Source organism: Miscanthus floridulus, chromosome 1, assembly GCF_019320115.1.
Source record: "Miscanthus floridulus cultivar M001 chromosome 1, ASM1932011v1, whole genome shotgun sequence".
Classification (NCBI taxonomy): domain Eukaryota; kingdom Viridiplantae; phylum Streptophyta; class Magnoliopsida; order Poales; family Poaceae; genus Miscanthus; species Miscanthus floridulus.
This window is the reverse complement of record NC_089580.1, coordinates 88361731-88433819: the sequence shown is the minus strand read 5'-3', so window position 1 is coordinate 88433819 and position 72089 is coordinate 88361731. Positions and strand designations below refer to the sequence as shown.

General features: G+C 45.6%; 3 protein-coding genes, 1 long non-coding RNA gene and 3 pseudogenes across 4 annotated transcripts; 6 read left to right on the top strand and 1 right to left on the bottom strand.

Moving 5' to 3' along the window:
* LOC136537423 (uncharacterized) overlaps window positions 1-2804 on the top strand; it is a 12064-nt pseudogene extending 9260 nt beyond the window's left edge.
* Window positions 2805-11233: 8429 nt separating this feature from the next.
* Window positions 11234-13053, top strand: LOC136489237 (protein PHYTOCHROME KINASE SUBSTRATE 3-like; annotated as a pseudogene).
* Window positions 13054-19201: 6148 nt separating this feature from the next.
* Window positions 19202-21638, bottom strand: LOC136489229 (pectinesterase 31-like). Its single transcript, XM_066485928.1, has 6 exons — window positions 21340-21638; window positions 20677-20781; window positions 20507-20584; window positions 20218-20405; window positions 19886-20059; window positions 19202-19650 (listed from the first exon to the last, which is right to left on the bottom strand). Exons 1-6 carry the CDS (start codon window positions 21601-21603, stop codon window positions 19488-19490), a joined length of 972 nt encoding a protein of 323 aa, XP_066342025.1. The 5' UTR covers window positions 21604-21638; the 3' UTR covers window positions 19202-19487.
* A 6494-nt stretch (window positions 21639-28132) lies between these two features.
* LOC136489222 (uncharacterized) lies at window positions 28133-28604 on the top strand. The gene is made up of 2 exons (XR_010767415.1): window positions 28133-28270; window positions 28471-28604. It is a non-coding gene; the product is annotated as an uncharacterized lncRNA (long non-coding RNA).
* A 446-nt stretch (window positions 28605-29050) lies between these two features.
* On the top strand, window positions 29051-37803 carry LOC136460036 (uncharacterized; annotated as a pseudogene).
* A 5553-nt stretch (window positions 37804-43356) lies between these two features.
* LOC136460025 (uncharacterized) lies at window positions 43357-43806 on the top strand. Its single transcript, XM_066459872.1, has one exon. The coding sequence runs from the start codon at window positions 43357-43359 to the stop codon at window positions 43804-43806; it is 450 nt and encodes a 149-aa protein (XP_066315969.1).
* Window positions 43807-45189: 1383 nt separating this feature from the next.
* Window positions 45190-45648, top strand: LOC136460016 (uncharacterized). The gene has a single exon (XM_066459866.1). It carries the CDS (start codon window positions 45190-45192, stop codon window positions 45646-45648), a length of 459 nt encoding a protein of 152 aa, XP_066315963.1.
* The last annotated feature ends 26441 nt before the right edge of the window (window positions 45649-72089 follow it).

Sequence of the window (72089 nt, the reverse complement as noted above, 5' to 3'; positions counted from 1 at the left end):
TAGCCCAGGCAGCGGCGAGGTCGCCCCCCGTCGGCAACTGTGTGTGGGGAGGCCCTGGCGACTCATGGGACCCATGATCAGTCCAATAGCAATTGGATTATCATGGGGGTTTTGTCCAGCACCATCCAGCGCTCTTGGATCAAGAGAAAATGGATGTCCATGTCCAACCAAATCCAAATCCAACAAAATCCAAGTGCAAAAGTCCAATTGGATCTTGGACTATGCCAAGTCCATTCCCAGGTATAGGTGTGCTGTACATCGGGGAAGCAGCAGACATAGCTCTCGGGCGAGCGTGCGCATAAGCTTCACGAGGAAGAGGCGACGGCGGGAAGCAGCGAATGGCGGGGCACGGCGGGAGGCTCGCCGGAGCCGAAGGAGACAGCCGGGGTGGCGGCGATTTCGGCCTGATCCGGCCAGGAAACTGTGCAAGGAGGGGCGGAGGGGGAAGAGGAAGCTGCTGCGCAGCTCAGTCTGGCTCGGGATGGCCGGGAACGGGCGCAGCGGCGGCGGATTTGCGTCGGTGGCGCGGCTCGGTCTGGAGCAGAGCATGCACGGGGAGAGAGCGAAGGGAGGGCCGCGACGTGGGGAACGGGAGCGCGGCGCGGCTCAGCCGGTCTCGCCGGACCCCGTCAAAGAGGCGGTCATCGGCTGGCTCCGTGCCGTCGCGGTCGATGTCGCGCCACGCCCTCCCGCCGCGCCTTGGACTGCACAGCGCGTGCTCCTCCTTCCCGTTTTGTGCTCCACCACCGACATGCTTGATCCGCTGGCAAAATTTCGCCGCCGTCTAGCCGCCCTCGTCCGATTCCTTTCACAGTCATAGCCACCTCGTCCTTGTTTTCTGTTTGGACCCAGTCGCGGCAGCCCTCTCGGCCGGAATATGCCACGCGCGCCATTTCCACCGCCGCGGTAAGCCATCACCGCCGTGAAGCTCCTTGCCGTGCCCAGGTCGTTCGGGTGCTTCCCTCTCCCTCTTCTTGCTTGATCTAGCTTCGCCTTGATGCCGTGGACCTTATCGGCTTCTCCGTTTTGTCAGTGGAGCACCGGAGCCACCGGTCCGCCATCACCGCGACGCCAGTTCCAGCCGCCGCGCTCATCTTCAACGCCAGCAGCGGTGGCGGCGGCGCCTGCTCGCCCACGTGGCCGTGGTGACGGAGGCTCGCACGCGCACCCGCGTGGCTGCTGCAGCGGCTCGCCTGCTCGTGCACCCGCGTGCTGCGGCGGCGGTGGGCCGCCCGCCTGCGCTCCCCTGCTCGCCTGCGAGCCAGAATGGGGTGAAGTGGCAAAGGGGGAGAAAGAGAGGGTGGTATTGGCTAAAAAATAAGGGCCACTCAGCCCTCACGTGACACAGACGCCACGCTGGCTGATGATATGGTCTGCCACGTCAGATCTATTCGCGAAACGAAGGGGTATGGACTATTTATGCATGGATTATTTACATATTTACCATCATTATGGTGTGAGTGATATAAAAAGTATCATGTCAGTGACTCATGTGTCGGTGACATAGTATAAGATGTCATCCGTAATAACGGTATGTAAATGCCTCTTTATGCACCACTTAACAAGGTTTTGGACCCAAAAATGCATTTTCAAAGTTGATGGACCAAAGTGACACAGACGCACAAGTTGATGGACTAATGGTGCATTTTATTCTTTTAAAAATAAGGGCTAATATACTTTATAACAGCTATTTTGGCAAATGACTTAAATTTATATCATTTTTACCTCACATCTCATGTAGTCATGCTATTCAGCCACTTGCTTGAATTCTTACTGGAAATTCACCTTTTTCAGGATGATGGCCGAAGGTCCTTTTGGTCAGTTAATGGTCCACGAATTCTGCAGGTTAGTTATGAAGATGAAGAGGACCAAAAAGTGATGGAAGCATATGAACTCATTGGTTCCCTGGTATAACCGCTGAACTTTTTAGTATTTTCTCTGGTTATTAGTTCGACCATGTGTTACATATACTAGTTGAATGGTTTTTGCTTTATAGACATGCTGTTTCTGCATGTCCTAGGCATCTTATAATCTGTTCCAAGAGTTATTAACTATATGATGCAGGACTTTCTCGTGATGAGTTTACCCTTATGCTACTTTTAGTCTCTGTAGATACTCTAATCGTTAATGTTCCTTTTCTTGCCTCCCACCCCCCGGCATCTGCTCTACTTCTATATGTTTGATCCATGACATTGTTGCACTCTTGAAGTGTTGAGACAGTAGTTTGGGCAGACTACTGGAAAGCATGCTTTATGATGAGTCTATGTCAAATTCAAACAGATCATGTTTTAACATTTCATCTCTTGACACAAATTGTGTTACCATAATGCTATCATAGTATGATATTCTTTATGGGGGCTGACTCAAACTTTATTTAACGTTGACAGCTTGTTGGGAAGGGTGAAGGTGAACAAGAACAAGAACAAGAGCCTCAATGACCCCCACCCCTGATAAAAACGGTGTTGTATTTTTGTTTGTCTAGAAAACATCCCTCGTCATGTGCAATAGCAATACTATAATATCCCAACTTGTCAGCTGTTGCAACTGCAAAAGCTCTGCAGTGTTGCTTCTGTTATTGACGAATGTATCTGGAAACTTTGTATTGTACTACGTACTGGCCGTCTTTTCCATGGTTTTGAACTCTGACGATTCTTTCACACCGTCACTTCAGAACATGGGTAGGCAACCGGGCTACCCTGTTGCTTTGGCTGAAACCTATTGGGAATTGATTGATGGGCGCCATGTTAAATGTAGGGACCCGACCAGGATGTGGCTCTACCCCATGTGAGCTGAAGTCGCACCAAACAAACTCTGAGTGTTATGTTATCTACTTGCTCGATATAAAGTCTGTTTGCCGGTCAAACCTGGCTAATGATGAGATTTAACTATCAATTGAGATGCATTTTTAATTTGTGGAGAATGCTGACAAACTTTTATCATCATGATAACATAGGACGCAGGGTACATACGTGAACCTCCCGTGGCTAAGATAAACGACACTTCTTGTGGTCCACAAGTTCATACGTGTGCCTCGTGTCACCTCAAATATTGCACGAAAAACATCGTGGGCGACATCCATGAGTTTTTCTTTTAATATATATTTCTATCTCCTTTGTCCTGCATTTTGTATTGCCGTTGTTTCTTTCATTTCTGGCAAGTAGTGTTCAACAATTGCCATTTTGCTTCTAGGGCCACACTTAAGTACGGGTAACCCTTCATTGATGCTGACGCCGCCACTGTTGCTATTTCTTTCCTCCTTTTTCTTTTTCAGGGAAATTTCATATGGTAGTTGGAAGAAAGACGGATTTTTCATTTTTTTCCCTCTCTCTCTTAACATAGCATTCTTAGAACATAGGATAGGCCGATAGGGTCACTGTTGTATGGAACTTCCTACATGAATGTTTTCTTTAGGAGATGGGATTTTTATTTCTATTTACTGCACTTTTCACGTAAAATAAATCGAATTCCTGTGAAATTCGATGCATTTCAAAGGGGCCAAATAAAAATCTAGAGGGTTTCAGTGTGGCCTTTGGATGCAACACGGGAAAAATTCAAGAATCTATAAAGATAGAGACACAATGGAATTTTGCATATCCTCATATTAGTTTTCGTCCAAAAGTTCCTATTGCTTCAAGCATCTCATAGGAATCCAAATAAATTTCATACGGTGTTCCTCTGTTCCCACAAGGTATATAGGAAGTTTTCCTATGGGTTTGGAATTTATTAAATTTCTGTGTTTTTTTTTGTTCCAACAGGGCCTGAATCTTGCAGAGAATTGAATTGACTCATGCGAAAATACTGTGAAATCCACTTTGCAAAAATCTCATGTTCCAAAGAAGGCCTGAAAACAGACAAAATTTCAAAACAAAGCATTACAACTTGAAGATGCAGATAATATCAATGCGGCTAAACCACCTACCAAATACAATACCTCCAAAATGCAGGTCAAGAGAAAAGGGGAACGAACTCAAATCCAAGCATTGCTAAGAGACCAAACAGCAGATGCCGCACTTCACGCGGTCAATATACTGTTTGAGTGCTAATCACACCCGTCAATCGTTGATCATTCGTTTATTTCAACCATGAGGCTCCAAATCGCCCATTTGAGATTGGCGCATAGCTCCGGACTCTGAAGTTTGGATGCATGCAGCGGAACAGGACAGACAAAACTCTACCAAACACAGGTTTTCAGTGTCTCATGTCATATCATGGTACCTTAACCCACCAGTTTTATTCAATTCGACAATTATTTTTGAGAGAACAGGATACACCCACATTTATTACTCGAACAAATGATTGCATAGTTTTAACGATCTGGTTGAAGCATATTGAGGAGTGCCTCTTGGATACAGACTAATGGAGGCAAGGCAACCAAACGGAGTCTTAAGTATGGATAACCCTTCATTAATGCTAATGCTGCTGCTGTGTTATTTCTCCTCTGCTTTCCCTTTTTCAGGGAAATTTCATATGGTTGTTGGGAGAAAGAGATCTACAGCTCCTTTGGAACAAGGGATTTTTTTCTCTCTCTTTTAAACTAAGGATTCTCAAAACATAGGACAGAAAAAACATAGGGTCACAATTGTACGAAACTTGCGAGTCCAGATGAAGGCCTTCTTTGGAGCGAGGGATTTTAATTTTCAATTTACTACGTCTTTCCTGTGAAAAAGGTACCGTTTTCTGTGAAATTCATGTTTGTTGCCTATAAATTCAAGAATTTTGCATAATTTTTAAAATTTTCGTGTTTCTATCTCTATAGATTCTTGATTTTTTCCCTTGTTGCATCCAAAGGCCATATTGAGGGTTTAACAGCTAGAAACATGGGAAGCACGAAAGAAACAAGGGAAAAATTCACAGAAACACGAATGAATTTTGCATAAGTTTTACCCTCGTGTTAGTTTTCTTCTAAAAATTCTCATTGACTTATTGCATCCCATAGGAATCCAAATGAATTTCATTGAGTTAAATCCTCGGTTCCAAAGAGGTTTATAAGAAATTTTCCTATGGGATTGGAATCTTCTTAAATTTCTGTGTCTTTTATTTTGTTCCAACAGGTCCTGAATCTTGCTTGATATCCAAGTGAAAATTCCGTGAAATCCATTGCAAAAAAATCGTGTTCCAAAGAAGGCCTGAAACAGACAGAATTTCAAAACAAGCATTACAACTTGAAGATGCAGATAATCTCCACGCGACTAAACTACCAACCGAATGTAACACCTCCAAAATACAAGTCAACCGAATGAACATGTTTTTCTAAGTCTGGGGTGTCCGGCCTTGGGCTGGCACGGGCACGCCGGGCCAGTCGGGCCATCGGGCCGGCACGGCACGGCACGAGACCTTTAGGGCCGTGCTTGGGCCGTCAGTGCTGCCCGTGGGCCGGCACGGCATGGCCCGATGCGTTTGGCGGGCCGTGCTGGCACGATGACCTCTGGGCCGTGCCAGCACGGGCCCGTGCTGGGCCAAGCCGGGTGACCCGAATGGCCATCTATAGCTGGCGGAGAGTTGTGTGGAGGTCTTTGTAGCTTAGGTCGTTCACCTATTGTCGCTTTAGTTGTCACTTTGTTATTTCCATTTCTCTATACTTAGCTGCGCCTGGTCGCAGATTGTTTGCCTATAATAACGTAAACTCTTATGGTGATTCTTGTGAGATTCGTCTCGCAAGTATTGTGTAGGTCGAGCCTTCCGCTCAACGATCTTGGCAAGTTCAGACTTACTAGGATCGTGGATCGTTGTTGGATGTAATTCTCTCTCCCTGTTAATAAAAGTACGGTGATGCGTACTGTGATGTCTATATAAGTGCGCCTATTCACACCATCTCCTTTGGCGACGCCATTTTCTTCATCCTTGTACTGGTGTGTGTTGGTTGCACCATGGAGATGGGGCGATCGGGAAATGGCGGCGGCAGGGTGGTCACCTTCGACGACGCCATCAGTGGGAGGCGCCACGGCCCACGGCCCGATGTTTCGGCCCGACCCAGGCACTGCACGGCCCGGTGGTTGGCGGGCCCGGGCTGGCCCGGTCCGACCCTTGGGCCGTGTCTGGGCCTCACTTTCGGCACGTCATGCCGGCCCGGTCCGGCCCGATACAACGGTCGGCACAAGGGGCCCGACCATGGCCCATTTGGCAACCAGCCAATATAAATCGCCCCTCTCCCCCGGCCCCCGGCTCTCTCCATCGGTCCATCCCAAACCCTAATCCTCATTTCACTCTGCCGCCTCGCTCGCTCACCTAGCGCCAGAGCGGAGAAAGGGAGCACCGCTGCCGCTCGCCTCCAACCATCACCGGGCGCCGACGAGCTTCTCTCGGCTTGTTTGAGGTTGCTTCCTTACCGGATCTACGACTGCGGCCATCGAAGGCGCATCGACGACTCCTCTCGCTTGTTTGCTCTGCGCACCCTTCCTGCTTCCTCCATCTTCGTCTTCATCTCTGGTCACCGCTCGTCGGATCCGGTCCCGTTTTGGCCATCTATAGCCTCTTCTCTCCCCTCTGACCGTCTCTTTCCCGTCTCGCTCCCTCCACCGTCCTTCTCTTCGTCAGATCCGTCCCCCAAAACCTAGTCTCTCCATCCTCTTCTCGTAGATCTGTGGATCTCGATCTTCAATGGCAACTTCGATGCTCTGGTTGAGCAGGTAAGCTACACTCCTAACCCTAACCCTAACTTTGTGTAGCTTGTTCTAACTTCTATCATTTTGCAGGCCGCAAGCTTCTTGCTAAGCTGCGGTAGCCGCCATTGAGGGACCGGAGTGCCCGCAATGGCCGATGGCGACGATCCCACCTCCACCAATTACGAGTTGAGGATGATGGGGCTTTGAGGTGATGATGAAGATGACTTGGAGGATGGGTGCGCGGAGCTGTTCGGCACTGCAGCCACTCCGATTGAGGTTGGCGCAGACGAGCCACCGCCGGCGGCGCCGTAATCTGAGCACGGTGCTGCTCTTGGAGCTGCTCCTAGCGCTGCACCGTCCAGCTCTAGCGCCAGCAACAAACGCACCAGGTCTGAGGTATGGGAGGATTTTGAGGAGTTGTTTGAGCTCCGTAATGGATCTCAAGTAAGAGTCAATGCTAAGTGCAATTACTGCAAAAAAAAACTTTGACTGCTTGTTCTAGTGCTGGTACTGGTCATTTGATTAGACATATCAAATCATGCAAACCAAGAAAGCTTGGCAGTAATGCCATGTCTCAGTCCCTGCTTAGGTTTAATCCTGATGGTTCTGTCCATCACTGGGAATACAGCCCTGAGGTTGCTAGAACACAGTTGTGCAGGTTGATTGCTAGAGAGGATCTTCCAGTTTGTTTTGGTGAATCTGTTGCTTTTGAGGAGTACATTAAACTTGCTCATAACCCTAGGTTTGTTCCTGTCTCTCGGCAAACCACCACTAGAGACTTTGTTAAGTACTTTAATGAACGTCGTAGCAAACTCCTTGAATCTTTAAAGTCTGTTAGTTCTGTTGCTTTGACATCTGATATATGGTCTGGTAATGCTAAAGAAGACTACTTAAGTATTGTTGCTCACTATGTTAACTCTGACTGGCAATTAGAGAAGAGGATTTTGGGTCTAAGGTTGATTGATGTGTCACACAATCATGAGAACATTACTGAACGTGTGCTTACTTGTATTGATGAATATGGCTTAACTGATAAGGTTTTCTCCATTACATTAGACAATGCTTCTGCAAACACTAAAGCAATGGAGATTCTTGCTCCTGCATTGTCTGGTTATGTTGGTGAACTATTTTTGCATCAACGCTGTGCTTGTCATATCATTAACTTAATTGTTAAAGTTGGGCTAGAAGTCTTCAAGCCCATGCTGCATGCTTTTAGAACTGCAATTTCATTCACGAATTCCTCTAATCTGCGCATTGCATCATACAAAAAATTCTACATTGCTAAAGGTGTCCGCCCTCGTAAGTTTGGCTTGGACATGGATGTTAGATGGAATGCAACCTATCTGATGCTAAAGCATCTGATAGGACACAGGGCCCCTTTTTCAGTGTGGATCACTGCAAACCATCCTTTGGTTGATGGCCAGCCGTTGTTAAAAGAGAATGACTGGAAAACTGCTGAAAAACTTCTCCTATTCCTTGAACAATTTTATGATTCTACTGTTGTGTTGTCTGGTGTTTATTATCCAACATCTCCACTAATTATGCATCATGTTCTTGGGATTGCTGGACATTTAAATACTACTTATGAAAGAGACAGGGACCTGAGAAATGTTGTTGCCCCTATGAAAGAGAAGTTTGAGGACTACTGGTCTACAATTCCAATGCTTTATTCCTTTGCTTTTATCTTGGATCCTAGAGCTAAGATAAGAGGATTCACCCATGTTCTCTAAATTATGTCTAACCTAACTGATGAAAACTATTCTAAATATTTAACCACTATTAGGGCTAACATATCTGATACTTTTGCTAAGTATGACAGCAAGTTTGGTGTTGTGAGATTGCAAAGGGCCACAGTTCTAGGCCCTGCTTCAGGGAAGAGAAAGACTGCTTGGGGGAAAAATTTGGTGGCACTCCAGGTGGTGGACTTGGTGCTGGTGCCAGCCTAGCTGGTGGACTTGGTACTAGTGCTAGTCTAGGTGCTGCTGGACTTGGTGCTGGTGCTAGTCTACCTCCTGGACTTGGTGGTGGTGCATCTTCATCCACTAGGAGGCCATCAGCATGTGCTTTGCTGTAGGCAGCACACTCTGGTGCTAACCTGAATGCTTCTGAGTTGGCTGCATACCTTGATAGTGACACTGTCAACCAATATGACGACGACTTCAATATCCTCAACTGGTGGCATGAGCACAAACTGTCATATCCTGTCCTTTTCATCTTAGCTAGAGATGTTTTGACTGTGCCTGTTTCTACTATATCTTCAGAATCTGCATTTAGTCTAACTGGCAGGATCATCGAGGAACGGCGACGGCGTCTAACTTCAGACATGGTGGAGATGCTGTCGTTGGTGAAGGACTGGGAGCAAGCAGATACAAAGACTCAACATACCATGGAGAATGTGGAGCTAGTGGAGGCATTTGAGAACTTGTATCTTGATGATGAGAATGTGTAATGCTGTGGCCTATGGACTTGTACTCTTTTCCTTTCCTTTCTGGATGACTGTAAGACTTAATGAACTTATGAAGACTTATTAAAGCTGTGGGCTATACTCTTTTCCTTTCTGGGGTTTTCTCACGAGGTGTGAGTTTTTACCCAGAAAGGTTTTTAATGAGGCAACCATTGCACTAAGCAGCTAATATATCAGTTATTTATGTTTACATTCATGTTACTTGTGATCTGTGAAAGATGTTTACTCGTTGAAAGATAACTGAGAACTTGTTGAAAGATGTAACTGAGAACTTGTTGAAACCTATTTTACTTGTAATCTGTGAAAAATTCTGAGCTGAACATGTTTTTCTGAGTCTGGGGGTGTCGGGCCTTGGGCTGGCACAGGCACGCTGGGCCAGTTGGGCCATCGGGCCGGCATGGCACGGCACGAGACCTTTAGGGCCGTGCTTGGGCCGTCAGTGCTGCCTGTGGGCCGGCATGGCACGGCCCGATGCGTGCTTGGGCCGTCAGTGCTTGGGCCGTCAGTGCTGCCCGTGCCGGCCCGATGACCTCCGGGCCGTGCTGGCCCGATGACCTCCAGGCCGTGCCAGCACGGGCCCGTGCCGGGCCGGGCCGGGCGGCCCGAATGGCCATCTATAGCTAGCGAAGAGTTGTGTGGAGGTCTTTGTAGCTTAGGTCGTTCACCTATTGTCGCTTTAGTTGTCACTTTGTTATTTCCATTTCTCTATACTTAGCTGCGCCTGGTCGCAGATTGTTTGCCAGTAATAACGTAAACTCTTATGGTGATTCTTGTGAGATTCGTCTCGCAAGTATTGTGTAGGTCGAGCCTTCCGCTCAACGATCTTGGCAAGTTCAGACTTACTAGGATCGTGGATCGTTGTTGGATGTAATTCTCTCTCCCTGTTAATAAAAGTGAAAGAAAAATAAGGATTGAAATGAATATATGCCATTAGAGTTATAAGCCCAAATGGTCTCATCACTATCATTAGTGAAAATGATGCTCTCAGCTATCTGGACAAGGCCCTCCCACGTATTCATCAGACCCTGAGACACAACGCTACTAATTAAAAGTAAATATGGGGCCTGTTCGGCAGGACTGAAAAATACTGTTCCGGCTGATTGTTGTGAAAGAAAAATACTGTTCTGGATAGTGATTTCGTGAGAGAGAAATCCAGCCAGCCAGCTGGCAATAAGCCAGCCGAACAGCCTCATGAGCTGCTCTGCATCCCAACAATCTGCTATAGTACTAGTCTTTTCATTTACAATCACATATAGCGGCCAAAACTAGATAGCTAGAGTGCCCAAACCAGTTATCTTCCCAGAAGCGAAGAATATCTCCAATCTCTGTGCATGGTACAGTTGTTGAAAATACTAGTGGTGTATTTTATTTGGTCTATTCCTTAAATTTAGTGGAATGACTCGATTTCTCGTGATGGTACTGGTTATTATCTTGTGAGGAATGAGGCGACGATGGATCAACTTATTTTATTCCACAAATCAAACAAAAAACTAAAGAGTGAAATAATGATGACCACTTCATTCCACAAACCAAAGACCCCTAGATGTCGTCAGTGATGACAACCGAGCAGATTTTGAACAGTAAGAGCAGTTTGTGGAGCAGATTGATGAACTGTTCCATGGTACACGCCTACAGCTCAACTGTTGCATAAAACACCAGACTGTCTTGATCCCACTGTTCTAGGTAATCCGATTTTTTCAGTTTGTTTTTTAAACTGGAACGGTGTTTTTCTCTCACAACAAATTAGCCGGAATAGTATTTCAGCTGGGTTTTTTTAGCGAAGCGAACGGGGCCAGTACCTTGTGCTTCCCTTCACCTCTCATTTGGGGGCCGAAAACACGGCTGGCCTCCTTAATTCGGAAAATCCGGTTCGTAAATTCACATATATTTGTTTATTGTCCACCGGGAAATCAGCGTCTCGCAAGATAAAGACCCTTATCATGCATCCCAAGTGTTACCTGGAGACGAAAAGCATCAGTGTTGTTCAAATTTGTCTGGTGTCTCATTGTGCAGATGGATAGGAAACGGCCATCGTTGTCCTTTTCTTTTTCCCTGACGAACAGCAATGGTTTCCTTGTCGCCTTCGCCGGTCACTGTCGGAGTCATGCTGCACAACAGTTTCAAATTTAGTTGTTAGCATGAGTGTCAGGGCGGCATCAAGCTCCTGTGTCTATGCGGATGGATGGTGTCAAGGCTGCAGCTACCGTCTCAATTTCAATTTTGGATCATGAAACGCTGCGAAAAGAAACATATGGCCACCGGTGCTCCAGCAGAGCAAACTTCACAGCCTCATTATCTCCTCCCTGTTGCCGTTGCAGTTATTCCTTCATGCAGACACATTGGCAATTAGGTTTGTCTGTTGAATTGAATTATTATGATATATAGTAGTAGTTTTCGTACATGAACAGTTGATGAAATTTATGTGTCCATACATTTTTATCTTTATTTTATTTTGGTGATGCGTACTGTGATGTCTATATAAGTGCGCCTATTCGCCATTTTCTTCATCCCTGTACTGGGGTGTGTTGGTTGCACCATGGAGATGGGGCGATCGGGAAATGGTGGCGGCAGGGTGGTCACCTTCGACGACGCCATCAGTGGGAGGCGCCGGAACGGCAGCAGCTCCTTGTCGTCGTACCTTGACATGGGCCGGGACGCCGACGGTGGCCGCGCGACGCCGCGGCCGTTGCCGGCGCATGCCATGGCGAGCCGTCGGCGCACGTACGCCGACGGCGAGCTCGACGTGTTCGCCGCCGAGCGCTACTTCAGAGGCGCAATGGACGGCGACGGGGGCCGCAAGGAAGGTTTCAGTGTCACCGCCCCCGCGGTAGCGGTGCAGGTGCAGCAGGCCTTGGTGGAGACGGCCGCTGCGAGGCCGGCGGCGGATCCGGAGGCCGTGGTAATGGCTAAGCCGTCCTCGACGTGCGCGTCGACGGTGAGCTTCACCGCGAGCTCGGCGTCCAGCGCCAACAGCCAGACGGCGCTCTTCCGGGGCGGGCTCCATCGACGGCGGAGCTCCCGCGACAACAGGTGCTGCGTCCAGGTCGGCGTGCTCATGCGCACGTGCTCCGGGAAGCGGTCGGTGCGCGTGGACGACGGCTGCGCGGCCAAGGAAGCCCCCGACGCCGCCGAGCCGGCGGCGGCGACCGGGATGGACTGGTACAGAGAGCTGAGGATGCACAAGGCCGCCCTCGGGCTCTCCAGGGATGGCAATACCAATGGCCATGGCTTGGTGGCCGCCGGTCTCCCGCCAAGCTTGAATCTTGGGATGGCGAAAGTGGCAGCCATCGGGAGGGAGGTGACGACAGGAGAGGAGGAGGCCGCTGAGCTCACCTTCTCAAGTTCTACGAGTAGGAGAAGCAACTTTACTCTTGTGGCTCCGGTCAGAGCCAACGTGCCGGCGAGCGGCGGCCGCGTCGGCGAGCCCTCTGGCGGAGCAGGTAAAGTTGGCCGTGGCGGTGGCGGTGGCGCGCACCATCTCCACGACAACGACGACGACGACGACGCCGGGAGCGAGTCGAGCTCCGACCTGTTCGAGATCAAGAGCCTGACGATCGGCGACTGCCCCTACGAGCCGAGCGAGGCGAGCATCCAGTGGAGCGTGGTGACCGCGGACGCATCGGAGCGCGGCGACCGCGTCCCCGCCAGATGCGCGAGGGGTCCTCCTGTCGCCGGAAGGCAGCTGCGGGGGCACCGCCCGGCCGGGATTCTGGCGGGGTGCGCCAGCCACAGGGCCGTCGACGTGTCGGTGGCGACGACAAAGGCCGTGCCAAATGCGTCCGCCGCCATGGTGGCGAAGCAGCAGCGGCGCAGTGAAGGATTTGACAAGGCACGGAATGGCGCCTGATGAATTCTTTATTTTGTAGCCTTTTGTGCTTGTGTATACGTATATTCATTCATGCCATTGATGCATGGACTTAACTCGGGTCATCTAAAACGGGAGAAAATTGCATTTTTAGCAGCTAAACAATGCGCGGCATTTTAGCAAGCTAACAATGCGCTCGTAAACTACTGTTTTCGTAAAAATAGCACCCAAAGCAATTGCTTCTTGTTTTCTTAACCATTTTACCTTTTCTCCTTCTTTCTCTTTATTTCTCCTAAATTCTAGACAAAAGTGCCCCTGTGCTAATTGAGACGCTAATTTCACGTAACATCCAGGCCGCCGCCATTCATATTGTCTATTCGTCTTCTCTCTTTCCGCACGCGAGCCCTAGCTGGCTCTCCATGGACGACGTGTCGCCGCTATTCGAGATGACCCCGCTGGCCAACGTGCCGCCGCCGTCCGACGTGCCTCTGCGGCCCGACGTGCTGCCTCCGCCTGATGCCGCAGCACACCCCATCGCTGAGGGGGACTTTATCGCTACGGTAAGAGCCCTGCTGCCCGTTGTCGCGACTCCGGCCTTGCCGCACGACGCGCCGAGGCCGACCCCACTGTCTGCCGTACATAGGTATGCGATGAACAACTGTACTCCTATTCTTCCAATTCCTGTCTGAAGTGCAGTTTGATGAAGTTAATATGGTTTATTAGGTCCGATTTATAATTTGTGGAAACTATGCCACCAGTTGATTGGGATAGCTTGCAGATCAAAGAAACACATGATGAGGAAGGACGAATCAAACTTTTGAGTGAAGATCAGATGTACGTGTTTTTAGGCTTGAGAGACGAGGAGTCAGGAAAGGTAGCTGCATCACATGATCATGTAATGGTTGAGGAGGGTAGTCATGGTGATGATGCTGTGATTCCTAATAATGATGACATACCCACTGAGTTGGTTATTTCATATGATAAGGACCACCCACAAATAGATCTTGGTACGATGTACCCATCAATGGACGAGTTCAGGTTGGCAAGTGCGACAATTTGCAATCAATGAGGAGTTTCAATTAGGGACAACGCACTCTGATAAGGAGAGATTTAGAGGTTTCTGCAAGTCTAGTGATGATTGCCCTTGGAAAATAAATGCTAGGAAACATAAAGGCCAAAGCACCGTGGAGGTAAATATAGCTAGCTATATTCCTAAAAAATTAGTGTCATTTTTGTATTTGTTTCTTGTGTAATTTGTAGGTCACAGCTTTAACTGATCGCCATACATGTGTTTCTTCCATGAGGATGAAAACTACTGTAGCTTCTCAGAAATGGGTAGCTAGCAAGGCTATGAGTATCCTTAGGGATTCTCCCAATATGGGTGCTAAAGAATTGCAAGATAAGTTGCAAAAAGATCACTCTGTCACAATTTCATATGACAAGGTATGGAGGGGTAGAGAAATAGCTCAGGCCGAGGTTTATGGTAAATGGAAAGAGAGTTTTGAGCTACTCTTCATATGGAAGGCCGAGGTACTGAAGAGGTCACCTAGAAGTGTAGTGGAGATTGAAGTAATTGAAGCGGATGGTAATGTATATTTCCATCATTTTTTCTGTGCTCTTAAACCACGCATTGATGATTTCTTGGAAGTATGTAGGCCTTACTTGAGCATAGATTCTATAGCACTTAATGGAAGATGGAATGGTCATTTAGCCTCGGCTATAGCAGTTGATGGTCACAATTGGATGTACCCACTTGCATATGGGTTCATAGCTTCTGAAACGGAAGACAACTGGACTTGGTTTATGAATCAACTTAAGAAGGCAATAGGTGATCCTCCACTCCTTGTTGTGTGCACGGATGCATGTAAGGGCTTAGAGAATGCAGTAAAGAATGTGTTTCCTAATGTAGAGCAAAGAGAATGCTTTCTTCATCTTATGAAAAATTTTCAGAAAAGGTTCAGAGGGTTTGGCAAGATATATCCCGCAGCAAGGGCTTATAGGGAAGAAATATTCTATGATCACATGGCAGCAATTCTTACAGAATCTGAAGAAGTGTTGAAATGGTTAAAAGACTACCATAAGCTGTTGTGGTATAGGTGTGCCTTTAATCTAGAAATTAAGTGTGACTACATCACTAATAATATAGCAGAGGTTTTTAATAATTGGATAAGAGACATCAAGGACTTACCTATTGCTGAACTTACGGATAATGTGAATATAGCTACCTATATTTTTCCTACATGTGTTTTTTAAATGTATATGTTCGATATTAATTGTGTAATTTGCAGGTCAGAGAGATGATCATGAAATTGTGGAACAAGAGAAGAAATATTGGAGATAGACTACCAGCTGGCAGGATACTTCAAGTATTATGGTTCAGCTAAAGGCAAATACTAGAGGGTTGGGACACTTGAAAATACATGCATCTGCTAATTGGAGTGTAGAGGTCTGGGACAATAGCAAGAAAGTTGAAAGGCATATTGTCAAGTTAAATGAACGGAGTTGTACTTATCTTGAATGGCAACACACTAGTAAGCCATGTCAACATGCATTGGCCTTTATAACCACACAGCAGGGAGTTGACCTTGAACAATTTGTGCTACGAGTATTACTCGGTGGATAGATTCAAGGCTGCTTATGGTAGAGAGATTGAGCCAATGATAGACAAAATACAATGGCCTCAAGTGGAGTTGCCATTGTTGTTGGTGCTCCTCTTGCTAAAGGAAATATGGGAAGACGAAGAAAACTCAGGTTGAAAGGATGTCTTGAAGGTGGCAATAAGAAGAAAGGTGCTAAAGATGTGGACGGTGACAATGCTACTGCTCCAAATAATGATACTGCGCCAACTAATGCTAAAGGGAAGAAAATGATTAGAGGTCCAATGACTTGCAAGAAATGCGGTGAAAAGGGTCACAGGCAAAGCTAGTTCGAAGTGTCCACTCAACGGGACAAAGAAAAAGAGGCAAGTCCTATTTTTTTGTTGCAACCCTTGAATCACCATGTCATTACAAATATTATTTTTTGAACTTGTAGAAAGAGGCAGCAGCCTAGAAAGAGAGTTACAAAAGAGAATCTAGATAGGCTTAGCACCCCACAAAGGCCAACAAGAGAACAAATAGTACGAGATAGTCCAGGAAGGATAACGAGAAGGTACGAAATAGTAACACATTTAACCTATGTCATTTTACTCTAAACAAATAAAAAGATTTGTCTAATTGTCATTACACACATTTGTGCAACCATCTTGCTTTTTTAGTGGGAGAGGACAATTCTTCACAGACCTCCACCACTACTCCTATGAGGATACCTACTATACCTGCACCAAAGAAGATGACTCCAAAGAGAAAGCTACATATTAGATGAATGCTATTTTGCATGATGTGGTCACTTTTATTTGATACGAGATGAACTCATTTAGGTTTAATTTATGGGTATGTGAGATGAACTCCTTTAGTCTAATGTGAGATGACCTCGTTTTCCCTTGATATGTGAGATAGACTCGTTTTTCCTTATCATTGAGATGAACTCATTTAATCTTAAATTATGAATGTGTGATACGCATAAATTTGTTTATTCTATTATATGGGTATGTGTCCATCTAGGGCCTGTTCGACAGGACTGAAAAATACTTCCGACTGATTGTTGTGAGAGAAAAATACTTATTCTGGCAGGACGTGAACAGTGATTCCGTGAGTTGGCTGGCTAGCCAGCCGGCCGGCTTAAAGCCAACCGAACACGCCCCTAGTGTATGTGTCCAGGCACATGCAGACATGCAGTCACACGCAAGCAGCCAGCGCCCAAGCCTACAGCGGCGACCAGCGCTACCCAGTGCCCAGCAGATGTGGATGTTACGTGAAATTAGCGTCTCAATTAGCGCAGGAGCACTTTTGTTCAGATTTTAGGAGAAATAAAGAGAAAGAAGAAGAAAAGGTAAAATGGTAAAGAAAATAAGAAGTAATAGTATTGGGTGCTATTTTTACGAAAATAATGTTTCGGATGTTAGTTTTACGAAGCGTATTGTTTGAGCTGCTAAAAATGCAATTTTCTCCTAAAACGGAACGCAATTGCTTCAAGTGGCTATTGTTGTGGAAAAAAAACATTACTACTAATTTCTGTTCCAAGATGGTGCTGAAGGAGAACATACGTGATTTTATTAATTTCTTGTGCCAACGTAGGCAGGGGGGGGGGGCTCGAGCCCCTTTACCTATACCGGAGCGGTTAAACCTCTGTGCATATCTTGTAGCATCGATCAATGCTATTAGACGACAGTAACGTCACAGGTGTGCATTGCACAAGTAGACGTAGCTACCGCCGTACCTATGGAAAATATGGGGCATAAACAAAACTGCCTTTTACTAGGTCTAGCGTGTAAAGTTTTGGGACATCACATTAGATATTACATAAGGGTGTCGCGTGGGGTGTTTGGATACTAATAAAAAAACAAATTATAGAATCCGTCAGTAAACCACAAGACGAATTCATTAAGCCTAATTAATCCATCATTAGCCTATGTATTACTATAGCACTTTATTGTCAAATTATGGACTAATTAGGCTTAAAAGATTCATCTCACAAATTAGTCGTAAACTGTACAATTAGTTAATTTTTTAGTCTATATTTAATACTCCATGCATGTGTCCAAACATTCGATGTGACATGGTGTAAAGTTTTGGGTTGGGAACTAAACAAGGGTTGGGTTGGGTTGGGGTGCTTGATGCTGCTGCTGTTTCTCTCCCTATAAATTATCAGCTTGGCTTATCAGCTATGATACAATGTTTTTTTCTCATAACAACCGCAGCAAAAATCAGCCGAACAACTCCTAAATTAAACACCCATGACCCATACACATGTTAGAGACCTTCTAATTAATATCTATGGTTCATAGTATCATGGTAGATTTTCCTCGAGCAAAAAGTATTTGAAATAAAAAAAACTTAGGATGATTCGAGCAAGCTTTGAGACTCATCTGACAGTATAAAACTCTTCTTTATTAGATATAAGATAATGGAGGTGAAGCCTGTCCTTCCATCTCAATCTCTACATCCAACGTTGTAAATCCGTCCATGGTCTCTTAATTAATTGGGAACCCGTACCGACACTGACAAACAGTTTTTTTATTTATTTAACAAAAAAATATACTAAAAGAAAACATAGCACGGCCATGGGCCGTGGCGTTATGCGTTGCTGACAGGCCGTCGCCATCGCTGTTTGTCTGTCCATGAGCGCACAGCGACCCCCTGCAGCTGTGCTTTGCTTGCCTGGCCCTGGATCTTTATCCACGCCCGACGGCGACGCTACTGGACCCGGATCCACCATGCTTGTTGCTTGGTATCGCACGCTAAGCATGCATGTCCCAAGCCTACTACTCCTAGACTGATGAATAGACTCCATCTAGAGAGAGATCACAACTTGTGTTAGGCAGGGCTCCTGTAGTTTTCCGTCCAAGATCACAGGTACTACTAGTATTTATTTATTTAAGAAGAGGCATGGAGGATGAAAGTTAGGTTCTTATCCAACAATCCGCTGCTGTGCTGCGTACTCACTCACTCACTCACTCACAAACGTGTGTGCCAGATCCCTTCCGTTACTGTAGCTCATTACGGCTTTTGCAACAAGATCAGCTCATCTGTTCGACCGTTTGTTCAGGCAGGCGCATCACCACGTTGCTGTCCAACAGCTCTTCCTCAGGGTCTAAGAGCATCTCCAAGAGTTTGTTATCTCAACTTGGCATCCATATAATTTTGGCAAAACAAGAAAAAATAGCCTCCAACAGTTTGGTAAAACAACTTGGCATCAATAGCAACTTGGCAAATCTTCTCTCTGCGCGCGCAAATATACGCGCGCGTATACGGCTTGGCATCCGGGGCTCTTGGTTTTTTAGCGGGGCTCTTCGTTCACTTAGCGGGGCTCTTCGTTCGCTTAGCGGGCCTCTTCGTTTTGTTAACGGGTTTTTTTTATTTTACCAAGTCAAAAATGCCAAACTCTTGGAGATTGATTGTTTTTTTACTTGGCATATAATTTTGAGAGTTGGCAAATCACAAGATTTGCCAAGTAAAATTTAACAAACTCTTGGAGATGCTCTAACTTCAACAGACTGGCACTGACTGCGCATCCACTAGCAACCGGTTTTACACTTGCACACATCATAAAAGGCTTCCTTTCAGGTGCTTTTTTTTAAAAAAAAGTTTAGCAGCACAGCTTCATGTAAAAATCTGCATACTGGTCGTGGCTGAATTTCATCCAGAAATCAGCAGCACTGCACACCTACAACAGGCAGCTTCACCGCTGCATTCAGGGGAGAAAAACCTGCAACTACAATGGGTCGACACATTTTCTTCATAAACGTTTGTGCACTTTCATCAGATTGAAAAAAAAAAACCCAGACATGCAAAATAATATCTGCATGTATTTCAGCCTAGTGCTCGAGTTCGTTACAAGCTTCTCACAACAAAACCTCTCTCATTCTCTATCCCCGCCATTCTCACTGAGATCCAAGTGGATACCAATTGAACAAACGTTACAAACTTATACAAATAAAATAAAATGCATCCACCAGCTTTATTATTGTTTATTAGATGGGCTGCAAAGGAGGCATGAACCAGGACCTGGGATCAACCTATGCTGAGGCTGGTATTCTTATTGCCATCATCTGGAGGAGCCATGGCCTATCAACATCTGGATCGATAAAAGTGTGTGCAAGGAACTGCTCTGCTTCAACATCCAGCAATTGTCTACACCAGGTCACCCGGTTCGACGGCTGGGAGCCTGGCCCCGAGCACCTGCAGAAACCAGTGTTAGCAGATACCACTGCAGTCTATGCTCTACATCATCCATCCCCAACACACTAGATTCACAACAACACAATCATATTACAACCAGAACAACCAAAGAGCGTAAGTCGATAGTCTTCATGAGGATCGATTGGTGTTAGTGACAAGACAAGTATGGAGGTTTTTGCAACATTTCAGGTTAATATCACTAGCTGATAGTTACACGGAATTGTCCAATTATTACCTGTACTCATAAAAGCAAGCAGTTCGCTCATTCTCGGATTTGTCCCAGTTATGCCACCCAGAAGGTTTAATGCATCGATCCATAAACGTGTATGCAAAGACAACCCTTCCAAAGGGCCCCCATGGCCGACCTAGGAACATATATCCAGCTTCTCCATTTCCAGTAATAGTACACCTGAAGTGTCAAAACAAAAAAGGAGCAAAAGCAACACATTAATAAATGCTAAAGCAACATTTTAAATGTTTTTTATAAAACGAACCAAGCAAATAAAGTTTTAAAAAATACGAAATATTCGAGTGCCTTATTAAACAAACTACATACACCAGACTCACCTCAAGAATACATAGCCAGTAGATTCTGATGTGGACTTCCGGCTATGAGCAGTAATAAATCCTGCTGCTTTGCAATGGATATGGCAATGTTCCATAAGGGCAATAGAGTTACCAAAGATGAAGTCACAATGGCCTTCAATATAACAGTCCCTTAAGTACTGTTTTCCGTAGTGTAAGTATAATGTGTCCTGTTAAATTTTGTTTAGAATTAGAGTTTCCAAATGTTAATGAGAAGTATATATCCTGGTTGTTGAGGCGATTTAAACAGGAGCTGAAGAGACAGACGTACTTGCCAACCAAGGAACCTGCAGTTGTAGAAGGCGCACCTATCTGCGGTCACCCGGACTGCAACAGCCTGCCCAGAGCCCTGTATCAATGAGTAGCACACATCAATTTCCCATCTCACACCTATAGCATGATCGTCTGTTTGTGCCGGGAGAAGAAGCGAAGAACCAATACCTGGGGAGCTGAGTTCTCAAACGTAATATTCTCTGCAATGAAATCCTCCCCCTCAACAATGAGCGTACCACAGCCGAATGTTCCTGTTCCTATAACCCTGGATGACTTTATGAGAGAAAACAGCACAGTTTATCATCATGAGATATAAATAAGAATTATTCAAAAATGTTAAGCACATTTCGAGCTGTGCTCGATCAGGAGTAAACTCACGGGGGTGTGGCTACAGAATTGCCTATTCGAATATCCGTTTGTGCTCATAGGATAGGAGAATCTTATACACCTCGGTCAAAATCGGTGAAAGCAGTTTACCGGTTGTCTCTATGCACCAGCAGTATTGTCCCTGCTTCTGCTTATAGGATTGCTCGTACGGAAAGGAATGGAAAGAAACATGCATCTTATCTTATAATAAACCCCCAAAGGCTAAAGGTTTGTATGACTTTGATCAAACTATGTGGCGGAAGCTAAGCCTGAAACCCATGTGATTAGCAACTAAAGTAGTTTAAGTTAATCGGCTAAATCCGGTCAGGCATGCAACAGCAGTCCTTGGAACCTACTAATCATAGCGACCGTAGCACACTAACACAAGTGACAAGCCTGCCGGGCATTTCGTCGAGCAGGACGCAAGCAGGCGGAGAGAGAGAGGGAGCAGCCGCCGCCGCGTACCTGTGAGTGCTTGATGCGCGTGGCGGTGTTGTCCCATGACACGACGGTGGCCTCGGGCGAGGCCCCCGCGATGGTGATGAAGTTCTTGGTCTTGGCGACGTGGACGGGCTCCCTGTAGACCCCCGGCGCGAGGCGGATGACGACGCGCGCCTGGTTGCCCAGCGGCACCGCGTCGACCGCCGCCTGCACCGTGGGGAAGGACTCCCCGTCGCCCTTCCCCGGCGGCGCCACCTTCAGAACCCGCCTCACCTGCTGCTGCGCCATGGCAAGCAATGGGAACGGGCGGGCGGATCGGTGGAAGAAGACGGCTTCGGCTTGGCGCGTGTGGTTGGTGTAACAGGCAGGCAGGCAGGTGCAGGAGCCGCGTGGACCAGCTAGCGTGGAAAGGAGAAGAGAAAACCGGCGGGGGAGGGCTTAAATAGGTGGCCGGTCAGCGGTTTTGAATCCACACGGCCACAGCAAGACGAAGAAGCTGAGTGACGACCGCTTCTGTGGGCGTTGGTTGCCGTCAGCCAAACTTTTTAGAAGATTCTTGCAAGGAACATTTCATCTGCCAGACGAATGTTTTTGGAGAAACATGTTTTATGTTAGGTCATAATAATATATGAAGATGAAGATGTCCCTAAGCATTCAAGAGTCATACGTTGCGATCAAGGACTCAAGATTGAAGGCAAAGAATCTCCGATCGAAGAGTCCAGTATCATGATTAAGGATTCAAGGTTGAAGGGAATTGGATTTGAGTACGAGAAACTCAGACCAAGTGTTCAATGTGTATGGTGGTGCAAACATGGTGAACTAATGGTCCAGAGAGCTTGATTATACAACGAGGAATCCAATAAAACAAGTTAGACCTCAATGGAAGCTCGAAGTGAATGGACCGCACCATTGAAGATCAAGATCAGCCTATGGTGTTCTATGTGAGAAGTGTTCATTCTCACGGAGCGGATGGTGCAGCTGTGATGGTGGAGAACGTCGGACAATCTTCGAATGATTTGCTAAAGCTGGAGTGGCATTTTGCAAAGTTCCAAGCACTATTGGAGGCAATAAAAAGGATAGTCTAGCCAGAGGTGGTGCCGTTGGAGAGTCTCCGGAATAAGTTTTCACCATTAGGGTTTCGCTATTGAGCTGAATGAAAAGGATGGTCCAGGTACTCGTGCAAGCACGCGTGACGAGCCGACGAAGGAGTGGGTCGCCCCTGTTCCTTCGTTTCTAAGAAATCAATCCAACCCGTATGTACACGGTACATTCTTTATATGGACGAATCCAACCATCTTGAATCTCCACCCAAACACTGTCAAATCTGGATCCAGTTCGTCGCGACTCGCAACCCACGTGAACCCTCGTTCCAAACACAGGCTAAAGCTACTAGTCGGAGTGTGGCGTTGGACTTTGTGAATGCTTGTTCAACACAAGACCTTGATTAGTTGGCGAATTTTTTTGAAAAATTATACCGTAGCATTTTCATTGTTATTTGACAATTAGTGTCTAATCATAGTCTAACTAGGCTTAAAAGATTCGTCTCGTGAATTTCGTCTAAACTGTATAATTAGTTTTATTTTTTATTTATATTTAATGTTTCATGCATGCGTCCAAATATTCGATGTGACGAAAAATCTTGAAAATTTTTACAAAATTTTGGAAACTAAACCGACACCAAATGGGAAAAAGCTAGCGAATGACTCGTCACATGCATATATGCCTTGCGTTAGGTTCACGCTGTGTCCTGTTCTGTCCTGCATGCACCCGATCGATTTCCTTTTCCCCTTTTCCATCCGTCCATCCTTCCTCTGACGTTCTTTTCTCTGCAGGAGCAGGACGGATTCCATGGGCGCCCAAGATGACATTGCTTGCTGCCAACAAATTAAAGGAGAGCACACATCACCCTATCCTACGGCTAGCACTCTAGCAGACGCCCGTCCATCCACGAACTGGAATCATACACCAGACGGTGGTGTTTGGTTCCTGCAGCTACCTTAAACTTTAGTAGTTACTAAATGGTTTAGTTATTTTTAGTAACTCCAGAGTTAGTAGAGAGGACTTAAAACTCTTTTAGTAGCTTTTAGTCGTAGCGTTTGGTTGAAAAGTTACTAAAGTGACTAAAAGCTACTAAATTTAGTAGGTACTAGACGAACCAAACAGGCTCTAACGCTAGACGACAGAGGCATCTCAGAGTCACTCGTGCCCCTTTCTACCGGTCGGATTCCAAAATCTTGATATCATACTGAAAAGAAGCACTCTATATGTCCCCTCTGGAATGAGGCAGCCAGTTTTACAAATTACAAGTAAGGATCATCATAATCTATACTATGGTTAGTTGTATCTTCAAGACAACATGACCGATAACTCTTAACGATCGAAAGACGATAAGGTCATCTGCCAAGTGGAAAGAACAGTGAAAGTAGGCACAAATAATTATATCTGAATGCTCTGTTTTCAATAGCGGAATAAAATTTTATGTACGGGTGCCCATGAACACATCTTTATACTGTATGTAACAAGGATCCAGACATGCAGTGCGCAACTTGACAGAGATTTCTGATCACAAGTAGAGTTTTAACGCTTCAACTATTGCTGAACAACCACGCTGTTCGTTTATGTTGAAATTTAGCTTATGCTAAAATGTTGTGAAAAAAACACGGTTTCATAGTCGAAAAGTAGCTAACAGGGAACACGAGGAGACGCGCCTCAGTGTCAGCGACGGGAGCTGGCGGAGGGGTATGGATGGTGGCGGGGAGTTCGCATGTGGTGCGCGGAAAAAATCGCCGCCGCGAGCAAGTTGCCGCCGCCATGGACGATGGGCTGAGCTTCTCTTCTAGGAAGAGTGGGAGAACGCGGGCCACGCAAGTTTTCGAGCTATGGGCTTTCGGACCGGAAATTCTGAATCCACCTTAAGCTCTCGGCCTTTCTTCTTCAGTTCTGAGAGAGGAGAAGTTAAGCCCACCTAAACTAAAAACGACACTCATGAAGCGTTCTAGGCTTGCTAAAAAAAAAAAAAAGAAACGTTCTAGGCTGGCTTCCCGTTCTGCAGGCAGGAAGGAATACCCGTGTCAGTACCTGTTTTTATATAGCACTATAAAATAGCATCCCACAATAGCGGCCACTAAAACGATATTGGGCTTCTATACCGCTATCGGCTATTGCTACAATATAATGGATAAAAAATAACATGTTGAAACTTAATATTCGCTATTGTACTTGGTGGTTACTATTGCAAGCCGTTGATGGCCGCTATTCCCTACATAAATGGTACCAATCTTACTATCTTACTAATTAGTGGCCCCTAATTGAGACACCACGTTAACTCTCACTAGCCGCGCTAGGAAAAAAAGATGAATTCTAGAAATTCTCAGAATAATAAAAAAACATCTGGCCTTTAATTAGTTAGACTCTAATCATCATCTCTGATAATAGCTATTGGATCTATTGTAATTTATAAAGAAAATTACCCACCTCTGCCATTATGAAAAAGACTTAAAGTAACCCCCTAATTTTGCATATATATTACCCATCTCTACCATTATGAAAGACAATTCAAAATAACCCTCTAAATTTGTATATAAATTACCCACACTTGTCATCATGAAAAATAATTCAAAATAACCCCCTAAATTTGTATCTAAAATCACTCATTTTGTCATTATGAAACATAATTCACAATAACCCTCTCACATTGCATCTAAATTACCCACCTCCCTTAAATCTATATGTAGATACTAATATATGCTATTACGAAAAAGTCAATATTCATAAAATATGAGACATATATATATTTCTAGATTACAAACTTATGAAATTAAATAATCACAATGCTATGTTCGACCATGTATATATGAGACACATATATTTCTAAATTACAAACTTCTACAACTATGAAATTAAACAACCACAATGCTATGTTTGACCATGTATACCAAGTACATATATACACATTAGGATAAATATTTATTTTAATAGCTTATAAGCATGGAAAATATTTAACTAACAAACCACATAGCAATAACATAACACCGGCAATTCCCTTTAAATTGTATTAGTACTCCCTAATAATGAATTTCATAATTTCTAAATTACAAACTTCTACAACTATGAAATTAAACAACCACGATGCTATGTTTGACCATGTATACCAAGTAAACTTATATACAATAGGATAAATATTTATTTTAATAGGTTATAAGCATGGAAAATGTTTAATTAACAAACCACATGGAAATAACATAACACCGACAATTCCCTTTAAATTATATTAGTACTCCCTAATAATGAAGTTCATAAGTTATTTTTAAATAACTTTATACATTTTAACTAAAACACTATGTCATATCAATATTGGTAATTTAATTTTTTACACTCTATGATATATAAAATAATACTGCACACATAATTCTGTGATATAACAAATTCAACAAGTTCAGTGCTAGGGTGCAATATGAGTTTCAACTTAATTATCATGCGGAAAACAATATTACTAAGACCTAAACTCTTTTTAATAAAAATAAATTTTGAATAAAAAATAAAAAAACTCTAGAGTTTCTACTTAACATGTGGAAAGAATTGTACAACTTGGTTAAAAGTCGAAAGCTAAACTATATTCGTGAAATCACTGAAAGGGATGCAATAAGAGTTTATATATCTTATAACTAGGTTTAAACTAAATGAATGTCACGCTACAAAAAAGATAAATATTAGAAATGCTAATTAGAGGTCCTTAGTGGAGCCTCCACGTTACTCCTTACGAGACACAATAGGAAAATAAAAGATAGATCCTAAAAATTTCTCACAATAGTCTAAAACATTTGACCATCAATTTGGTATAACCTAATCACCATTGATAATAATAGGTATCAGATATATTCTATTTTCTAAATAATTACCCACCTTTGCTAATACATAGAACAACATAAAATAACTCATGACTCTATATTTAAACTACCCACATATGCCATTAAGAAACATGATCTAAAGTAGACCTAAATTTGCATCTAATTACCCACGTACTCATGTTACAAGAAATAATATATGTAACCCAATTTTCATCTTGTTACCGAGAAAATTAAATATCCTCTCAAATCTACATTTAAAAGATAAAGTTTAAATAACCATATAGCATATAGATGTTTGTATATTGCCCACTTCTATCAATATTAATATATTAAAATTTGATTAATGTAAGCATGCACATTGTGTCAGCCTGCATGAGCGATAAATATATATGTTATGTTTCATGAACAAAATATTTCCTTAACAACTCATATACCAATGATGCTAAAAGTTGTTTTAAAACCATATTAGTAACTATGACATAATTTATATAGGTTGTTACTTTATCTATATATATTTATATATATTAACTAAATGTTTGACACCTCTATATTGATAGTAAAACCATAATTGCACATATCTTAATAAAAAAATTCAACCATCTTAAGAATTATGAGAGACAACTGATGGCTATATTTTTTTGGCCCTTTAACATTACTCTAGAGTAATTCAATCATTATAAGGCTTAATAAGATTTAAAATTCTCTTGAGGTTAGCATGGCTACCCCTATCCGAGATCTCATTTCAAGCTCTATCACTTATTTCAGGTGACATGGTGCAAGTTTCAAATCACTACTGGAAAACTGTACTTTGCCGAGTGCCTGAGACTTTGCCGAGTGCTTTTTATCAGGGCACTCGGCAAAGAAATATTTTGCCGAGTGCCGCACTCGGCAAAATAAAGCACTCGGCAAAGGTGGCTTTGCCGAGTGCCAGGCACTCGGCAAAGCTTGGCTCTCGGCAAATCTGGGCTTTGCCGAGTGCCGCGGCACTCGGCAAAAGTCACACTCGGCAAAAGGTAGCCGGCCCGTGACGGCGGCCACCTGCCGTCAGATTTTGCCGAGTGCCTAACGGATGGCACTCGGCAATTTTTTTTTATTTTTAAAAACTTATTTTGCCGAGTGTAAGCCTTGGGCACTCGGCAAATTTTTTTTTAATTTTTTAAAACTTATTTTGCCGAGTGACATCGTCAGGCACTCAGCAATTTTTTTTTGAAAATCAACTTTGCCGAGTGCCCCCTAGGCCGGCACTCGGCAAAGCCCACTTTGCCGAGTGCCCCCCATGGCACTCGACAATTTTTTTTTTGATTTTGGGCCCAAAATTTTTTTCTGTGGCCTTGTGACAGTATTTCAAACTCTATTTTAAAATTTGGGGCAATTTTGACTTTTTTTTGATATATTTCATTAGTTTATTTCGTTTCGTCTAATTTTTTGGGATATTTCAAATTTGAACTGCAGGTATATGGAATAATGGACTTTGGTCATCCAAAAATTGATACTCATGATATTTAGGGTATGTTTAGGCCGTATCCAGGAACTCACATGAAATCTCGTTGACGTAATATGTCGAGGTACTTGCCGGAAATGTGATTTTAAATTATATAAAATGCAAACGAAGTCCGAAAATCATGAAACTTGTCGAGGCGTCGTGTTATCACATGTGGAGGCTGTAGTAAAAAGATCACATGTGGAGATGTCTGGGTTTTTGGCATCCGACGTCACAACTTGCTCGAAACCTTTACAATTTTTTACCACGCGTGCTGCCACCGCCGGCGCGCGCGACCGTCCTCCCCTGCACGTGCCGGCCCCGTGCGCCCCTGTGCTCCCCTGCTCTTGCCGCTGGCTTGGAAGAAGGAGGAGGAAGCAGCAGTAAGAAGAAGAAGGGAGGAGAAGAAGGAAGAAGAAGGAAGAAAAAAGAGGAGAAAGAAAGAGAAGGAAAAGGAAGAAGGAGAAGGAAAAAAGAGAAGAAAAAGGAAGGAGGAGGAGAAGGGGAGAGGGGGAGAGGGGGAGGAAGCCGAGGTGGAGGGGAGGAGGAGGTGCCTCGGCCGTCTTCTCCGCGTGCCCGTCCCGCCGACGCCCCTACCGTCACCGAACCGCCTACGAGCGTGGGCAAGGTATATCCACCCTTTCTCCGTTTGTCGGCCTTCGTGCCGTTGTGATGTCGGCCTTCGTGCCGCTGTGCTTATCGGCCTTCGTGCCATTTGTGATTGTCGGCATTCGCGCCGTTGTCTTTTGCAGGTTTTGGAAACCTCCCCGTGCAGGGGAGGTGCTGCCGAAATTTTGAACTTATAGTGTCGTGTTTCTTCTTTTGTAGAGCAGGACCTGTCGGAGGTGACCCGGAGGTCCCCGATCATCTTCGTTGGCGTCGCGGGTCTGCCTGCACTGCGTTGCCTTGCCACTGCGTCGACTCGCCACTGCCTCGCTAGCCTGACTTCACCGACACCCTAGGTATAAATCATCTCTTTTTCCGCTTGTCTGTTGTCGTAGATCGGTGTAGCCTAGTTAGGCGTCTCCCATCCGAAAGAGATATCTTTGGAGGTATGCAGATCTTTGCATATCTGCGAGCATTTCTGTTTCGGATTGTCCATGTTTTTTGGACAGCCCGCGGATGCGTAGATGGGTTAGTTTCCCTGGTCTGCTCCGGTCCGAGACGGTGTTTCGGCATCACCCCCTATTGTTCTCTGGATACACACTCTCCCTTGCAGGACATGTATCAGGAGAACAACAGGGAGGTGCTACCGAAATTCTGTCTCGGATAGGAGCAGAGCATGGAAACTAACCTCATCTATGGATCCACGGGTGGGATTAGGACCTATCCTCACCTATTAGAGAGTAGGGACACCGCGTAGGTGCAATTGATGGTGACTCATATGTGCTGATACGTCTGTTAAAGGATGGAGGACCGTGAGTAGATGTACACGCTCCGGAGAGACGAGCACGATTATGACTTGCTGTTTATAGTCAAGGTCGAAGAATTCTTACAGCATGCATTTGGTGAGAGTGCTGGAGGCCATTCTCTAGTGGTTTGTCCGTGCAGCGGTTGTGACAACAGAAGAAGGAAAGATAGGTTAACCATGGGTAAACATATTGTGAAGTTTGGATTTACTCCGGGCTACCACCGGTGGATCCACCATGGTGAAGCCGATCGTATCAGGGAGGAGGTGGTGAGACCACGGCTCGAGGCTTTCGATGATGATGCCGGAGTAGCAGACATGTTGGATGACACGCACCAAGCTCAGTTCGCTGAAGGACGTGACAAGGAGGAGATGGAGGCTGCCGCAGATGCCTTCTACCTGATGTTGGACTCGGCATAGAGACCCCTTCATGATCATACTAATGTTTCTCAGCTGGATGCCATTGGTCGCGTAATGGGGTTGAAGGCCGAGTTAAACCTAAGTCGAGAAGGCTTCGACAAGATGGTGGCCGTGTGGAGCGATATGCTACCGAAGACACACATTATACCGAAGAACTTGTATGAGTCAGAGAAGCTCCTTCTTGCACTTAAGATGCCGTATGACAAGATACATGTGTGTCCGAAGGGGTGCGTCCTATTTAGGAAAGAACACGCGGATGCAAAGTACTGCCCGAAGTGTAAATCCTCTAGGTACGTGGAGGTAGACTCAGGCGATGGCCAGAAGAGGCAGTTTAAGATCCCCATGAGAGTCCTACGACACCTTCCGTTCCTACCAAGGCTCCAACGGCTATTCATGACCGAGGAATCCGTGAAACAGATGCCATGGCACAAAAACGGCACACGATACAATCCTAAGAAGATGGTACATCCATCCGATGCTGATGCATGGAAGTACTTCAATTCGTGGCATCCTCTCAAAGCAGAGGAGGCTCGTAATGTACGTGTCACGTTGGCAACAGATGGGTTCAATCCATATGGCATGATGGCTGCACCATACACATGTTGGCCCGTGTTCGTCATCCCCCTGAATCTCCCCCTCGGCGTCTCCTTTCAACAGCATACCGTGTTCCTGTCGTTGATAATCCCTGGACAACCGGGGAGTAATATGGGTGTCTTCATGGAGCCTGTGATAGATGAGTTGATCGATGCTTGGGTCAAAGGGGTGTGGACATACGACCGAGCTACGAAGACTAGCTTCAAAATGCACGTCTGGTACCACTACTCCCTGCATGACTTCCTGGCGTACGGGTTAATGTGCGCCTGGTGTGTTTAGGGGAAGTTCCCATGCCCAATATGCAAGGAAGCTATGAGGTTCATGTGGTTGAAGAAGGGTGGCAAGTATTCGTCGTTCGACAAACATCGTCAATTCCTCCCTCTTGACCATCCATTCAGAGAAGACGTCAAGAGCTTTACGAAAGGTGTCAAAGCGATGGACCCTAGACCGCACTTGAGGACTGGGGTGGAGGTTCGTGCTCAGATAGATGCTCTCATGCCCAACGAAGATGGTGGTTTTGTGGGATATGGTGAGCAACATATGTGGACTCATAAGTCCGGCTTGACGAGGCTCCCCTATTTCGATGACCTCCTACTGCCCCATAACATTGATGTCATGCACACTGAAAAGAATATCACCGAGGCACTTTGGCAACGCTCATGGACACTGACAAGTCTAAGGACAACCCTAAGGCTAGAGTGGACCTGGCGACATTGTGCGATAGGCCAAACCTAGAGATGCGGCCTCCTGCAACAGGAAAGTAGTGGAGAAGGCCTAGGGCCCCTATGTCTTGAAAATCGATCAAAGGAGGGAAGTACTTTGATGGATCAAGAATTTAATGTACCCTGATGGGTATGCAGCGAATCTGAGCAGGGGAGTGAACTTAGAGACTCTGCGAGTCAACAGGATGAAGAGTCATGACTACCACATATGGATTGAGCGCATACTTCTATTGATGGTTCGAGGCTATGTCCCTGAGCATGTCTGGCTAGTGCTGGCAAAGTTGAGCTACTTCTTTTGCCAGCTTTGTGCCACGGAGCTATCTTCGACCGTCATTACAGAATAGGAAACTATGGCACCTGAGTTGGTCTATGAGCTTGAGAAGATCTTTCCACCTGGCTTTTTCTTGCCGATGCAACATCTGATTGTGCACCTCCCGACCGAGGCACGGTTGGGGGGGCCCGTGTAGGCCCGTTGGTGCTATCTAATCGAGCGATGTCTAAAGACTCTTCGCAAGAAATGTACAAATAAAGCTAGAATTGAGGCTTCCATTGCAGAGGCAAGCATTCGGGAGGAGGTTGCAAACTTCACGACATCTTACTACAAGCCGAACCTTCCTAGCAAGCATAATCCAACCCCTTGTTACAATGCTGGCGAAGTTGAATCGACCCTCAGCCTTTTCAAATGCCAACTAGGCAGCGCAAGTGGATCGACCCCCAAGAGATTGGATCTAGAAGAGTGGCGCAGAATCACGCTATATGTGTTCACCAACCTTGTCGAGGTTACGCCATTCATTAAGTAAGTTCTCAACGAACTTGTTTCAATACGACGTCACTATTCTGTATCGAACCCCATTGATTCTCTTTGGTATAGGGAATTTGTTCGTCAAGAGTGGCATCAATCAAGGGATCCTACCCCGCACGAACATGATACCCTTCTTTCAGAGGGTGCGGGAGCTGGGAGGCCTGATTTCATTTCTTGGTTCAAACAAAAGGTCGTACGTTCGTCGATATTCCTTAGTAGCTTGTATGTTCCAATAGTATAACGATGTATCATGCTTGAGCTTGCAGGCGCAAACCAATGCATCCATGAGTGACGAGTTGAGACAGGTTGCAAACGGCTTCAAGTTAAGGGTGAAGTCATATACCAGTTATGACGTGAACGGATATCGCTTCCACACGTCAAGACACGAGCAGACTCGGCCCGGTCGGAAAACCACCAACAGCCAAGTTTTTACGCCGGGCACTAATGGCGTCGAATACTATGGAATAATTGAGGAGATCTATGAACTTGAATATGAGGGTCGGGTACCTCTTACTCCTATCATATTCAAGTGCCACTGGTTTGATCCTGCACGAATGAGATGGACCCCTCATCTTGGGCTAGTCGAGATTAGGCATGATTCCGTCTATAAAGGAAAAGATGTCTATATTGTGGCTCAACAGGCCGTGCAGGTGTATCATACGCCATACGCGTGCCAAGACAAAGACCATCTTAAGGGTTGGTCTATTGTGCACCAGGTATCTTCGCACGGTAAACTACCTATTCCAAACGATGAAGATTACACCTTCGACACAAACACATATGATGGAGAGTTCTATCAAGCAGATGGGCTACAAGGGAGCTTTGAGATAGTCTTACCCGGTGTGACGACCGCCATGGAAGTAGACAATGAAACAGTTGATGACGAGGACCCTGGAGATGTAGTGCTAAATCCAAAGGACATTCAAATGCTTGAGCGATTCCATTTAGGCAAAGACAATGAAGAAGACACAGAACCTTCGAATAGTGTTGCCCATTTGGACAATTTTGATAGTGATGATGAGACCTATAACCCCAATCATGAAGATTATTCCTAAACCATGTAATACTATGTTTTTATTAAATTTTGTTATGTTTATTCATTTTGAACTATTTGACATGTATGTACTAACGCTTGTTGTTCATTCTTTGTACATTACAGGTGACAGAACAAAGATGGTGGGCAACCGTTCACCGAGGTAAGTGCTCTCGGTGTACCAGAAGCTACGCCCTCCTGATGGAGGCGAGGGGACGTCTTCGCCCCTAGCGGCGAGAGCAGGCCCGGGTCACCCTAGCACGGGGAGGGGGAGGGGAGGGGCCAGGGTCGCCCCAGGAGGGACCCGCCTCCTCCCCCGGCTCTCAACCAGCCGGAGGACCCATCTCCTACCCCGGAGGACCATGTGGCGGCCACGGGCACGACCACAGACACTCCGTCGGGGGACGAGGGGACTTAGCAGACGGAGGACAGTTCTGCTTTCTCGGCTCCCTACCTACGAGGTCCCACAAGCCTTCCTCCGGTTTCGCTTCCTAACCGACGCCCATTGGTTCGTCCTGTGGGAAGAAGGTAAGTAACTATAGATGTTATCACTAGTACTTCATATGATACGTTGAAAATCAAAAGAGAAACTGATAATTTTTCGTAATCACTTATGCAGGGGCTGGCTAGTTCTGTCGGGTGCTCTTGACCCCCCACGCACCCCCGCTACCATCCTGGGATGTCTGTGCAGGAAACACTTCCCCAGCCTTGTGGACTTGAAAGAGGGGAGGTGGGAGCCGGCCTGGTCGTGGGACAGGTACAAGCTCAGCTCAGATGACGAGCAGGACAACAAGCAGGAGCGGGTTTTAGCGGACTTTTGGGTAAGTGTCTCACAACATAGGTCAATACATCTCCTCTATTGCTTAAGTCTTTTATTGAAATAATGAACGAATACATCATGTTTGTATGCAGAGGTACTTCAAGGCCAAAGAAGGTAGAGAGACCCTGGCGGATCAGACGGCACACAGAGCCTATAAGAAGTATGTCGGCGACATGATTCACGAGGCGCGACTCCAGGCCCACGTCGACTACTACAGGTCCATCAAGAAAGAGCCCCTCAACAAAACCGGCGCAAGAAATGTGGCGCTGACCAAGGAGCAGTACCTTCAGGTAGGTGAATAATATTAATTCGTTTTGAGATTTAGTAGGTCCAAAATTGATCTTCTTATATGTCAAACACTTGATGATGTGTAGGTGCCGGCCTCGTGGTGCATGTCGCATAGATCGGCATGGTCGAGGATCGTGGACAGGTACCTTGACCCGGCGTACATCGCAAAGCATGAGCAAGGCAAGCGGAAGCGGGCACTGAGGACCGCTCCAACTCACCACCAAGGCAGCCGCAACCTCCCCGCATTCAAGCGGGCACTTGTATGAGATGTCATTTATCTATTCTAACGCTCAATTTTGCCTGATTTCTAATCATCTTGCCGTCTTTCTCACAGGAGGTGGCACACCCGGACGTGCCGGTGTCAGAGTTTGGGGCATGGGCTGTGTCCCACATGGGCCCGGTGAAATCCGGTGTCGTCTTCAACCCAGATGCCCCTACCCAGGCTTACTCTGACCCGAGCATCCACGCTAAGGTCAGAGACTACACGGAGGCGGTTAGGGCGCTCTGTGGCTCAGATCACAATCTGAGCACTGAGCCCCTTGAGACAGAGGTGATCGTGAGGCTGGGGCAAGGCAGGAAGCACGGGCGGTTGTGGATTGCAGACGGCGCCGACTCCTCGAGCTCTACACCCTCTCTCTCTGATGTGAGGGCACGGAGCACGGCCAGAAGCCTTCCCATACGTGCATGGCCTACTCCAACACTGTCGCGGGTCGACGAACTTCAGGTAATTCCGGTTTCACTCGTCGTACATTGAACGTTACACACATTGATCAAATTTGCAATACTGAAACATGTGATTGAAACACTGCAGGCCGAGCTGGCAGAGACAAGGGAGACGCAAGCGCACCTAACCGCGGAGCTGGAGGCCATGAAGAAGCAGATGGCGGACATGTATCAGATCATGCAAATCATCGGGCAAGCATCGGGTGTCCAAGTGCAGTTGCCAGCTCTAGCTCCGGTTCGACACTTCACTCCTGTGAGTATGAAAGTTTAATGCGTTCGTGCCGTTGGGATTGTCGGCCTTCGTGCCGTTGTGATTTTCGGCCTTCGTGCCATTGGGATTATCGGCCTTCGTGCCGTTGTGATTGTCGGCCTTCGTGCCGTTGTTTCTTGCAGGATGGAAACCTCCCCGTGCAGGGGAGGTGCTGCCGAAATTTTCAATTTTGAGTCTAACACATGCAATCTCTTCTCTTTTGTGCAGCCTCCGTCGGCGGGTTCAAACAATCCCACTAGCGTGTCACCGGCGGCTGATCGCGTCAACCCTTCGCCACAGTCCGGTCCTTCACCGCTGTCCAGGGAGCCACACCTGCAGTTTCCGTCGGCGCAGTAGAGATGTTGAACTTTGTGATGTTGAACTTGTAATAATAAACTTGTGATGTTGAACTTTGGTGCATTTGTGATGGATTTTCGATGGATTTATTAAATATGCGTGTGCTTGTGATATATAATGCATGTTGGTGATATAGATGTGATGATTGATGTATATATATATATATATATATATATATATATATATATATATATATATATATATATATATATATATATTGTCTGTTACAATGGAATGTAAAAAAAAATTGCAATTCTCGGGGTCTTTGCCGAGTGCCATGGGCAAGTCACTCGGCAAAGTTTTCCAAAAAAAAATCCAGAAATTCTTTGCCGAGTGCCTAAACAGGGACACTCGGCAAAGAAATTATTTAAAAAAAAAACTTTGCCGAGTGTCTGGGCTGGGGCACTCGGCAAAGTATTTAAAAAAAAAACTTTGTCGAGTGCCTGGGCAGGGGCACTCGGCAAAGTATTTTTTTAAAAAAATTCAGAAATTCTTTGTCGAGTGCCTAAACAGGGACACTCGGCAAAGAAATTATTTAAAAAAAATAAAAAAACATTGCCGAGTGCCTGGACAGAGGCACTCGGCAAAGTAATTTTTTTAAAAAAAATAAAAAAAACTTTGCCGAGTGCCTGGACTTGGGCACTCGGCAAAGTAATTTTAAAAAAAATAATTTTTTTTTGCCGAGTGCTGGGTCAAGCCCTCGGCAAAATAACCGTTAATGGCCGACGCGCAACGGCCGAAAATATTTTGCCGAGTGCCGCCCCAAGCACTCGGCAAAATTATTTTTATTTTGCCGAGTGCCCCGATAAAAAGCACTCGGCAAAAACCCTTTGCCGAGAAAAATTTTGCCGAGCGGACTTTGCCGAGTGCTACACTCGGCAAAGCCTTTGCCGAGTGCAAAGGGCTCTTTGCCGAGTGTAAAAACACTCGGCAAAGCCGCGGCCTCCAGTAGTGAATGATTGCATATGCTATTCTAGTATTTAGAATGTACTATACCACCTATACAAACCTTATTTTCAAACGGTCCAAAATGAGAGTTAGTGGAAGATACAATAAACACAAGAGTTTTTACTTGAGGAAAAAAATCTGCAGCAGTCAATGAAAATGAAGTTAAGAACATCAAAATTCAGATTCATGACTTAATATATGTGATGCAATAAGGGTCACTATAGTTAATGGCAAAGTTTCAAACTAATTGCATATTAAAATATACAAGGTCCCATGCAAAGTAAAAATATGAATATAAATGAAAAATATATAAGTCAGTCCCTTGCAAAAAAGTAATTAATAAGTTTATGATAATTAGATATAGACTACAAAATATCTATTATGTCTATTTGTAGAAAATAAACAAAGAAAAACATACAATTTAATATAAATAATGTTTATTAATCAAATATATTAATAGTACATCTTTTAAAATTCTAGCCCATGCGAGAGCACGGGTTGATGGACTAGTGGTAATAGAAAATATTAAGACAGTGATTTGGACCATGATAAAGAATGTGGAATGATTAATGATATCCTTGAACATAGTGAGTCTTCTTTATATCTTATTCATTTATAAATTTTTTTATTTCATTTCACTAAATGTAATAATTAATAAAAAACTTTTAATTATTTTAAGCAAACTTGATATTAGTGTCGGTTGTCAAGTGCTTCACCGGATCCCACTGCAAATCTCCCAGTGTCACTACAGCCCCCAAAGATAGTCTTGCGTCCGAACATAGTTTGCAATTGGGACATTGAGATACTCAGCATCCTTAGGATCGGATGACCCTGCAATATTGAGAACAAAATGCTAATTAGATTATGACTCAAACAATTAGCCAAGTGTTGATGACCACTATAGGTACGTAATCCCTCTCCTGTAGGATGACATGTGCCTGAATCCAACAAATAGCCAAGCAACTGATGACTACCATGAGAGCTGCGATAAGGCGACAGCACCTAGTAGACGGACCCATGAGGCTAAACAAGAAAGGGGAGGTTAACAAATTAGACTCAAATTGCATCATGTAGTATGGAAATACACTAATCAAGTACCATGTACAAGGTCAGGCTGTGACATCTTAGGGTGCACTACATAAATCTATAATCATCGGCCATCTTTGGATCCACACTGCTGCTAAGCAACTACTGGACCTCACATATACCAGCGTGTGGTGACGACGATCCTTGGCACCGATGGACTCCAGGTTGGAAATCGTAGCAAGACGTACAGACAGGTCCACCAAAAAAGCTTCCCACATGCTATCGGGTGGAGCAAGACTTACCGGAAACGACCGACCCTAGTGTTTCTAGCAAGACTTGCTAGGGCTTGGCTAGGAGGCATGTTTAGCCTACTAAACAGGCCCAAGGTGGCTTCGTGGAGCCTGATCAAGGGAAAGCTAAGGAACCAAACACTCTATGGCCAAATTCCATATAAATAAGAAATGGATGATAGGCGAAATGAAGCTATGAAATCTAGTGCACTTAAAATGCATGAGCGAAGGCGTATGCATATGTGTTTCTGCGTGTAGATCGAATACTGTGTACTCACGTGAAAAATGTGATGTTTTGTTGGTTAATTAAAACTAGTAGCCATGCACGTGCGATACGCACGTGTTTGTGGAAAAAATCATAAACATCAGAGAAATAGTAATGCTATTTTTTACAACATTTACCATTGTTCTCCCGCATATCATGTTCATCTTCATACTTCACTCTTCTATTGTTGAATTAGAGGACCATCATCTGCTTGACAATGCCACCTAGTGGTCTTATTTGATTGTTGATGGACAAAGGAGCCGATGGCCATGGAAACTTGTGGTTTGCTTGATGAAAATGGACAATGTTCCCAACAATTGTTTTCCAACATTGAGCTGCATATGGCCTTGCTAAGTGCTAAAGGGTCATTCTACAGAAAACTGCAATGAGAAAATAGATGCATTTAGATTTTTGAAAACAACGAAATATGTAAAGCAGACCTGACTGAGTTTTCTCCTCAAATAGCTTAGGCTGAGCATCAACAAAGCAGATTGAAGATCACCTGGCTCAGTTAAAGCCCTTAAAAATCTCCTTCATATTTGTTAAGCAGTGGACCACTTCAATTGGCGTAAAGGAGTGCGGCATGGGATCTGCAGGTCCATGAGACCATGACACAGACATCACTTGCCAATCATCTTTAGAAAAACGAAGCCCTGATCATTTTTATTATAAAATAAAATAATTTAAAACGGCAGAGAAAAAACAGGAGACATGTACGTTTACAATCTGGTACCGGTGCTCAACAAAATTCGTTTTTTAAGTGAGGTCAAGTAAGAAAGTGCAAATCAGATCAGACTGGATCAGATTACGGAGGGTGCGGTGCCGGTGAACTTGGCCTTGAGGTATTGGCAGATCAGCTCAATGACCTGCCACCGTTTGGCAATGTTCTGCAGGAACCTCTCGGCACACCAGGTCTCAACCTTGTCATCACTGCCGGCCCTAGCCATAAGTAGGCAGCACCGGCAGCATGGGCCGCGAGAGCATCATCAGCGGCGAGTGCCGCGAGCAGATCAGATCATGGTCTCCTTGCCTGAACCACTTCCAATCATTGAAATCCTGCTAAGCTGGCTTTTTGAATCAAAATTTTATGTGAATGAAACTGTAACTACTGTCCTTTCATATATAGCAAATAGCCGGCAATTTGGCGATTCAGAAAACACAAAGTTATCAGGTTCGCAATAACTATATATTTGTTTCATCATAGAACTACCAGCAAATACCAATCAGCCATCGTATATTTTCAAACAGATCCTGCATTCTTTCCAATCTCATATACACATCAGCTCAAATTTTGAAAATAATAGGACTGTTTGCACCTTAAATTCAAAGAAACTGTTGAGAGTATTGTGTTGTTGAACTACCTAATGAGATCTAAAGGAAGGTCAAGTTGAATCAGTGAAACCAGGTGACGGAATGCTGGCTGCTGCTTGAGCAGTAGATCAGATCATGCGGGTCAGCCAATGCTTTCATCTTCTCGTGCATCAGCTTGATCATACTCCCGAACGTCACCTGCAAACTGCCCCAGAGATCTATATCACAATCACAACTAATAATCCCATAAAAAAACCAAATCTCTGTGGCTGATCTTAATGCCCTGGTCCTGGATGCGCGCCTCGGAGCCTTTCGCCTCCAGGGGGATGTTGTGACCCTATGGACGTCGTCGGAGGCAGCGCCGACCAAGGGTGCCATACCCATGGCGAGCTTTAGCAACGACGTGGCCATCGTGAAGGCAAGTGCATGGTGCGTGCGACATCTGTAGGGAGAGGAAGCGTCCCCCTTGCCTTTCATCTTGGCGGCCGAGGCAGTTGCACTGGCTCACGCAGGAAAACGGAGTCAGGCATGCGCGGCACACATCGACAAGACAAAGATATACTTACAAGCCTAATATGCAGACGATGATCTGGGTTGCCGCGTCCGGTTAAATTAAATATAAATAAATTATTTTCTTAAAATAAAAAGAAAAGGATCGGAAGAAAAGCTCCATGTTGAGAGAGAAGAAAGAAGATTGCTTCCCGAAACCCCGGTGTATTGGCAAACGGAACTCTGAGATCTTTTGTTTCTTTTGGAAAAGCAACAACTGCTCTCCGGTGTATTTGATTTTAAGTGGCTGCCTACGAACCCAAAGAAAGACACGTAATTGGGAGCTAGGAAACGTGTAGAGCGACAGACAGAATCGTGGTGACTGAAGAGTTTCTCATCTGGCTTTAGGGATCACGACACTGGGCCCTTGTTGGTTGCTTGCATCTATCACGTTCACGTTCGCCGGACCCCAGGATCCACACGGAAGGCCTCTCGTGCATCAATGGACCGACCTGTCTTCTTCTACTACTAGCTTTTATTCCATTAAATAAATTCAATTCAATCGTAGCCACCAGGGCAGAAAGGTAGGCCAGAGAAAGGAGTGATCGATGAATCTTGAACATTCTGATTAATTGCCAGTCCTGCACGGCCGGTAGCTTTTCAAGATCACTATTGCGTGCATGTCATGTATGGAACTCTGTTTTTTTTCAAAATATATGAATCCACAGGAATAATGCGGTAATTTAAAGTGAATATGACGCGTTAAATTTCAGATCTTTCATTTGTTATATCGAGAGCAGAAAAAAACAATAATGCGTGTACCCGGATATGGTCCAATGATTATCCATATTCCTCTCCAAAAGAAGGAAAGGCAAGTGGTTGGTTATCCACATGCTTGAGATCCAATCATGAATCATATGGCCCATCTTTGTATTTTCCTTTTGCAACAATCCTCTGTATAGTTCTTTTTTTTAAAAAAAAAGATCCACTTGTATAGTTTTATTGGAAGCAAATAAAGTAGGTACCTGACAGGGAAGAAGACCATGCCAAGATTTGTATAAAACATACAAATACTATATATTATCATGATATCCGAGCTTATTTTATCTGGCTAAATAAATTTATTGTGCCACAAAAGGAGATCATGGAAAGGATAACGGTAATGCTTGGTTGAGCCTGGCTCCGCACCTTGCTTCCCCACCACTCGGTGGCATGTGTTGGGGGCGCACCAAGCCTTTGGGCACCCCAATGGGGCTCACGCATCGCCACCCCCTATGTAGCCGCCATTTCGCCATAGCGAAATGACTCGAAACGTGTGGAGATGAAAGGGAAGCCTAGAGCGCGGCTCACGTAACACTCGTCATTTCGCCAAGGGCGGCCTAACATTTACGCGAGGGACTATCACCTTTTCGCCGAAGCGAGAGGGCTGGCCCCATTTCCCGTAGGGATCGTGGTCTTTTCGCCAAGTCGAAAAGACGACACTGAATCAAGTGGAGATTGTCGTCATTTCGCCAGGGCGAAATGTTGGTCGCGCGTTTTGGGCCCAGGAGATCCTGGCACGTGGTACGCTCCTTTCGCTCGGACGAATGGGTACGGGCGAGCCGGTAGGTATGAAAGTCGTCTGGGCCATTTCGCCCAGTTGAATGCTTGGCGCTTGTCTATGTATCTGACCTTGCAGGTTTTCGCCCGGAGGAAAGCTTGCTAGGAGACAGGGTGCCGACAACCCCGGTCCGCTGGGGACCGCTCGGTCGGCAAAAAAAAAAAGGCGACATGACGCGGGGATCAGAGGGCCGGCGCAACCTGAGGCAGGCAATACCTCCGAAAAGGCGAACAAGTCCCGGGTGGACGAGAATATTCCTTAATTATGTAGCAGGTAGAAGGGTAGTTCAGCCCATAAAAAGCCTACGGACGTGTATAAATAGCCCCTGAGGCAGAATTTGTAAAGAGGTAGACCATTTTCACTATGAATACATCTGCCGTGTTTCCCACACCTTGTATTCGCTTCAGTGTCTGGTCTACTTAATTTGCTCGCGCTACAACCTAGTGTTCGAAGGCTAAGGCCTAGAACAACATTGACGCCCACCGTGGTTGTTGCCCGAGCTTATCATGCCATCCAAGAAGCCGAAGTTATCGACGGACAGAGCGGAGCCGTCCGCAGCTGCAGCAGCCGCCGCCGCGGTGACGGAAGCGGCCACACAAAGTGGCGCGGCAGCAGCGGCACCAGCAGAGCTGCCCGCGCCGCACCCGCAGCCGGACGACGTCGCGACAACTCGAACCCGTGAGGAGATACCAGAAGGCATCGTTGAAGAGGTCCAACTTGATCAAGATGGAAATGAGACCGAAGAAGAAGAAGGCGAAATAACTGATCAGGCAAGGGAATTGCGGAGGCTGGAGTAGTACCGGCAAGACATCGTGAGACTACAACGCAAAAAGGACCAGCTTTTGTAGCAAGCCGCGACGCAAAACAGAGCCAATCAAACTCAATGAGCAATTCGGCAAGCCAAAATCCAAAGAAACAGACTGCAAAGAGAAATCCAAGCGGTGCACGGAGCGGGGGCCGCAGGGAACACGCTTGGCGGTGGAAACCTTGCCATCCCTGTGGACCCAGCGCTAAACGAGGACGTCGATGCATACGACTCAACTTCGCCCTTCTCCAAAGAGCTTCAGCAGTACCCATGGCTGCTAGGGTACAAGCCATGCATTCCAGCTTTTGACGGAAGGACAAATCCAAAGAAGTTCCTTGCCAGCTATGAGACCGATGTAGTCTCCGCCGGGGGTGATACGCAAACTCTGGCAAAATCTCTCATCATGGCAGTCGAAGACATCACACATGATTGGTACACTTCGCTGAAACCCCTTTCAATCCTTTCTTGGCAGCAGCTCGAGACGGAGTTATTGTCCACCTTCCAAGGATATCAGTCAGAACGAAAACAACAAGAGACCTCCTAAATTGCATCTAGAGAGATGATGCACCCTTATCCGAATACTTAGAGAGAATCATTCAGATTAAGGCGCAAGTGCCAAATGCCCCAGACGAAACAGTGACAGCAGCGGCGATTGATGGCCTAGCCATAGGCCAATGCGCCGCCCATTTCGCCAGAAACCAACCTCGGTCTATTATGGAGTTGTTCGATGTAATGGGTAGTTATGCAAGGTTTGACGATGACCTCAAGAGGCGAAAAGACACTCACAATTCATAGAGGCAGGCAAACAAAACACCAAGACCACCGCCAACTCCATTACTGCAAAATGTCAGGCCCTTTCGCTCAATCAACAACCACCAAAAAGAGTCAGGACAGTCGACACCAAACCAGGCACCTCTCAGGCCACCACCCAACTAACAACATAGAACCTTCGATCAGCCCACCCGCGGGGGCCGCGGAACCCACGGAGGAAGAGATGGCAGAGGACAAGGAAGGGGCCAAAGGCCCCCGTACTGCTCCATTTGTGGTGAAAATGCAGGTCATGTTACAAAAGATTGTAAGTACAACAGAATGGCAAGAGAGCTTAAAGAAAAAGGCGATGCCGCGAGGAGCGCCGAAACATGTCTTCCATAGTGCTGGCCGCGAAATCGTGCCACAACAGGCGTTCTGTCACCCTTACACACCAACGAGCAGCAATGCGTTCCAGCAACCCACCTATTCGTAGGGGTACTTTCAGTCCCCATACGTCTAGCAGCAGCCAGCACACCAACCGTATCAGCATTTCACGCAGCACCTAGTACAATCAGCCATGGTATCCTCGCTAGTACAACAAGAACAGCAGCAGTCTAGTTAGGTTCACCTAGCGAAGTAGGAGAATGCCCAGGAGCACCAAACCATCAACAACATTCTACCGTCGCAGGGCCACATATTCACAATCACCGGGGGTCCAACCAAGAGCATGAGAGCAAAAGAGCAAGAAGGGACCATGAGAGGAGAGTTCATACGGTCTTGCCCAGACTACCTCTGAACAGACTAGCTTGGTCCATGGTCCCCATCACATTCGACGAGAATGATTTCCAGCTGCGAGATTACCCTCACACAGACGCTTTCATCGCTACGGCGAACGTGGCTGGATTCACCTTGCATAACATCCTGATAGACAACGGAAGCTCCGCTGATATCCTATTCATAAAGCCATTCGAACAAATGAACCTCGACAAACGTCCGCTTGAACCAGCTGCAAACTCATTGTATGGTTTTAGAGGGAAGAAGATCGACGCGTTGGGAAAGAAAGCCATACCTGTATCTTTCGCCGAAGGCGAAAAGGTCCGCACAGAAACAATCACCCTCGATATAGTGAACATGGATTATCCTTACACCACAATATTCAGCCGAGGTGTTCTGAACAGATTTGAGGTAGTGATAAAGCAGAGCTACCTGTGCATGAAAATGCCGTCACCATTCGGCATAATCACCATGCACGGGACCAGCTAGCCTTTAGGCCAATAGAAGGCAAACCTATCCCAGGTTACAGCCTCATCAATGAGGTGGCGAAGAAGCCATGCATCAACGAGGAGAACAGCGAAAGCACAGCCAGCCCAAGAGCACAGGCAGCCGAAGACACGAAAAAAGCTCCATTATCCAAGTTCGTGCCAGACAAATGCGTGCATATCGGCACTAACCTCACCCAAGAAGAGAGAGACTGACTCATAGACTTCCTCCACGAAAGCAGAAACGTCTTCACTAGGTCCACAAACGACTTGCAGGGAGTAAGCTAGGAGTTAGCACAACACAACTTGAACGTTGCCCAAGGGTCAAAACCAAGAAAATAAAAGCTGAGGAAGATGTCCGCAAGCGATCAGACGCAACGAAAGCAGAAGTGAACAGACTATTAGACGCTGATGTAATCAGGCCAGTACAATACCTAGAGTAGCTGGCCAACGTCGTCATGGTCAGGAAGAAAAATGGGAAATGGCGAATGTGTGTAGATTTCATAGACCTCAACAAGTGCTGCCCAAAAGACCCATATCCACTCCCAAGAATCGACAAGTTAGTGGATATCTCCGCAGGTTGCGAAATGATGAGCCTATTGGACTACTTTTCTGGTTACCATCAGATTTGGATGAATCCCGAAGATGAAGAGAAAACGAGTTTCATCACACCAGGAGGCACGTACTGCTACAGGTGAATGCCAGAGGGGCTACGCAATGCAGGCCCCACCTTTTCAAGAATGACCGACGAAGTGTTCGACGAGCAAAAGGGAAAAATTTGGTGGCTTACGTTGACGTCATTGTCATAAAAAGTGGTAAGAAAGAAACACACATCCAAGATCTCCAAGAAACTTTCAAGGACCTGATAAAGAGTGGTCTCAAGTTAAACCTGAAAAAATGCATATTCGGCATCAAAAAAGGGAAACTACTCGGTTGCCTAGTATCCATAAGGGGCATGGAGGCGAATCCAGAAAAGATAGCCGCGATAATGAACATGAAGCCGCCAACAACCAAAAAGCAGGTATAGAAGCTGACGGGAAGACTAGCAACACTAAATAGATTCATCACAATATCATCTGAGAAAGGGTTGCTGTTTTTCAGAATTCTGTGGAACACCAAGCATTTTGAATGGGGGCAGGAGCAATAGAAAGCTTTTGAAGAACTCAAAAGCCATTTGACCAAGCTAACAACATTGTCCAAACCTTCATCTTCGGCAACTCTGCTATTGTATCTGGCCACTTCACCAACCACAGTAAGCGCAGTGCTGGTCGAAGAAAAAGAACATGTAAACAAAATGAAACAGTTCCCCGTATAGTTCGTCTTGGAGGCACTATCAGGAGCCAAACTCAACTACTCAGAGCTAGAGAAAATAGCATACACCGTGGTCATGGCGTCAAGGAAACTGAAACATTATTTCCAAGCCCACCCAATCAAGGTTTTGTCAGCACAACCTTTTGAAGCCTTATTCCGAAACAGTGAAGCCATCGGCAGAATTGGAAAGTGGGCCACCGAGTTGAATGAATATGTGATCGATTTCGAGCACAGGTCAGTGAAAAAATCACAAGCACTCGTGGACTTCATCACCAACTGGACACCGGTAGTTTTCGACACAACCCTACAGTTCGATGAACCCACTTGGACAGTGCACTACGACGGGGCATGGGGCATGTCCGGCGCAGGAATATCAGCAATCCTGACACCACTGAATGGGCCCAAGCTCAGATACTCAACAAGACTGGAATTCCTCACCACCACCAACATAGCTGAATACGAAATAGTATTATTGGGACTGCAGAAGCTGAGAACGCTAGGCATCCGTAGATGTGTAGTCAAGTCTGATTCCTAAGTGGTCGTGGGACATGTCGAAAATGAGTTCACCACAAAAGAGCCCGAACTGGCCAAATACCTGGCGGCTGTAAGTAGAATGGAAAAGTATTTCATCAGATTTTCTTTTCGCCACATCCTAAGAAGCAAAAATCTAGAAGGAGATGAGCTGGCGAAAGCAGCAGCACAAAGAGCACCATTGCCAGCCGATGTATTCTACCAAGCTCTAACAATCAAAGCAATCAAAGATGAAGAGGACCATTTGCTCAGCATACACGCTATCTCAAGCGACGATTTGAGCCAAAGTCAAAACACGAGATCGAAAGGATGAATTCTAGAACTAAGCACTACTCCATCGTGGCAGGAGAGTTATACAAAAGTGGGATCATAGCCCCAATGCTAAAATGCATAAGCAAGGAATAAGGGACCCAATTCCTAGCCGAAATGCACTCAGAAATGTGTGGAGCCCACAAAGGACCGCACGAAATCGCCCATAGAGCGATGAGACAGGGGTCCTACTAGCCTACAGCTACCGAAGACGCCAAGCAACTGCTTCGCAGTTGTGAAAACTGCCAAATGTTTGCCATGAAACAAAAGGCACCAGCAAACCCAACCAGATGAATATTTCCAACATGGCCACTGCGGAGATGGGGGTGGACATCGTTAGGCTATTGCCAACAGCACCAGGAAACCTGCATTTTGCAGCCGTAGCCCTCGAATACTTCATAAAGTGGATTGAAGCCAAGGCACTAACGAAGATCACCTCAGGCACCCTAATCAGCTTTGTCTAGCAAAAGGTCATATGCCGCTTCGGCGTACTAGCTCACCGTGGACAACGTAAAGCAGTTCGACTGCACACAGTTCAGAATTTTTTGTAGCAAATTAGGGATCAAGCTAGCCTTCGCGTTGATGAATCATCCTAAAAACAATGGGGCAATCGAAAGAGCAAATGACCTCATCTTCATGGCAATTTCAAAAGCACTATTTGACTCGGCGAAGGGAAAGTGGGCGCAAGAACTAATCACTTCAGTTTGGGGACACAATGTCTCAAGAACAAGAACTATAGGTTTCACGCCTTTTCGCCTACTGTACGGCGAGGAGACGATCACGCCGGAAGAACTCAAGCTCTGGTCATTTCGAATAGAAATAGCAGCCACAACTCCCATTTAGAGATATGTTGAACTCGAAGCCACAGAAAATAACAGGTTATAGGCCACAGAAAATCTCATCAGATACCACAAAGAGAAAAAAGCCTGGAGAGACAAGAAGGTCCTGCGAAAGAACATCAACCCTAGAGACATGGTGCTCATTCGCCACCCCAACAAGCAAGGCAAATTACAATCCCAATGGTACGGCCCGTTCATCGTGGCAAGCATGGTCAAACCAGGAGTATACAGATTGCTCAATGAAGAAGGAACTGAAACAAATCATACATGGAATGCTAACAATCTTCGGCGATTCTATCCCTAGCAAATAACATTCACACTTTCGCCCCATGTGGGTTGTAATTTTCTGTTTATGTCACAACTTTTATCTAAGAAGGGGGTTCGCGCTCTTTTTCCTCACAGGGGAAACCTTTGCAAAAAGGCATGAGGTTTTTATTAACGAGGCGAACCTTTGTACCCCTTAGACAATTTAAATTCACTCCTTTTCCCCACTTCGAATTTCAATCATGTCAAAACAAGACCCATTGACATAAGGTCTTGACTATCGACTAAACTATCTACAAAACAAGATTGCAACATTCAACTACCGCGAAGATAGAATGGCAACAAATTTAGCAATGTCAAACGGTCTAAGGACTGGACAAACACTTCGACTCTCCGAAAATGAGAGAGAACGAAGAAGACAAGCCCAAGGGCACAATAAGCGTTTTGTTGCTCCAACAACGTGCGAGGATGGATGACTTAGGCCAAGAGCTATCCTCGACTGTTCGCCTCTTCAAAAAATACAAGAGAGCGAAGTCAAACGAAAACCATAAAAACACCGACACACCGGGAAACAAACAGCGAGCCCACAGGCTCATTGAACATTTTGCCTTGATGAAAACTCAATGAAAATACGCAAAATCAACCCGCGCAAATGACACAATCAGTTCACCATGCCAGCAAGCGCGCTAAGAAAAACCAGAAGCCAAAAGGCAATTAGACCGAACAAAGGACTCGCCATACAACACAAGGACAGATCCCTATTTAAGTGCAACACCAAACTCATATAGTAATTGCAGCAACCCACCACAACAACCAAAATTAACAATCCCAAGCTTTTTATAATCCTATAAATAAGATGCCCAGGGCTCCTCTAATACCAGATCAAGTTTTCAAGTTTAAGCCAAAACACTAGGATAGCCACCAGCAACCCCTCTGAGCGGGTGCGAGAATGCTTTAGGGGTTTCGCATATGGGGATAGCAAGTGCGCTCGAGAGTGCATCGGGGGTCTCGGCTTTCACCGATAGAGCGAGGCCGCACAAATGGGACAAAAGGTTCTATAGGCACAAAGAAATCAATAGCGAAGTGTAGATGTCTTGAGAAAACACGTAAAGCCCAAGCCACATACTGTCCAAAAGGTGCAAGCGCCTAGTCATTGCTACGCACAGAGCTGGAGGATGGCTCTACAGGATGAGGATGTATCACCACGACAGGCAAGCATGGAGGGATGTTGCAAGAAAATTGTAACATCCCTCCATTAGGTGAAATCACACCACCAAACTCTACACCTCTAAGAGACCACATCCTTGCAGCAGCTGTGAGCTAGGAAGGGCGACACCATAACGCCGCACATCAATTTAGCTAATTCGCCTAGTATTTTTGCTATTTCACTCGATTGAATAGATCAATCAAGCAGGATGTTGCGAGCCAAGAACTAGAAGGAAAGATAATGATCATGCATATCTGCCAATACACTCGGCACCAACCATAAATGTAAAAATACCTTTTTGATACTATGAATACGGAAGAAGCAATAATTTAATATTAGCTCAAGAAATCCCCTCGCCCCGAAAGGTTGGGAGGGATGATGTCTTTTCACAAAGAAACGCGTCGAGGGGCTAGCATAGAAGTCTCTTATGTGTTCGCCTATTCACCTAATCCCCTCACTGTGAAAGGTTGGGGGGATAACGTCTTTTTGTTAAGAAACGCACTGAGGGGCTGGCACATAAGTCTCTCACACGTTCACCTATTCGCCTGATCACCTCATCAGGAAAGGTTGGTGGGGACGATGTCTTTTCACTAAGAAATGTGCCAAGGGGTTGGCACAAAAGTCTCTCGCGTGTTCGCCTATTTGCCTGATCCCCTCACCATGAAAGGTTGGGGGGACGACGTCTTTTCATTAAGAAACACGCCGAGGGGCTAGCACAGAAGTCTCTCACACGTTCGCCTATTCGCCTAATCCCCTCGCCCCAAAAGGTTGGGGGGACAATGTCTTTTGTTTAAGAAATGCGTTGAGGGTTCTAGCATAGAAGTCTCTCGTGCATTCACCTATTTGCTTAATCCCCTTGCCCCGTAAGGTTCGAGGGACGACGTCTTTTTGCCAAGAAATGCACCAAGGGGCAGACACAGAAGACTCTAGCAAGACAGCCAGCCGACAAAAGTGAGCACGGAACACATCAAAACTAATACATCATCATGAACATTCAAAAACTTTACACAGTAGCAACAGAGGTGAAACTAAAAGCACTGCACATTGCCGATACACCAAGCTATGCACCACCCCCAGCAGGGCAGAGATAAAAATTATATCGCTGATTTTCTAAATCTAGCGTTATCTCCTTGGCAGGCTCCTCCTTAGGAACCCTTAGACTAGACAACGAAGGCTCCCCACAGTGCTGCCTAGACTATTCATGGTGAGCCCTTCATTCCTCCAATACAGCTGCATCAAAATCTGAATAGAAAAACCTATTAAGGACCTCTTCTTTCCTAAGAATGCGATGGAAGTGCGATCTAAAAAAACCGATCATACTAGAACCTGGGAACTTCTTGCGATGGTGAGACCAAGAAGCGCCTCCAACATAAAAACTGTTACAACATATCATTAACGGATAGATATCCATAGGTTGTGCAGGCTCTGCGTCAGGAACCTGCACACCGAAACCACAGAAGTTTAATTCATGTCTTTACAACAACATCCAACCAAAGGCATCTTGCTGAAACTACAAGCGTCAAGCCTTAGTTTTCTACCCCATCTTGACCTGCATCTTTGCCTAGAGTGCCAGCGATGTCTTCGCCTAGAATCTTGGTGGCACCACCTCTAGGAGTAGATGAGGCATCCGCGTCGCCCGAGCCGCTACCTGCCGCACCCTCCCTTGCGTTCTGAGCAGCGATGAAACTTTTCACCTTCTCCTTGATAGCGGCACACTCTTTGGTGGTCTGCAGAGCGAGTCATAAAGCATAAGAACACTTACCTCCAAACATAGCAAAAATCCATCATTTATGGGAAAAGGCTTACCTTGCTGCGGGTCATGGCGGCCCTAAGAAGAGCGAGATCCCTTCCGCCAGGGCGCCAGAACCCATCGAAAAACCTCTTCACGGCATCATGGGCATGCTCGGGAGCATTGCAATAGGACTAGGGATCCTTGATTTTGATCTGGTCGCACCCGAAATCTGTTAGGGCCTGAGCAAAAGCATGAAGCAAAATCATCAAAGTGTATTCTAGCCCGACGGCCATGTGGTCGCTCAAAGTGACCAACTCATTCGCCAGCCAGTCCATGAAATCGACGACAGGCGCATCACGAGGCATCTCCATCTCTTCACCAATGCTTTGAATCAGCTCCTTGTAGACATTCACCACCCTTTGGGCATCAGCGATGACTTTCTTGCGTTCATCGCGTCTCTGCTGACGGTACTCGTCGAACTCCGCATGCATCATCTTGATCTTCTCCTCGCCCATCTTATGAGCGCTCTCAGCTTCTTCCGCCTGCTTCTTAGCAACCTCTAGCTCTTGCTCGAGGGCCTAGATCCTATCAACCTTATTCGCCAATTCCTTCTTGAGGTTCTAGCAATCAGCCTACCCCTGCTAATGAAGCCCTCGAGCCAGTTGCATGGCCTACGACAAACGAAGAGTGAAGCACTAAGTAAACTTCAAGAGAAAGGACACAACGTTGGTGAGCAAAAAGGAGAATAGTTTCTTAGACTAACAGAATGAAAATTTATCGCCTTGGCAAGAGATGAATACGTCACCTTCAGGAGGTCCCTCTCCACCTCTGGGACAACAAACAAACCCGCACATGCATCGGTGAATTCCACCACTACCTTGCTAGGCAGTAGACCGATGGTGCGGTGGTCTACATTCTCAATCACCTATGAGCTTGAAGCAACCCCTAAAGAATGAGCAATACAATAAGTTTCCTCCTTCATAACACTCATTTCACCAAAAGAGCTTGAACCCAAATAGACCTGCATCACGCCATAGTCTTCAGGTCAAGAACTTAGCCGCAACTCCCCATGACCGAACAACTGCCCGTGGACCATGCTATCGGTTAATCGAATGGACTCCACATAGAATCTAGACTTACCCAGCAATTGAGATAGTGAAGCATCAGGAGACGCTGCAGGGGTGGAAGTAGGGCAAGCAGGTGCGAGCTCCTTAGTGGAGGACACCTTCGCCCTCTTTGACCTGACAACCTTCGGCGGGTTAGCAAATTTGTGGGAGCTCTTCCTTTGCTTCCTACCGAAAACATCACCGATCAACATGGTGTCGGCCGCACCAAACACGTTGGACACATTAGCAACTTTCCCCTTGCTGCCCATCCCATCAAAGCTACTAGCAGCCTGCACCACAAAGGACAACAAAATGTCAAAATGTGAGGTCAAACACAAAAAGACTTAGGGGCGAAAACACCAAGCAAAACAAATTGAAAGAAAAGAAGATAAAAATACTATTTTAGTCCAGACTTGGCCAAAATGGCGAGTCTGTCCGATCACTATTTTCTTGCTGATGCCCACCTTGCCAGTGATCTCCCTTCCATGTTGAATATCGGCTGGTTCGGCGAGGCCCCGGCCCCGGCCACTATGTTTGTGCTTGCATGACTCCAGAGCCACGGTATTCGCCCCACGCCCCACCGTCGCCTTCATCCCTCTACCTCTTTGGCCACGAGTCCTGTGACCGCGCGAGGCAGCAAAAATGATCCACGATTTCCTCGAAGGGAAATCCACATATTACATCATAATATTGTCGACAAAATATGGTCGGCACTCTACCTAGGGGTATGCCCAAGGTAGTAAATTGTTGGCAGACAGATGCGCAAGCTACAAACAAGATGGTGACGCAAGACAGACATGAGGTTTTATCCAGGTTGGGCCGCCGTGAAGGCGTAATACCTACGTCCTACGTCTGATTGTATTGCTGTATGTCAATGAGAGATGTTTTTGAGAGGGGTCCCCTGCCCGCCTTATATAGTCTGGGGGGCAGGGTTACAGATCTGGAAACTAATCCTAACCAGTTACAATTGCCATAGGTGGCCGGATAAGGATTCCTATTCTAACCGACCAGGATCTTGCTTAATCTCCAAGTCTGCCTTGGTTCCTTGCGCGGGACTCTAAGCAGATTGGTCGGGCCACGCGTCGTCTTCTAGTGGGCCAGACCCCCTGGTCTGGGCTAGCCCAAGCCTAGTCGTAAGGGTATAGGGGTTAATACCCCCATAGCTAGTCCCCGAGCACCGTGTATTATGCTGCAACACGCCGTTCGATCTCCTTCGGCTAATGCGATCCATCTTCATGTCATCTCCAACTGGTTGAAACATTGACCAAGCGAATGTGCCAGTATTCTGGTTAGAACAGAGAGCAGTAGATCATGATTATAGCCAAAGATTCCGGTTGTCCAAAGAATGCATGGTGCTGTAAAGAAAAAAGAAAAAGATTTCTTTCCTGATGAAGTGTGCCCACTTGTATTTCTGAAAAGAAATGTAAGTAACCCTTGTACAATAGTAGTTATAGCCAACAGTCAAAGCATAGGGGTCGATAAAATAAGCACATTCATCGAAAGGTGAAGTGTGCCCACTTAGTCCCCGAGCCTAGTAGTAGGTGACGCAGGCACATGGTGCCAGAGTCTAAAAAGAATTCCCAATCAAATTGAGAATCCAATCGTCGTACAAGCGATACGAGATGCACCGGCAGGTGCATCGTACCGATGTAGTCCCCGAGCTTGCTGGAAGGTGAGGTATCAGCCTTGTAGCAAGGTCTAAGTTAGAAAAAATAAATGCCTCTCAACTGTATGCGAGTACTAATCACATGTAGCCAAGGAGAGCGGTCTCCGAGCAATGGTCGGAGAATGGTCGGTGCAATCCCCGAGTGAAGCATGGGTAAACGACGAATCCCTGAGAATAACCGTAGTCAGTTTAGTCCCCATGCATGAGGGCGATCGAGACAGCCCCGAGCACAATGGTGGTCTGGACAGTCCCCGAGCACGATGGTGGTCTAGACAGTCCCCGAGCACGATGGTGGTCTGGACAGTCCCCAAGCACGATGGTAGTCTGGACAGTCCCCGAGCACGATGGTGATCAGGATAATCCCTAAGCACAAAAAGTGTGGCAAAAAACCATATGCCACTTGTACTATTATTTCATGTATTTATTTATTTGCTCTGACAAGTCCGGTCTGACATGTCTGGTCAAAGAAGTAGACGGGTATAGCACGTCATACTGCCTTTTTGTCTTGTCAAGCAAACACTTGTGTGGCACCTATCAGTAGGTGCGTCAGCGTGGGCCCTCCCACACGGGCAACGAAGAGGCGCATATATTGGCGTAGATCTCGAGGCTATGAAAACAACCGTCCATGGCGTGTGTGCACATCTCCCAAGAATCCTGGGCAGACAAAATGGCATAACTCTTGGGTTAAATACAGTATAGGATAGGTAAGTTACTATTTACTAAACCTCATTGCCAATCGCAACCTCAACTTTCTTCTTCCTCCCGCCAACCCTAATACATCCGAAATCGCCACCAATCAATCTGTCGCCATTTCCTCGTTCACCAGCAAGGCCAGAGTCATGGCAAAAAGTGATGCACAGAAGAAGGCAGGGGTCATGGCGAAGGAATGGTGGAGATTGAAAAGCAACGAGTAGACCATTGAAGACCTCGTCACCATGGGGGTACTCCACAATAAGGAGCTCACAGGATGGCGTGCGCCGGAAGGCGAGGGGTACCCTGATCCACAACCAGGTGAGATCGTGGTGTTCAAGGATTTCTTTAAGCGGGGATTTGGGGTTCCGGTACATCCATTTCTTCAGGGGCTCTGTCTTTACTATGAGATTGGGATTTGCAATCTGCATCCCAACTCGATCCTCCTTGTCGCCACTTTCATACATCTCTACGAAGCATATGGCGGCTTCCAGCCCCATTTCAATATTTCCGCCATCTTTTCTGTCTACGGAAGAAAGGAAGCGGTGGTTTGAAGATAGCCGGGGGTGTGTATCTCAACCTCCATGATGGCATGAAAGCCCAGTACCTGCACTGCCCATGGAACACGTTGCTCGATGACTGGTACAAGAAATGGTTCTACATCCGTGAAGAGTCGAACATGATCACACTATGCGACGTGGGCTACATTCCGAAGAAGAGGACAAGCTAGTCAGAGAAACCCGAGCATCTAGAATAGATTCTAGAAATATTTGGAATGATCCCGTGGAAAAAACTAGATGGTTCGAGTGTGGTCGGGAGCTTCATCAGTCGACAGATCTAGCCCTGCCAGAGGAGGGTACATCCTGGCTATGAGTATCAATGTAGCGCGGACCCAACAAGGACGAGGTAGGAGGTGCTTGACAAAATCAAAATCAAAGCCAGAATTAGCGAGCTATTTAACTTAGCTGATCCAAAATATGCCAGATTGAGCGACATCGAGCACGCTTTCAAGCTTGCCCGACCTTCCCCAAAGGTAACTCGTATTACCTTGTACCCATAGTCTTATATTGTGGTAGGATAAGTGGAAACTTACTGTATTCACTCCCTTTTGTTACCCAGGTTAATGGTCGGGATAGAGCGATAGTGTTTGTGTCGCCACCCCCTAGAGTAGAGTGGCCACAAGGAGCTAATCCCACCACCCAAACCAGCGTCGAGATCGAGGACGAGGACGTCGACTAGGCGGTGATTGGAGCGGGAGAGGAGGCAGCGGCCAAAGCCGCTGGTAAATGGCCGGCTACCCCCAAATAGCCGAAGAAGAGATCAGTAACCACCCTGCTCACCGGGGGGCGCTAACTATCAATGAGCCCGAGGGGGACCCGAAGGAGAACCCAGCCGGCAAGCATCGGCAGGCGATTTTTGCCTATCCAAACGATGGCGCAGAGGAGGGAGAAGATGTAGACGCCTTTCAACTTGTCCCTCGGAAAAGGAGGAAACAACTGGAGTCGATGGAGCAAGGAACGCGGCTAGCGACGGAAACGACAACTCAATCGAACACACCACTGACCACTGCAGCGCGAAGGACAAGTAGCAGAGGAGTCGAGGACCAAGGCCCAGTGACAGTGCTGGATGTAGAGGGAGACCAGGAGTCTCCCGCATAGCACGTGGATCAAGTACGGCCGAAGAGACGCACCTTCGCCACATCATTCTATGCTTCCAACATGTAAGTATTTGTAATCTTAATATAAATTAGCAATTTGCATTTAATATGATTGCCTTATGAATTTATCTCGGATGTACTAGCTCGGCATCCATCGAAAGTCCAGACCAGCTAGCCGGAAGTGGCTTGGCGCCACCAATAAGTGTAGAGCAGACTGCCCAGCAGCCGACCACCGAGGAACCCATAGTAGAAGATCCGTCGGGGCCTTAGCAAGCAAGCAGTCAGACAACAGTCCCCGAGCAAGTGGTCGAGGAAATAGCCGAGCCGGGCATGAGTGCTCCTAGCGCTAAACCTACTGAGGGCAACACCTTAGCGTCAAGGATAACATAGCAGATCGAGGAGCAGCGGCCGGAGGTGAGAGCACAGACCATGTTTATTGACGCTGCAGCCTGTGGGAAGGCTGTGGTGATCACAGATGCTGCTGATGCCGTACCGAGTCGTGCAGGACGACTGGCCCGAGCTAGTTGGGAAGATCTATTGTGGGCAGTGGTTACCTGCTCATTAGGTTGATTTTGAATCAAACTTACCAGAGCTAGGGTTTCAGCAAGCTTGGTGCCGACCGATCGATGGAGTTGAGCAGGTCGGTGTTGTCGATCTGCCTCCCTTTGTAGCGAGGAAGCGGGCGATGGGTTGTCAGCGTGGCTGAAGACGATGCTGGTGTGGCTAGAGCCAGATCCATCGTGGTCGGAGCCATAGCCGATGTAGGTGAAGCAGTGGTCGACGCAGATTGAATCCGCGCCTCCTCCGTGGTCATGGCAATGAAGTTGTCGGAGCCAGTGGTCTAGGTGATCTGGCTGATGGTGAACGTGAGGCCATTCGGCATAGCCATGGAACCAGGGATGATGACCATCTTGTTTGTCTGGAGAGCAGTACGCACACCCCCCTACCTGGCGCACCACTGTCGACGAAATATGGTCGGCAGTCTACCTAGGGGTATGCCCAAGGTAGTAGATTGTCGGCAGACAGATGCGCAAGCTACAAACAAGATGGTGACGCAAGACAAACACGAGGTTTTATCTAGGTTCGGCCACCGTGAAGGCGTAATACCTATGTCCTGCGTCTGATTGTATTGCTGTATGTCAATGAGAGATGTTTTTGAGAGGGGTCCCCTGCCCACCTTATATAGTCTGGGGAGCAGGGTTACAGATCTAGAAACTAATCCTAACCAGTTACAATTGCCATAGGTGGCCGGATAAGGATTCCTATTCTAACCGACCAGGATCTTGCTTGATGTCCAAGTCTGCCTTGGTTCCTTGCGCGGGACTCCGAGCAGATTGGCCAGGCCGCGTGTCGTCTTCTAGTGGGCCAGACCCCCTGGTCCGGGCTGGCCCAAGCCTAGCCGTAAGGGTATAGGGGTTAATACCCCCATAAATATGATAGTCTAGGAAGATCAAGCTATCATATTATCATTATTCCATTGATACCATAGTTCATACATTGTGAAATTATAAGTTTAAAAGGTATTACAAGACTTGATAACCCACCTAAGTACAATGTTATACTACTGGGAACGCACACCAAACAACATCAGAGTAGACATAGAGCATCAATGGGTGAAGGCTCCTCCTCCACGGGCAATCATCAGAGTAGGTGTAGAGTGTCAGCGGGCGTAGACTTTGTCTCCTCAACCAAACTTGAGCAGAGGAACAAGACCACCTAATCCTAATCCTTCAAGTCTTCATTGTTGTCATTGTAGATGACGTCCAATACCTACCAAATATCTTTCAGTATGATTTGTACTGGCCACTGGCTCCCATCCTATGCTTTGCGTTGATTTGTGGAAAGTGGAATGCAAGGGTAGAGCAAAAGACCTATTTATGGCTGTAGTTTTCCTATGCAAGTTCATTAATATTTTATAATAGTTCATCCAGTTTTAACCCATCTCATCCACACGTTCACCCATCCCATCACACACATCTCACCACACTCTCACTCTCTAGGTGGCAAGGACAACTCCCTCTCATGCCTTGCCTCAACGGCCAACGCTAGAAAGCAACAACAACCTAGGGGGAGGAAGAAGAAGGGACTCCTCACTAATCAAGGGAAGCGTAGGTCATAGTAATGTCCATATCCATGGACATAGCTATATGTATAGATCGATCAACTCTACAGAGCGTGTACACCTAGAACCACAAGATCACCATCATCGATGGTGGACATCATCTTGGCTGATACTAGGCTACCTCCCAACTAGTATGATGCCAACCTGCCACTCAGCCCTGAGTCACCCTGGAGTCCACCGGCATGCTGAGACTGTGAGACGTGGTACCAAGCCCTCAAGGTAACTACGCTTTCTTAGGAGGGTGTGAGCCATATGCCCATACCTCCCTACACTATCACCTACATCCTAGGCAGTAGTGGCACTGTCCTAGCTGGTCAACATCCGTCCTCCACCTGATGAGGACATGACACCCATGCATATGACCATGTTTGGTGCATGGGATGGAGGAGAAGGAGGCCAGCAAGGGTGTCCAAGTCAAGAAGGAGGCCCGAGGCTAATTCGGTTCGAGTCCCCAAGGTGGAGGCCCAAAGCAACTCAAGTTCGAGTTTGCCTCAGAATCCAGGACCAGTTTGCCTTAAACTGGTCACCCACGATGCATCTGGACTCCGTTTTCGATGATCCACATATGGATGGAAAGATAATTTGATAAGGAAACCAATCCAAGTGGTTTCATGTCAAAATCTCTTCGGAATCAATGGGAATCGTCGAAACAAGTTAGCATCCAGAATCTGCCAGGGTGCTGCGACACCTTCTTTTGGTCCGTTGGACCGTGTATCGTGTTTGGGCCCATTAGGGGGCGTGTCCAGGGTAGGCGACGACCCTAAGACCTTTATAATCATATGCCACCGCCGTCATTAGGTTTTGGATTTTGCTTAGATTATTCTGTAAAGAACAGTTTCGCCGTTCATCGGTTTGTGAGACCCCAACTCGTGAGATTAACCATACATCTGCAATTTGGTTGCGATCTTTCTTGTTCTTACTTGTGTTCTTCATTGCGCAGACAGGGATTAGCCTTCTTGGCGAGGTCAACCTGGTCCATGACTCGGTTGATAACCAGAGGAGCTGTGGTGCTAAGATTGCAGGGTTTGATCTTTCGATCTGAAGCCGTATCGGTGTGTCATTCTCCGCCATAACGACAGTTACCATCACCTGACGGAAGATCGGGATCCCCGTCTCCATTAAGTGGTATCAGAGCCAGGTTATACCGTCAGGTTCATATTTATTCCCTCGTTTGAGTGTTTCGCATTCATCCCATAGTCCAGTGCCATACTCGTTTTTCCTGTCCTAGAACCTTCCGCGCCATAGCCTTTGCATATTTCAGTTTTAGAGTCTGCTTTGTTGAGTTTGTGTCCTAGGTCAAAGTCTTGTTGCTGGTTTAGATTATGTTCTTTTCTAGTTTGTGTTGATCCCTTCATCCGCCGCTATTCCGTATCACCATCGGTTTGCATCTTGTGTCCACTAAATCCCTGATTCGAGCAGCTTCCTTAAAACAGTCATAACTTTTGCATCCGAACTCGAAACGGGAAAAATTTTATATCTATGGAGAACGCTAGAAAATTTTAGATCTATTTCATCCCAGTTATACTGGGTTCACAAAAATTAGATTTGCAAAATTCGATTAGGAAAATTGAGTTTCTGAGCCCAAAAGTTTTGGTATAATTTTTAGCACAGTCCTAATTTTCTATAGGCCACATCGTTTATTCAATTGAGCTCAAATTTTTTGTGGTTTATTCTTGTGTGCTCCTTGCTGAGAAAAAAATATCAAAAGAGCAAAAGCAAGAAAAAAAAGATTGTACAAAAAATAAAAGAAAAAATAGTAAAAGAGAATAGAAGATATCGAAAAGGAGCACATAAGGAACACTCAATAGCTCTATTGTTTGTGGTACCTTTTGCCTTGTTCACATCCGTTGCTACCTTTGATACTTGTTTCCTTTCATCCTTGTTTCCTCTCTTGTTTATCACAACTGGTGATAGGAACACGTATAGGCCAGCAACTAGGACAAGTGCTCTGGACATTTATTCAATATTGCTGTCTGTTACTGACTTGTGTGCCAGATATACATATTACTCTTTGTTTGCCTTCCAAGCTCCACAAATTCTTCAGATCAGTATAGAAAAAGGGCTTTGCAATCTCGGTACCACTGCCTCAGAGGTATCACGAACCAGCCGCCGGTTGTACCGCCACTGCTTGCGTTGGTAAGAACTTTGTAAGAGCTTGGTAAGACGTTTCCACTTGCTGTGAAAAGTGACACCACTGCAACCACGTAGTTATTTGGTAGGGATAACTTTCACCGTTTGTTCCTTGTTTTTGTGTTTACAATGACAGGTTGTTCGTATCCACCGACTTATGATGGTATAGGTGCTGATGAGTACATGGAGTGGGAAATTGCCATCGATAACATATTTGCTACTCGCTTTATGTGTCCAAGGAGGAAGGTAAAAAATGTAGCTAGTGTTTTACGACATTCTGCTTTATCTTGGTGGGAGTCTTTAGATCCTTCTGATAAACCTCAAACTTGGAATGATATGAAACTTCTTATGCGAGAAACCTTTGTTAATCCACCTCATGTTTTGACTTTATATGCTGAGGTGCACCAGACTCTTCCTCTAAATGGTGCACCTCAGCATATGAAGTCAAAACATGAGGTGGATTAACAAAGGTTTCTTGCATAAGAAGTTTCATATCATTCCAAGTTTGAGGTTTATCAGAAGGATCTAAAGACTCCCACCAAGATAAAGCAGAATGTCGTAAAACACTAGCTGCATTTTTTACCTTCCTCCTTGGACACATAAAGCGAGTAGCAAATATGTTATCGATGGCAATTTCCCACTCCATGTACTCATCAGCACCTATACCATCATAAGTCGGTGGATACGAACAACCTGTCATTGTAAACACAAAAACAAGGAACAAACGGTGAAAGTTATCCCTACCAAATAACTACGTGGTTGCAGTGGTGTCACTTTTCACAGCAAGTGGAAATGTCTTACCAAGCTCTTACAAAGTTCTTACCAATGCAAGCAGTGGCGGTACAACCGGCGGCTGGTTCGTGATACCTCTGAGGCAGTGGTACCGAGATTGCAAAGCCCTTTTTCTATACTGATCTGAAGAATTTGTGGAGCTTGGAAGGCAAACAAAGAGTAATATGTATATCTGGCACACAAGTCAGTAACAGACAGCAATATTGAATAAATGTCCAGAGCACTTGTCCTAGTTGCTGGCCTATACGTGTTCCTATCACCAGTTGTGATAAACAAGAGAGGAAACAAGGATGAAAGGAAACAAGTATCAAAGGTAGCAACGGATGTGAACAAGGCAAAAGGTACCACAAACAATAGAGCTATTGAGTGTTCCTTATGTGCTCCTTTTCGATATCTTCTATTCTCTTTTACTATTTTTTCTTTTATTTTTTGTACAATCTTTTTTTTCTTGCTTTTGCTCTTTTGATATTTTTTTCTCAGCAAGGAGCACACAAGAATAAACCACAAAAAATTTGAGCTCAATTGAATAAACGATGTGGCCTATAGAAAATTAGGACTGTGCTAAAAAGTATACCAAAACTTTTGGGCTCAGAAACTCAATTTTCCTAATCGAATTTCGCAAATCTAATTTTTGCGAACCCAGTGCCACTGGGATGAAATAGATCTAAAATTTTCTGGCGTTCTCCGTAGATATAAAATTTTTCCCGTTTCGAGTTCGGATGCAAAAGTTATGACTGTTTTAAGGAAGCTGCTCGAATCAGGGATTTAGTGGACACAAGATGCAAACCGATGGTGATACGGAATAGCGGCGGATGAAGGGATCAACACAAACTAGAAAAGAACACAATCTAAACCAGCAACAAGACTTTGACCTAGGACACAAACTCAACAAAGCGGACTCTGAAACTGAAATATGCAAAGGCTATGGCGCGGAAGGTTCTAGGACAGGAAAAACGAGTATGGCACTGGACTATGGGATGAATGCGAAACACTCAAACGAGGGAATAAATGTGAACCTGATGGTATAAACTGGCTCTGATACCACTTAATGGAGACGGGGATCCCGATCTTCCGTCAGGTGATGGTAACTGTCGTTGTGGTGGAGAATGACACACCGATCCGGCTTCAGATCGAAAGATCGAACCCTGCAATCTTAGCACCACAGCTCCTCTGGTTATCAACCGAGTCACGGACCAGGTTGACCTCGCCAAGAAGGCTAATCCCTGCCTGCGCAATGAAGAACACAAGCAAGAACAAGAAAGATCGCAACCAAATTGCAGATGTATGGTTAATCTCACGAGTTGGGGTCTCACAAACCGATGAACGGTGAAACTGTTCTTGACAGAATAATCTAAGCAAAACCCAAAACCTAATGACGGCGGTGGCATATGATTATAAAGGTCTTAGGGTCGTCGCCTACCCTGGACACGCCCCCTAATGGGCCCAAACACGATACACGGTCCAACGGACCAAAAGAAGGTGTCGCAGCACCCTGACAGATTCTGGACGCTGACTTGTTTCGACGATTCCCATTGATTCCGAAGAGATTTTGACATGAAACCACTTGGATTGGTTTCCTTATCAAATTATCTTTCCATCCATATGTGGATCATTGAAAATGGAGTCCAGATGCGTCCTGGGTGACCAGTTTAAGGCAGACTGGTCCTGGATTCCGAGGCAGACTCGAACTTGAGTTGCTTTGGGCCTCCACCTTGGGGACTCGAACCGAATTAGCCTCGGGCCTCCTTCTTGACTTGGACACCCTTGCTGGCCTCCTTCTCCTCCATCCCATGCACCAAACATGGTCATATGCATGGGTGTCATGTCCTCATCATCACCCATTTAGGAATGAGTGGTGTGTACGTAGGGTCCTATGATCCGGTTCTCTCGACATACCAGACTTAGGGGGTCCAGACAGGACATCTTCTCAAGTGGGGTTAACCAACACGCCGAGCCTCGATGGCACCTCCTCCCTAGGGGCTCACCCCTATGAGGCATCCTGGGGTTTACTCCACTCACATGTACCCGCCACAAGTACCTCTCATCATAGAGGATGCTTAGGTGAAAGGTCCTCGTGTGGTTTTGGTAATTGAGTGACAAACTAGGTGGACTAATTGTGTTTATGTGAGATACATAGGTAATTAGTCCATAGGTACATGTGTGTGAGCAACATATGCCATGAAGGTGAAAATGGCTTAGAGATGTTGCAAAGCTCACACATGTGATGATGAAAGAGCTCATTGCACATGAGACATGACATTGAGTCATGTGATCAAGGTGGAGAAGATCAAGACAAGACTTGGCTTGATGGACCGGTTGCAAGCGTGAAGGGCAAGTCGGAGGCTTTGGAGCGATGGACCGTGTGGCGGTGAAGCTTGAGCAAGACTTAGCGCCGATGGACGAAGGCAACGGTGAAAAGCAAGTGATGTCAAGATCGATGAACCAATATGGTCACGTGATGATATGAAGTGGATCATATCATTGTTGATCATGTTGGTGCATGTGTTGCATCAACATTGGAGGAGATGGAATGGAATGCGCAAGGCAAAGGTATAACCTAGGGCATTTCATTTCACCGGTCATAGGTGTGTAGAGAAGTTGATGACCGAGTTTAGGATAGATGGCCGTACTATCAAGAGGGGCAAACTTGTTTGCATATCAGTCATCTAAGTGCCACTCGAGTGATCTAACTTTACATCATTGCTAGGATTGAGTGGCGTGGCAAGTTGAGTGGCTAATCCTTTGGGAAATGATTATGAAAATGCTAACACACTTACACATGGTGGTGTACACTTGGTGGTGTTGGCACATTCATAAAGGAGATGAAGTTGGAGTTGATGTGGATCAACTCGGCGATGGAACAGAGATAAGGGTTTGAAACTCCACCGGTGGAGTGTCACCGGTGCACTAGACAGAAAAGATAGGGTCTCATAGAGTGCACCAGATGCTGGTCACGTGGTGATCGGACGCTGGGTTCCAGCGTCCGGTCAGTGATGGCAGACAGCGTGCATGCGCCGGTCATCGATCGAACGCTGGCGCTGGAAGTGATCGGACGCTAACTGTGTGTGTCTGGTCAGGGTGACGTGTGGGGACGTAGGCAGAGCAGAAAGGCCAGAGAGTGACCAGATGCTGGTGCTGCTTCCGACCACGATCGACTGGATGCGTCCGGTCATGTCTGGTACCTTACTAGAAACGACCGGACACTGGGGTTGCTGCATCCGGTCAGTTCAAGCTGGAGCGTCCGGTCGTCAGATGACCGTTGAGATCGGATGAACAGCGTTTGAAGAAGGGGACACATGGCGTGCATCGCACGACCGGACGCTGAGGTCCAGCGTCTGGTCGATCAGACCGGAGTGTCCGGTCGTCCTGACTTTTGCCCAGTGAAGGGGTAACGGCTCTATTTGTTCATGGGATTATAAATAGAAGCCATGGTCGGCCTTGGGCCGAGAGCTGAGCACACTAGAGCCTTGGTGGCTTGTGTAGTAGTGCTTGGGAGCCCTCCATTTCACATATACTTGATAGTGATCATTCAATTGTGTGAGAGAGCGATTCTAGTGCGATTGCATCGTGCGGTTGCATCGAGTGGCACTAGGTGATCGAGTTGCAAGCCGGTGGTGCTTGTTGCTCTTGGAGGTTGCCACCTCCTAGACGGCTTGGTGGTGGTCTCCGTTGAAGCCCGCAAGAAGCTTGTGCGGTGCTCCGGAGAAGAGCTTTGTGAGGGGCATTGTGCTCGCCCCGCGGGAGCCACGAAGAGCAACTCTAGTTGAGCGTGTCATTGAGCTACCCTCACTTTTGGGGTATGTTCTTGCGGTGCCCGACATGTGGGCTTGGCGGGTGATGCCAATTAGCCACCGAACCACCAAGTGAGCGGTCAACACAATGGGGACGTAGCGTGTTGGCAAGCACGTGAACCTCAGGAGAAAAATCATCATGTCAACCTTGTTCTTCCCATTGGTTTGCATCCTCATTACACAAGCTTGTAATTACTTTCATATACATTGTGCTTGTGTAGTTGCTCTTGTAACTAGTTAGCTTGTGTAGCTTACTAGTTACCTTCTTGCTTGTGTAGCATAGAAGTAGCTCCCTTGCGTGGCTAATTAGGTTTGTGTAACCTTGTTAGTCACTTTGCTTAGTTTGTGTAGCTAAGTATTTGTGCTCTCTAATTTGGCATTGGTTGCTTTGTTATTGAGCATTGCTAGTGAGCTTAGTTGGCTTTGTGCTTTTGCTTACTAGCATGTGTAGGAGCTCCCTTGTTGCTTAAAGTACTAGTGGCATTGGTTTGTGTGACCTTGCTCCTAGAATTGGTTAGGTGAGCACTAGCTAGCCCAACACCTTTGTTGCTTGATTAGTATCTTTGGAAGGTGCTAGAGAACATAAATAGAGGGGTGTAGTCTTGGCTAGACCGATCGTTTTAATTCCGCACTTGTTTCGGTTAGCCGACGTGATTAATTTTAGAAAAGACTATTCACCCCCCCTCTAGTCCACCATCTCGACCCTACAAGTGGTATCAGAGCCAGGTCTCTCATTTGTGGTCTTCACCGACCCGAGAGGATGGCGTCTAGTGGGCTAGATGTTTGTGAGACACACATTTTCGATGGCACAAACTTTGCACTTTGGAAAAATTACATGCTTGATCATTTTCATGCAAAGGGACCTAAATTTTGGTGGGTTGTCACAAGTGGTCTCACCCATGTCTTGGACCATAGAAATCTCACCAAAGCTCAAAGAGTTCTCTATGAATTTAATGCACATGCTTGTTGTTTTCTAATGGATGCTTTAAGCTTTGATTTGATAAAACAAGTAAACATCAAGGGAACTGCTCGTGCGATATGGGAGTCCATCAAGGAAACCTTTGGTGATTCCTCCACATGGGATGATGGCAAATTCAAGATGGAGGATGAGCCCAAGAAGGAGGTGCATGAGTGTGTTGAGCATAACCACAATTTGGTGATTGTGGAAGATTGCTCCACCTCATGGTCAAGTGATGATGATGATGATGATCGATCTATTACAAGTTCACTTGACAAGGTTGATGATGATGCCACAAGTGTTGCAAGTGATGATGCTACCCCATGCACACTTGATGGTGATGATGGTTCATGCTCAAGCCATGATGAAGATGCTACTACAAGCTCTCCAACTACATCACCACATTGCTTTATGTCACAAGGTGACACCAAGGTAACAAATGATAATGTGGTTGATCATGTTGATTCATATGATGAGCTTGTTAGTAGACTTGCTAGCATGACCATGTCTTTAGAAAATGAGAAAGCTAAAACATTGAACTTAGAAAATGAAAACTCATTTCTAAAGAACTCTTGTGAAGAACATAAGAAATTACTTGATGCTTATAAATCTTCACATGATGAGCTAAAATTGAATCATGAGACGCTACTTGCATCTCATGATGAATTATTAGAACAACATGCTTCTCTCATTAAAGTGTTTACAAAGAAACTTAAAAATGATGAGAGCTCATCACATGGATCAAATGATAAATTACAAAATGTTGCTAACCCTTGTGATGTAGGCAAGAAGCATGTATCCACCTCTTGTGATGATTTATTAGATATGCCATGCTCTTCACAATTAGATGCTTGTTCTACTTCTATGTCTTGTGAGACTAACCTTTTGAAGGAGAACAATGAGCTCAAAAATGAAGTGAAGAAATTGAGCAACAAGCTAGAGAGGTGCTACAACTCAAAAGTCACCTTTGAGCACATGTTGAAGACTCAAAGAAACTATGGTGACAAGTGTGGCCTTGGCTTCAAGAAGAAGATGACAAAGGGTGAAAGAAAGAGAGAGAAAGATGAAGAAGCTACAACAAAGAAAGCTCTCTCATACCATGTGCTACCGGTGTCATGAAGCGGGATACCTTGCAAATGGTTGCCCTAACATTGAGAAGCTTAAGAAGATAAAAGAAGAAGAGAGGCTCAAGCATGTGAAGTGCTTCAAGTGCCGCACTTGGGGTCATCTTACCTCAATGTGCCCAACCAAGCAATTGGTGAAGCAACAAGTGAAGCCTCAACCAAAGCCACAAGTTGAGCAAGAGAAGACACACCAAGTTCAAATCAAGATCAACCATGTAGATCGTGGTGATTTGATGATAAAGAGAAAGAAAACAAGAAGGGGTGGAAAGGCAAGGCATCCAATGCAAACTCAAGATGCCAAGATGATGAGCAAGAATGAAGATGAGAAGAAAGATTATGCTCACATCAAGTGCTTCAAGTGTGGAAGTGTGGGACACTTTACCTCTAACTGTCCTACCAAGCTTGAGAAGAAGGCTCAAGCAATCCATGAGAGGCAAGGCAATAAGAAGCACCACATGAGCAAAGAAGAGAAGACTCAAGCAAAGAGAAAGTGCTACTCATGCCGGGAAAGGGGACACATGGCACATTCATGTCCCCTAGGTGACATTTCTAAGCCTATTTCAATTGTTGATGATAACATGCTTAGAAAGGATGGTAATGGTACCTCTATGGTTGCTATTGCAAAACATCCTGCTATTCATACTAAGGCTATGCCTAAGTATGTTGCACCTAACTTGAGAGGACCAAAACTTGTTTGGGTACCATCAAAGAGTGGATGATTGTTTGTAGGTACCATCGGCATTGGAGGCTTGGTTCAAATAATATTCATCTTGTTGATCATGTAGTTGAGCCAAGTATTGCTAAGTGATGATCATTATCCCAATGCCATGACAAATTAAGTGAAGTCCAAATTTGCTACAACATACAAGTGTCGAATTCAAGTTGTTGGTGTTTTATTGGAATATTTGATGGCTTGCAAAAATATTTGAGTTGAAACTTGCTAGTTGGGTGATCATAAGCTAACCAAGCTGCTAGGTAACTTAGTATTGCACACCTCCACCAAATTTAGTGGTATTTGGATTTGTACTTTGGGAGATATGCTTATTTCTTTGAAGGGTACAAAATCTGCCAGAAAAGTGACAAATATTAGATTGATCTAGAGTCACTTTGATTGAAAGGTCCTCAAATTGGAAACATGTTTATAAGTAATTGAGGCATATAAGTTTGGTTTTGAGATGATCTAAAAGCATGGCAAGCAAAGAGTACAAGGCCATTTGATTGTGGAGTGTACTTTGCATATATTTGGTACTCAAATTGAAAGATGAAGATCAAACTCAAGATGAAGTTGAAGTTTAAGTTCTAGTGACTATTGGAAATCATTTGGTAGAAAGAAAAGGACTTAAACAAGAAGAAAGAAAAGGACTTAATGAAGGAATCAAGGTTACTCACCAAGTTAAGTCCATCACTTGGATCAATCAATCAAGTCATTTCAAGTGAGTATCAAGAATGATTCTTGGAGAGAGGTCATTTCTCCCTAGTGTAGGGGCTTGCCGCCTATGTGTAGGTGAACCAAGTGTGGTACTTAGAAGGCTAACATGGAAGTGGTGATCTGAGGAACATTTGAGATGCTTAGTTGAAGCAAATCAAAAGGGTTGATCAAGAAAAGCAAGCAACACCCAAAAGAGAGCTAGTCATGATATTTCAAGTGGTATTCTCAAATTGATGCTCTCATGCAAGCAAAGATCAAAAGATAAAGCAAGCCAACCACAACAAGAAAGTGCACTTGATCATAAGTGGTATTCATTTCATATGGGTGAAGAATAAAATTCAACATGGTATCTATTGGTCTTCACCAAGCTTATAATTGGACTTCACATTGCTATTGGAGTAATGAATTGGAATCTATGTGACTATCCTCTACTCCAACATAGCAAAGGTATCATTGTAAATGTGCATGATCATTTCATCCCTTACTAGTATGCGGTTAGTGCATATAGTACATGCTTCATAGGATCATGCATAACAAATGAAATGCTTAAATTCATAGTCTACCACTATTGTTTGAATGATTACTTGATCTAGTGGTTAGTACATGAATTTGTTCATGAGCTAGTGAACCCAAGTACTTGACTCAATTTGGATTGCTAACAAGTGACAAGTACAACATTGGCAAGATAACCCTTACAAGAGGTGTGAAGAAGCTTGTCATTGGCTCAAACCGGACTTGGAAGCTTAGGCAAATCAATTCAGTTCAAGTCAATCATAGAAGCTTATGATAGTGACAAGAGTCCAAGCACAAGACAACAATGCAAATGGATATCTAGTTTGTTTGCTTCAAATGGTATCTAGACTCAAGTATTTTATCAAGAATCTACAAATGATGTCTAGATCAACTCACAAGTGATATCCTATAAGTGGTACTCATGAAGATAGCAAATGTTCAATAAATAGTTTTTATTGAAAAATCCAACAAGTGGTTCCATACTAGAAGATTCTTTCAAGTGATATCACATCTACACATAATATCAATCATGCAAGAAAATGGTTCCACAAGTGATCCTCAACTTTAAGTGATCATCAAATGAAGAATGCATCCCTCACCTACAAGAGCTCAAGTGTATCAAATGGATGACCCATGCTATCACATAGGGGGAGGTGTCCCACAAATTGATCTCAAGAACAAAAATCTTATGTGTGGTATCTCAAGAAGCCCTATACAAGTTACAAGTGGTATTTACAAATGGTGTCATTCCAACAATCAAGTGATGTCCATAAAAAATGCAAGATTCAAGCCTCAACCATCTACCCCAAACGTATACCTTTGCATCAATGAGAAGCTCACCTTTTATGGAAATTGATAACAAAGGGGGAGAGATTGTACAAAGATATGAAAGCTTTGAGATTGAGATTGTACAAGGGGGAGAGATAAGATATAAAAGCTGAAAGAAGTAGAGGTTGGACATGGACATGGACAAAGAGGGAGCAACATTGAAGAAAAGAGATGGATCAAAATTCTTGTACAAGAGAAGCACACAAGTAGGGGGAGCAAGCTCATGAACTTTGATTGATTGCATTTGATATGTGCATATTCATGTGCTTGCTTGCATTGCATAAGCTTTCAAATTCAATTTGCATGCTTGTGTGGTGTATGCTAGTTGTAGAACTTGAATGATGATTTGATAACTAGCATGCATAGGATGATAGCTAGACACTTGGTATGCTTTTCAAGTAATGCTAGTACCTTGCTTTTAATGTTGATCTCACAAGGTATCTAGTGCTTTTATTTCCAAGTGATATCTAGCTAATCATGGTGCTAAGGATGAACTTAAAGGTGCAACTCCGATTGGTACACGCTTCAAAGGTTTATTCTATACACCTTAGCATCATTTAGTAGTAATTACTCTCCCACAATTTTAATCTATGCATATGTGCGAGCTTCAAATCAAACACTTTAGCACATATGTAGGGGGAGCAAATACTACCATTTCGGGTTTGTGGTACTTGTCCAAAATCATTTTCACATGGTAAAATTGCTTGGGCAAGCAACATGAATCCAAAAGAGCTTAATTTCCATATCTTTGTAGAGTTGTCATCAATTACCAAAAAGGGGGAGATTGATAGGTCCTTGTGTGGTTTTGGTAATTGAGTGACAACCTAGGTGGACTAATTGTGTTTATATGAGATACACAGGTAATTAGTCCATAGGTACATGTGTGTGAGCAACATATGCCATGAAGGTGAAAATGGCTTAGAGATGTTGCAAAGCTCACACATGTGATGATGAAAGAGCTCATTGCACATGAGACATGACATTGAGTCATGTGATCAAGGTGGAGAAGATCAAGACAAGACTTGGCTTGATGGACTGGTTGCAAGCGTGAAGGGCAAGTCGGAGGCTTTGGAGCGATGGATCGTGTGGCGGTGAAGCTTGAGCAAGACTTAGCGCCGATGGACGAAGGCAACGGTGAAAAGCAAGTGATGTCAAGATCGATGAACCAATATGGTCACGTGATGATATGAAGTGGATCATATCATTGTTGATCATGTTGGTGCATGTGTTGCATCAACATTGGAGGAGATGGAATGGAATGCGCAAGGCAAAGGTATAACCTAGGGCATTTCATTTCACCGGTCATAGGTGTGTAGAGAAGTTGATGACCGGGTTTAGGATAGATGGCCGTACTATCAAGAGGGGCAAACTTGTTTGCATATTAGTCATCTAAGTGCCACTCGAGTGATCTAACTTTGCATCATCGCTAGGATTGAGTGGCGTGGCAAGTTGAGTGGCTAATCCTTTGGGAAATGATTGTGAAAATGCTAACACACTTACACATGGTGGTGTACACTTGGTGGTGTTGGCACATTTATAAAGGAGATGAAGTTGGAGTTGATGTGGATCAACTCGGCGATGGAACAGAGATGAGAAGGGTTTGAGACTCCACCGGCAGAGTGTCACCGTCGCACTAGATAGAAAAGATAGGGTCTCATAGAGTGCATTGGACGCTGGTCACATGGTGACCGGACGATGGGTTCCAACGTTCGGTCAGTGATGGCAGATAGCGTGCAGGCGTCGATCATCGACTGGACGCTGGCGCTGGAAGTGACCGGATGCTAACTGTGTGCGTCTGGTCAGGGTGACATGTGGTGACATAGGTAGAGCAGAAAGGCTAGAGAGTGACCGGACGCTGGTGTTGCGTCCGATTGTGATCGACTAGACGCATCCGGTCATGTCTGGTACCTTACTGGAAATGACCGGATGCTGGGGTTGCTGCGTCCGGTCAGTTCAAGCTAGAGCGTCCGGTTGTCAGATGACCATTGAGATCGGATGAATAGCATTTGAAGAAGGGGACACGTGGTGTGCATCGCATGACCGGACGCTGAGGTCCAGCGTCCGGTCGATCGGACCGGAGCGTTCGGTCGTCCCGACTTTTGCCCAGTGAAGGGGTAACGGCTCTATTTGTTTGTGGGGTTATAAATAGAAGCCATGGTCAGCCTTGGGCCGAGAGCTGAGCACACTAGAGCCTTGGTGGCTTGTGTAGTAGTGCTTGGGAGCCCTCCATCTCACATATACTTGATAGTGATCATTCGATTATGTGAGAGAGCTATTCTAGTGCGATTGCATCGTGCGGTTGCATCGAGTGGCACTAGGTGATCGAGTTGCAAGACGGTGGTGCTTGTTGCTCTTGGAGGTTGCCACCTCCTAGACGGCTTGGTGGTGGTCTCCATTGAAGCCCGCAAGAAGCTTGTGCGGTGCTCTGGAGAAGAGCTTTGTGAGGGGCATTGTGCTCGCCCCGCGGGAGCCACGAAGAGCAACTCTAGTTGAGCGTGTCATTGAGCTACCCTCACTTTTGGGGTAGGTTCTTGCGGTGCCCGATGTGTGGGCTTGGCGGGTGATGCCAATTAGCCGCCGAACCACCAAGTGAGCGGTCGACACAACGGGGACGTAGCGTGTTGGCAAGCACGTGAACCTTGGGAGAATAATCATTGTGTCAACCTTGTTCTTCCTGTTGGTTTGCATCCTCATTACACAAGCTTGTAATTACTTTCATATACATTGTGCTTGTGTAGTTGCTCTTGTAACTAGTTAGGTTGTATAGCTTACTAGTTACCTTCTTGCTTGTGTAGCATAGAAGTAGCTCCCTTGCGTGGCTAATTAGGTTTGTGTAACCTTGTTAGTCACTTTGCTTAGTTTGTGTAGCTAAGTATTTGCGCTCTCTAATTTGGCATTGGTTGCTTTGTTATTGAGCATTGCTAGTGAGCTTAGTTGGCTTTGTGCTTTTGCTTACTAGCATGTGTAAGAGCTCCCTTGTTGCTTAAAGTACTAGTGGCATAGGTTTGTGTGACCTTGCTCCTAGAGTTGGTTAGGTGAGCTCTAGCTAGCTCGGCACCTTTGTTGCTTGATTAGTATCTTTGGAAGGTGCTAGAGAACATAAATAGAGGGGTGTAGTCTTGGCTAGACCGATCATTTTAATTCCGCACTTGTTTCGGTTAGCCGACGCGATTAATTTTAGAAAAGACTATTCACCCCCCTCTAGTCCGCCATCTCAACCCTACATTAGGTCACACCCTCCTAGCAAGACTTGTCCCAAGGACTCATCATAGAATCCTATCCGGATGA

Excerpts from the sequence above, each read along its gene's own strand:
- LOC136460016 (XM_066459866.1), top strand. The coding sequence starts at position 45,190 with ATGGCGTCAAGGAAACTGAAACATTATTTCCAAGCCCACCCAATCAAG.
- LOC136460025 (XM_066459872.1), top strand. The coding sequence starts at position 43,357 with ATGGTCCCCATCACATTCGACGAGAATGATTTCCAGCTGCGAGATTAC.
- LOC136489229 (XM_066485928.1), bottom strand. The coding sequence starts at position 21,603 with ATGGCGCAGCAGCAGGTGAGGCGGGTTCTGAAGGTGGCGCCGCCGGGG. Across the intron at positions 20,782-21,339 it reads CGCGCATCAAGCACTCACAG|TCATCCAGGGTTATAGGAAC; the intron begins GTACGCGGCGGC and ends TCTCTCATAAAG. Across the intron at positions 19,651-19,885 it reads GCTTGCTTTTATGAGTACAG|GTGCTCGGGGCCAGGCTCCC; the intron begins GTAATAATTGGA and ends TGGTTTCTGCAG.